This window comes from Gigantopelta aegis, chromosome 6 (genome assembly GCF_016097555.1).
Source record: "Gigantopelta aegis isolate Gae_Host chromosome 6, Gae_host_genome, whole genome shotgun sequence".
NCBI classification, from domain to species: Eukaryota; Metazoa; Mollusca; class Gastropoda; order Neomphalida; family Peltospiridae; genus Gigantopelta; species Gigantopelta aegis.
In genome coordinates, this window is record NC_054704.1 from 47,957,606 (window position 1) to 48,029,694 (window position 72,089).

The window sequence follows — 72,089 nt, forward strand, 5'->3', positions numbered from 1 at the left end:
TATTATCTGTGTCAGTACTATTATATATTCCCAATTAATTAATACAGTTTTGTGTATACGGTAGATGATCTGCACGGTACACTGAATGTTGAAATCAGTCTAGAGTACAAGTTCGATTAATGTTACTTTCACCTAACGGTTCTTGTAGCCTACAGCAATCTATTTTTATAAGTACTCTTTCGCATCGAGTCTAGCAGTGTAACCATTTTGGGTTGGAATAGGTATAACACTGGTATACGAACCGGCATCCACTGCGATTTCGCAAAAATAGGGATTGTTAATAAAAACATTCTCTAAATATGTCACATTCCAAGTGATACACTTTTGTTTTATGGGTAGACCAAATGTAAAGTGTCCCGTGCTTTATATGTGTGGTCCGACGCCATATAACCGTAAATAAAATATGTTGAGTGCGTCGTTAAATAAACCATTTCCTTATATGTGTGATACCAAGGTTGGTAAATACATTTCTTTTATCAGTTTTATTAGATAGTGTTAACATTATCGGCAACGAGAAGTGATTTGCTGTAAAGGAACCTGGAACAAGAAACACGAGGAGTTTTCCGCCTCAGCACCTTGATTAAGTAATGGCTATTAGCTGTCAAACATGCGAGTTGTAGAATCCCTGGCCGCCATATTGGCTGTTGTTTCCCAAGTGGAAGTTCAGGGTTTTTTATATGCACATCCTCACAGACCATGACCTTTGACATACCGGTCATCAATGACAAGGACTGAGAGATAATCCATGGAATCCATTAATTCTATGGGATATTGCAGACGACCTAATCACCGAGCTACATCCTGTTGCCTAAACGAATAATTCTAAAGCAAAAGCAGCAACACTCTCCCCATCAGTTTTTGTTTTAAGCTTTAAAAATACAAATGCTACCCATCTGAGTATAGCGAAAATGGAATCGTGAACGTCACAAGTGTTACCCATAGAATAAAAAAAATACAAAAAAAATATAAAGGCCACCCATCTGTGTATAACGAAAATGGAATCACGAACGTCACAAGTGTTTCCCATAAAAAATAATTAAGATTTAAAAATACAAACGCCACCCATCTGAGTATAGCGAAAATGGAATCACGAACGTCACAAGTGTTACCCATAAAAATGTATTATTCCTAAACTATTCTGTATTCTTTTCTAACTCTAAGCTAAAAAAAGAAGAAGATAAAACACAATCTCTTGACGATTTATGCGTGTGGACGAATCAAGGGCAGCTAAGTTCAGTTTGCAAACAACGCTATGACTAGCAAGATGCTGATGTACATCGATTGTTTCCAATTGAATTTCACGCCGAATAGCTGATGATGAATTGGGATCAAAACTTGTTTCAACATAACTTGGCTCGCCTCGACCTCCATTACAATAAATTCAGAGTCTGGTAGTTTGGCACGAAGCTGCGTGGCTCCGTTTGTACTTTATATTCGGTGTCGTATCGTGACTGAATATCAATTAGCTTACTTTGATACTTTAGAAAAATCAGAAACAAGTGAGATGCAAGGAAAATGGATAATAGAGGAATAATATTATATTATGATACTGAGGCAAAGCCACACACACACATACACACACAAACAAAAATCCTTGAAGAAATTTAGTTGCTGGAAATGTATTTTCGTATAACATCGAAAAACAGTTGTCATCCAGGTTTCAAGATTCAGCAAATCAAAATGATTATATATTGTATCTTTGTATATTACAGAATCCAGAGGATATTTAGTTCGAGGTCGGATTATTGTATATACGTTACGGTAGGTTATTCTTTCCGACCAATGGCAGCCTGTTGGCGCTCAGATTTACAACTAATTGTCCGTAGGACTTGTATATGACGAGATGTAAGAGCGCTCTGACTAGCAATTGGACAGTCGTAGAAGTCGAGAGATCGGCGAGTTGTCCCACTCGGTCGTGACCGTTGGTAGCCTGAGTCTAGCATTATACGCACTAATTGCATTCAGACATATTGTGTCTTCAAGAAATTGTTCCCATATACAGACTAGTGCATAAATGTAATGCGTAGGAGCTTTGGTCCTCAGCCAACTCTCTCCCACTGGATCCACCGTGAAGATAGATCCACGACCAATTCGCCCCTGACATTTAGCGTTTGTGTTTTATTTCCAAGTTAATTTGCGTGTTTCTGTTAATTTTCAAATCTGCTGCACCTTACTGCACGGTCGACCTTCAGCCGGTTTTTCATCACACCCATTAACTACGTAGATTTCAATGACCTTTTTGAACCACTGTTTATCTACCAAGATCGCTGAGAAATGCATCAAATGTGCATCGCTCAACGCGCGGCTCGCTCTGTTCGCGCAACTTTGGGGTTCGTGCACGGACTTTTCCGGAAGAGGTTTTTCTGAACTTTCATCTGCCCAGTGAACATCTTTTTCAAATGAATTTTATTTTCCTGGCAGTTTGAGTGGCGGGGTCTGACTCGTTGAAGAAACCATCAATTATGGTTCTCGACAAATGGGGTTATTACATTGTCTGGGTGATACTCGAAGTGTTTCGCTTGATGAATTACCAATATGTCTGAATGCAGCATTTATAACGTTCAAGTGATGTCTGAGCCTGGCGTTTAGGTCGGACAAAACCTCTACCAGAAGCAGACGATCGGATAACGACAAATAAAAAGAATTTTCGAAACTGAATATTTTCCAATATGTTCACGGTTAAGTGTCAATAGCGTTGACTAGCTATCAGTTATTATTATTATTGACATTATCAGTACACAGATCTCAAACTTAAAGGCCATATTTCTTTTCTCTGTAAGAGATGCCCATCAACAGTTAATACCGGATATTAATGTATTTTAGGTTCCAATACAAAATGCTAAAATCCCCTTCTATATTTAATGTCAGATACCAGTGCATATAGGACTGGTATTACCGAGACTTGGCATTCATAAAGAAACATAAAGAGAAATGCTTGTTGACACTAATGCGAAAACAATAACACTAGAATAAAAAATCCCACATTGTCATAGACTGACATTCTGAAAATAACTTCAAGAGATCTGTCACGCGCATTATAGAGCATACCACGGATTTCGATACGTCTTAGTGGAGGGCTGGTTTTGTCTTGAAATAATCGGAGAGAAGTACTTATTTTCAAACCAATGACAGGCAGCTAAGTCAGATGTTTAGAATTAATAACTATCCGATAATAGAAAGGAAAGGAATGTTTATGTAAAGCTGCCTTATCAATTTGCATATATTAGGGTCATGTTAAGCTTATTCCAAGAAATATACTATTAATTTATAGGAGAGAAATAACTCCGTGAAGTATTTAACTTCTATCTTCATAATATTTATATATTTTAACATCTATCTTCATAATATTTACATATATATTTTTTTTTGACGCCATATCACCGCAAATAAAATGTGTCGAGTGCGTCGTTAAATAAAACATGTCCTTTCTGCCTTCATAATATTTATGTACAAGAAACAAAGTAGATCTGTACTTAGCTTCACGTAAAGAGTTTCCTCAATATATATTATATTCCGGATATAAGAGTTAAAACAGAGAAAATGCTAAACGAAATATACATCTTCATCACATGATATAAATTAGTTCATTATCCAATTAGTGTGTAGCTTGAAAGAATGAAATTTCTCAGGAAATATACATTTTCGTAATATGAAATACTCTGATCAACAAATAATGAAAACTTTGCATGTGTTAAAAAGAAAAGTGTCATCACACATTTCTTTTAAACTCGACCATTCTCGAACAGTTACTGACTAACAAGTTGCAACTTGAACCCAGATGGATTTCCATAATTTCATTTCGCTTAAATTTTACGGTTCTCGGAATCCGAAATGACTTCTTTTTTAATTAAAGCATGACTTCATATTCTTGCTGCTTTCTTTCATGCTTTTTTTACCATCAAGCTCATTAGAGTGTGTAATTTGTTCCCCGAGGCTGGGGTATCGGGATCGAGAGGGGCTAGTGACGCAGAAACAAGAGACACCACTTGATCAGCACCAGGCTGGACTGACCCTCCAGCATTCTGCCACAGGGGTTTCACAGATGATCTTTTAATTTATCCACTTGGCTTCTTTTCTGTGAGTCATTAATCAGAACTAAGGACTCGCATCTCGAGATCTTGGCATTCTGCACTGACGACAACGCATTTCCGAGTCCTTGAAAAAAGAAAAAAAATTGACGAAAAATTTGCAAATCATGTCCATGTCAAATTTTATAAAATCGAACTTTTCTCATCTCCCCTACAGACGTCACGAAACATTGGTTCCTTGTTGTAATTATAAACAACTCTGTAATAATTGTATTGGCTTGGTTGGCAGACAGACATTGCATAGATGAAGGTGGTAATAATTGGAACATATTCAAAATAGCGTTGGATCGAATGAACTCTGTCAACCATTTTCAATTCCTGTTAGTCCATCGCGGAGAATTAAACTACTTCCTGGTGTTTAGGTCCCTGGTCTTGTTATTATATAATAAGTCGATAAGCTTTTAAAATAAGAAGAGAGAGAGAGAGAGAGAGAGAGAGAGAGAGAGAGAGAGAGAGAGAGAGAGAGAGAGAGAGAGAGAGAGAGAGAGAGAGAGAGAGAGAGAGAGAGAGAGAGAGAGAGAGAGAAGTAGAGAGAGAGACAGAGAGACATTAAACTCGCAAAAACAATGAGCAAACTTGGCAACCGACATGTGAAGAATATAACCCAAAACCTTTTTTCGAATGTAATATTCAAAATATCTTCTTTGAACTTTGCGTTAGCAAATGCGCCTATTGTTAAATTTTACAAAACCTTATCTTTTAGTGTTAAAAACAGAAAGTGTAATTATGCACGTGTTCCATTGTTATGGCATGAAGTACAATGCCTGCTGATTTTATATCGTGCTCTGTTCAAAGACTTCTTTTTCCTATCGTGAAATATAATACCCACTGATTAAACAATGCGCTTTGGTGTCATTAAAAAAAAAAAAAAAGCAAAAAGAAATTTTTCCCCTACTTTCTGTATTCTCTTTCAAAGGGTAAAAATTGGTTTATTCAACGTAGCCATATTGTTCCATCTTGAAAATATCTAAGCACAAAGTCGGTGATTCAATGTCCGTTTAATGCATACGTGTAACACCTTGATAATCCTTCACAAAATCACATTAGGCACTGGAATAGAAATCACGGACATCAAAAGTTCTTCCTTTTCTTCTGCTAAATCGGTATTCAGTGAGAAATTCAATTTGCCAGCAGTAGAAGTTTGGAGCAAATTGCGTTTGGCAGAGAATTAGGAGAGGTATGGTGACCTAACTTTGTTATATAGCCATTATGGGATACTGAGCGTTATTCGGCGTATCGGGATGTCAACAAGTGTTACTTCTGTTGACTGTCTGAATAGTTCACTCTACACTAGAAATTGTAAAAAAAAAACCCACCTTTTAAAAACACCAAAAAATAGCAAACAAACAACAATGACCACAACACTTCTACACAAGGGCGTAGCGTAGTCTTGAGTGGGGCGAATATCAATCTAGCGGACACTTTTGTTTGCATTTTCCTTTGACATCTACATGAATAGTCTGATATGACACTGTAGAAAAAATAAATGTTTTAACCGACCCTACATCCCATCCTGTGTCAACCCTGAACAAAAATAAATAAATACATTTTAATGAAAAAGGTGTGTATTTTCACTGCGTATCGGAACAGCGTTTAGTCTGGGGTATTGCTAACAGTTGTCTAACACTTTGTCTAGAGAATGAGAGAAGAAACTCGCTGCCGTCGCTCAGTCTTCAGAGATACTACGCCCGGACGAGATGTAGCTCAGTGGTAGGACACTTGCTTGAGATGTCATGTATGTAGGATCCATCTCTTTCTTTTCGTTCCTTGGGCAGATCCATGTTTGTCGCTTGACCATGACTCCGTGATTGCCCTTTCAAAGGTAGTGGTTTATGAGCTACATGTGTGTTACACATTCTATCGGAAAGCGCATTTAAAAGATTTATTGCTGTTTTAACAGAGCTATGGCCTTTGAACGGTGGAGATACAAAACTTTGTTGAGCCTGGTAAAGGTCTTAGGACATGCTTTGCTTTAGGAGAAGTGTTAATTAAATCTGATGGCAGTAAGTTCCGTTTTTTTTTGTACTCTCTAGATTAAGATCTGATTAATCGGGTGTGCTCAGGTGTCGTTGCAAAAAGATTCTATCATTCTCGTTTTCAAACAGGGACAGCTACAGTCTTCATGATTATTATATTTTAAAATCATTAATTTAATTTCATTGATTAATTTAATTAGTTCGTTCGTTCCTTTCATTCGTTTCATTCATTCAGTCAGTCAGTCAGTCATTCAGTTAGTCAGTCAGTCAGTCAGTCAGTCAGTCAGTCAGTCAGTCAGTCAGTCAGTCAGTCAGTCAGTCAGACAGTCAGTCAGTCAGTCAGTCATTTGTCTAGGTTGAGGTCCCTATCCATGCCAGAGACCGGTCCCGGGGTAGACATGCTCGAAATCTTTGTGGTATATGGACATGTACAAAGAGATCTAACTCACTCACTCACTCACTCACTCACTCACTCACTCACTCACTCAGTCAGTACCTTTGATACCCAACTGATAATATTATTGTTAATGCTAGTATTATCAAATATTCATTCATTCATTCATTCATTCATTCATCCATCAATCCATCAATCCATCCACGCACCCATCAATTCTTTCACAGACTCACGTACGTCGAAATGTCAAAAAGAACGCTTCTATTGTCAGTTAATAATTAAAATCACGTTTGATAAACCTTGCAAAAAACATTGTTTCCTTTTCCACTGGTTTATTTAACAAAGAGCAATTTGTTCCTTAAAACACAATTAATTTGAAAATGCCCATACAGAATTTTAAGACAATGCACTGCTGTCTTCACTGCAACCGCTTGCGCCAGAGAACGTCGCGAAATGGCCAGTCGTCCACGGACAAGACAATTAGAGCGACTCCGCTGGTTAGCGGGAGGACACGACTTTCCGGGAAGTGGAGTGCTGATTAGTACGAATCAGCAGCGACAAGGTTTTTGATCCCAAGTCCATCAAACGAACGCATTAATCGAAATGACTCATGACACACGAAAACACGTCCGTGCGCCGCAGAATTGTCTCAAGCAATGTGTTTGCTGGGGAGGGAGGGAGGGAGGAAGAGGGGGCAAAAAGAAAAAGAGAATAAAAGAAGACAAAATCAGAACAACACACTGCCAGTACAGGCGCGCCCCCCCCCCCCCCCCCCCACACACACACACACATACACCTTTCCTGTCCTGGACGGAGGAGCCCAGGACAGGCGTGCGCTACAACAGCTTGTTCTGAATGTGCACATAAAGCCCTATGACCTGACCTGACCTGAACAACACTGTATTTCATTTTAATGTATTTGCATTTTATTTGTATATGATTTTTGTACTAATATACAATTACGGTTCATGCATGCTGTATTAGGTACGTCCCTCAGTTATCTTGGCTGTTTATTCTTAACGTTCAGTAAGATCTAGAAAAATAGGTAAAGAGGCCTCTTCATTAAGCCGATGGATTAACCATTAACCACCATGACTGATCATTTATTTTCATACCTATATTGAATTAAGGTTCAAGCCCTCTCTTCTAGACACACACCACGGCTATCTGGGCTGTCTTACTTGGGCTAAGACGTTGGTATGGTGGCCTTACACATACCCATTGGAAGATATTCGCTCATGTCTTGTGTCAATATCGAGATAGAAACCCAGTACCTAGCACACTTAGACCACATAACCAATACGCCAAGGAAGCTTATAAAATATATTTAGTGAATTATTTGAGTCGTGACTCGGTAATGGTACCAAACATGGCCTGGTGGGTATAAAACGTTTAGAGTCTACTCTAGACTCTAATAGAGTTTGAGACTTAAACGCCAGTCAAATGGTATGCGTGTAACGTCAATACCTATATCAGTCTAGACTCTAAAAGTTTTATAAGCACGGGCCCAGAATGTCTGCATGACTATTGGCACATACATCGATCAGTGATCCACGACTGGCATACCAAGCACTGCGATATTCCCCGTCCTAGGTGTAAAAAAGTCCGTATAAAGGTCCTTGCTATTAATCAAGCATTCTGAGAGTACTGCTAAAGCAAAACATATTCCCTACTGAGCCCAACAAATGTCCACATCTCCCAATTCAAGAGCCATAACTGTCAAAACTGTCATACTTTTCTGTAACTCTCTATAATAAAGCTATTCACAAAATATCAGCTGAATATTTTGAGGCATTGCAAAACCAAATAGTGCCCGAAAACAATATGGTGACATGGATAGACGGACGGATAAACTCACTGGCGAAGGAAACGGGGAGGGGGGGGGGGGGGGAGTGGCAGGGTCACTTTTTAGATATTTTGCTTTATATTTCCTTTATAATAGTCTAAAAATGTGTAAATATAAAAGTGCCCCCCCCCCCCCACACACCACCACCACCACCCACCACCCCACACACACACTTTTGGCACCTTCCTACGCCACTGAAACTTATGGACAGACAGACGGACAGTAGGGTCTCCGCGAGTACTCGGGCACGGGTCGAGTCTAGCAAGACTCGAGTCCGTTCACAAGACTCGAGTACCCGTGCAAGGAACAGCACACTCATTTAATTATATTTGTACGTCATTTTGGCACATGCTTGCCGCCAGTTACATTATAATAGGGCTATTAGATTTGAAGGGAAAACAAAGGTCGAATGTATGGAATCCAACACAACGGCATGATTTGCCATCCATATTCAGCGCTGGAATTAAGATGCACAACACTATTTTTCTTTATTGCTTAATCTCATTATCATCTAGTGTCAGGCACTCGGGTCTAGGTCGAATCTGACACTCAAGTCCAATATTGTGGACTCGTGGTGGCCCTGACGGATGGACATATAGACGGACGGAAAGATGAAGACACATCCTATAGTTCCTTCCGGTTGGATTGATTGGGGCTAATAAGAGTAACACATAAAGCTGCGAATTTTCAAATTAAAACTAAACACATTAACATGTGTCCTAGGCAAACAGCCCCTGCGCGTGCTGTAACCTCACCGTGGTGCAGGGGTGTAACCTTTTCTTTGAGAATGGCCAATACAGCACAACTCCCCTTTTGGGGCACCGTTTGAGTAAAAGTCAGTATCTATCTGTGATATTTGTATTTTTGCACAGTTCTTTACACTATTTTTATTTAAATCTAGAATTTATATATTGATGTTGATCATCACCTTATTTGTTTACATTACCATAGTGTGACACCCAATAGCCGATGTATTTTTCTTGTCGTTAAACATTCATTCATTCATTTAGGCAAACAGTTGAGTCGAATGGTCAAGACAGAAAGCTTGAACCTTAATGAATAGCACTAAACTGAGTTACCATTATCTTTTATCGTTCTGTCCCGGGTCAGGTCCCTGGCTATCTAGAGACAGGACCCGGGATGGACATGCCTGAAACCGTAGTGGTATAGGGGCATGTTAAAAGGTTCAAATCAAATCTTATATAAATTATAAGAGTCACACTCTCAGTAGTCGGATTAACCCAACGCAGCGACACATGGTGACTAAAACTCGAATTATCTAGACAGCTAAAACAGATGGTATTACCGGTCTCGGAGGTATAGTGGTCAAGCCATCAGGTTCGCATCCCGGTACCAGCTCCCTCCTAGAGTGATTTTAACGACTCAGTGGGTAGGTGTGAGGACACTACATCGACTTCTCTCTCAACTAACCACTGCCCACTAACCAATAACCAATAACCCACTGCCCTGGATAGACAGTCCAGTTAGCTGAGGTGTATGCCCAGGACAACGTGTTTGAACCTTAATTGGATAGAGGCACGCAGATAAGTATAAACAAAGGAACATGGTATTTGAAACATATAGTAACCTAGACATTTGGAATTTGAAACGCATTGCAATATAGAGACATAACAGCTGACAAACTTTGGTAACTGAAACAGAAGGCAACCTAAACATATCATAGCAACTGAAAACGCGAGGTTACTGAAACACGTAGTCACTGAGATGTGGTTATTGAAACACGTAGTAATTGAGACGTGGTGGATGAAACACGTGGTCATTGAGACGTGATGGTTGAAACATGTCGTAACTGAGACGTGGTGGTTGAAACACATGGTCACTGAGACGTGGTGGTTGAAACACGTGGTAAATGAGACGTGGTGGTTGAAAAACGTGGTAACTGAGACGTGGTGGTTGAAAAACGTGGTAAATGAGACGTGGTGATTGAAACACGTGGCAACTGAGACGTGGTGGTTGGAAAACGTGGTCACTGAGGCGTGGTGGTTGAAACACGTGGTAACTGAGACGTGGTGATTGAAACACGTGGCAACTGAGACGTGGTGGTTGGAAAACGTGGTCACTGAGGCGTGGTGGTTGAAACACGTGGTCACTGAGGCGTGGTGGTTGAAACACGTGGTAACTGAGACGTGTTGGTTGAAACACGTGGTCACTGAGACGTGGTGGTTGAATCACGTGGTATCTGAGACGTGGTGATTAAATCATGTGGTAACTGAGACGTGGTGATTGAAACACGTGGTAATTGAGAGGTGGTGGTTGAAACACGTGGTCACTTAGACGTGGTGGTTGAATCACGTGGTAACTGAGACGTGGTGGTTGAATCACGTGGTAACTGAGACGTGGTGATTGAAACACGTGGCAACTGAGACGTGGTGATTGAAACACGTGGCAACTGAGACGTGGTGGTTGAATCACGTGGTAACTGAGATGTGGTGGTTGAAACACGTGGTCACTGAGACGTGGTGATTGAAACACGTGGTAACTGAGATGTGGTGGTTGAAACACGTGGTCACTGAGACGTGGTGGTTGACTCACGTGGTAACTGAGACGTGGTGATTGAAACACGTGGCAACTGAGACGTGGTGGTTGAAACACGTGGTCACTGAGACGTGGTGATTGAAACACGTGGCAACTGAGACGTGGTGGTTGAAACACGTGGTCACTGAGACGTGGTGGTTGAAACACGTGGTAACTGAGATGTGGTGGTTGAAACACGTGGTCACTGAGACGTGGTGGTTGAATCACGTGGTAACTGAGACGTGGTGATTGAAACACATGGCAACTGAGACGTGGTGGTTGAAACACGTGGTCACTGAGACGTGGTGATTGAAACACGTGGCAACTGAGACGTGGTGGTTGGAAAACCCTAGTTTCAACCCGTAAAAGTTTAGTTAATCTACAAACTTGTAACACATTTGAATAAAGTTACAATACAGTGAAACAAGAATCTAAAACTCAACTCCATAACCGTTGCTTCTCAGACGCACGTGCGTTTTTTTAAATATGAAAAATTTATTTTCTGATATTAAAATAACCAGGACGACCAGAAACACTTTCGGATGTACGGAAATAGATAATCTAAACAATAAAATATAAGCAATGTCTGATTTCAGTTATTAAAACCGGCTCTAATAGTGAAAAACATCTCTTAGTGTTTAAAAACTACGGTCTGCCACTTTAAAGCATAACTAACGGAACCGAAAATGCACCTCCACCAGCCACATAGACTTACTTTTCCTCCTTCAATAGCTCTAAGGCTTTTTAATCATTATATATTTTCCCCACTAAAAGTATTTCAAAAACCGATAGGCGCGCTGAAATATTTTCTAGACGATTTATGCCCCATTACTCGTGTAGATATTACAGCTTATTATGACGGTCTTAAAGATAGAAATAAATTGTACCGCATTGATGGTACATGGTAGTTTCGGAGCAGTGTAGTATATTTCTTGTAGTCGGTAGGAAAGATTAAAAATACTATTATTAAAAATTGGAAGAAAATGTTAGTGGCAATAAAACATATGCTCGCTGTTCAGATAAGTATTATTATATGTGAAATTTTATCATCTTTTGTTTGCAATGTTTTTGTTGGGTTTTTTTTGTTTTTGTTTTTTTGTTTTTGAACTAAAAACAAGAAGGTTTTAAAATTATTACAAAATACGGTATACTGACAAAGGGTGCAATGTTGGTAACGTCCCTTGTTTGAACTCTTGCACCATTGCGTACTGATACAAATAAAAAAAAGTAAAGTTTGTTTTATTTAACGACGCCGCTAGAGCACATTGATTTTTTATCTTATCATCGGCTATTGGACGTCAAACATATGGTCATTCTGACACTGTTTTTAGAGGAAACCCGCTGTCGCCACATAGGCTACTCTTTTTACGACAGGCAGCAAGGGATCTTTTATTTGCGCTTCCCACAGGCAGGATAGCACAAACCATGGCCTTTGTTGAACCAGTTATGGATCACTGGTCGGTGCAAGTGGTTTACACCTACCCATTGAGCCTTGCGGAGCACTCATTCAGGGTTTGGAGTCAGTATCTCGATTAAAAATTCCATGCCTCGACTGGGATCCGATCCCAGTACCTACCAGCCTGTAGACCGATGGCCTGCCACGACGCCACCGAGGCCGGTCGAGATACAAATCAATTTCTGTTGCTAATAACATTAAAAAGTTCTAATTAAACTGATAGCATATATAATAGTTAAAATGGTGGACTTATGTTGCATAATTTAAATGAAATATATATTTTAAAATGTAATGTTAAATTACAAAATATTAAATATGTTTAGGGTTGCGACCCTTTCTTTCTTGCCATTAATTTAAAAGTCCATTCTTAGATCTATGATATTTAAACGTTTTAAATCACTGCTGAACAGTATCCACTGAATGTGCAAGCAAACCGCTTATTATATGTCATTATTGTTTTTATTTTTTCAAAAAAAGTTTTAAGTTGATTAGCTATAGGCCTGCATGGAGAAAATGACGAATGAATGAATGAATGAATGAATGAATGTTTAACGACACCCCAGCACAAAAATACTTTTTTTTTTAATTTCCTTTGCTACTAATAGAAGGAGCCCGTCAATCTCGCCCAACGTCTATCTCGCCCAGTCTATACATTAATTAATTTTAATAATATAAACATTATAAACAGTGCCAATCCTTTATAAAATGTTCGGCGATTTCGCCCAGTACCAAATAGGATTTACGGCTATCTCGCACGCCACGGGCGAGATCGACTGGGCGAGATAGACGTTGGGCGAGATCGACGTACTTCTAATAGAATAGCAATTGTATATAAGATTTGCGAGATACCATTCGCGTCTTTACGTAAGAACTGAATCAAGACTGACCGCGACAGGCACCGAGGGGAGAATGTATCTCTGTGGTAGAGCGCTCGCCTGAGGTGCGATGGGTCGTAGGATCGATCGCTCTCGATTTATTTCGATTTTGTCTGTCTCAGATAGTGTCTGTGAAGTGTGCACATAATAATTAATCCCTTGCAGCTCCTCGGTAGGTAGCCATATGACGCCATTCATTCATTCCAACTTATTTTCGTGCTTATATCCAATTAAGGTTCAAAAACGCTTTCCTGGGCATACACTTCAGCTATCTGGGCTGTCTGTCCAGGACATTGGGTTAGTGGTTAGTGAGAGAGTTGGTGTAGTGGACTTACACCTACCCACTGAGTCGTTAAAACTCGCTCTGGGTGGAAGCTGGCTTCAAACCCAGTATCTACCAGCCTTATGTCCGATGAATTAACCACGACACCACCGATGTCGGTATATGACGTCATCTCTTCATATATGATTTTGTAAAGGGGGTGGGGGTAATAAAATTGTCAAAACGGTAAATCTGAGTTTCTCGAAGGGAAATAACCTGAACTTCCAATGGGATCGAGATCTGTAGGTAAGTTCGGGGCCATGTTCCGAGGAAAAGTTTGAAACAAGATTATCAGAGACGTGTTTTCGGGACCATTTAATTTTGTATTTTGTGTGGATAATGAATTTTTAAAAAAGTAACTGAAAAAGGCACTTCAAACGGCTTGGAGGTAGGGGGGGTGGGGGGTGGGGGGGGTGGACGACACAGGGGACCCCTTCTGGATCCACTTATGCATCCTCTTTTTCTGATCACTTGTCTTCTCCATGTCTGTCTGTCTGTCTGTCTGTCTCTCTCTCTCTGTTCATCTGACTGTCGGACTCTCCCTGTGTCTCTCAACTGTTATATCAAAGACCATGGTATGTGATATCCTGTATGTGGGATAGTGCATATAAAAGATCCCTTGCTACTAATGAAAACAAAATGTAGTGGGATTCTTCTCTAAGACTATGCGTCAAAATTACCAAAATGTTTGACATCCAATAGCCCATGATTAATAAATCACGTTGCTCTAGTGGTGTCAACAATTTGAGGTTTTACCTCCATTCATTTTAATTTACTGTAGTTGTTACCAAATGATAATCCAAGATCACTGGCTTAGACTGTCGGTGTCGGAGACGGAAGATGGTTCGCCATTAGTGAGAACAAAGTTAATGTAGTGGTCTTACATTGAGCTTTGAACCCAGAACCTACCAGCATTGGTGCTGATGACTTAATCACTAGAACACCGAGGCCGGTTTCTCAAGCATAAAACCAGTTCTCAAATTTATATATGCAAATCGTTTCATGTTAAAATTTAAATTATCACTATGAGCTTAACTGTGGTCTCTGAAATACAATACACATATTATTCTTTAGATTTCCAAATCGAGTGGATATACAATATTGTTTATTCTATTGACGTTGTGATTTGAAAACAAAACAATGTGCTCTAATGATGTCGTTAAAGAAAACAAACTTCTCTTTGTGTCATTCTCTCTCTCTCTCTCTCTCTCTCTCTCTCTCTCTCTCTCTCTCTCTCTCTCTCTCTCTCTCTCTCTCTCTCTCTCTCTCTCTCTCTCTCTCTCTCTCTCTCTCTCTCTCTCTCTCTCTCCCTAGCTCGTGTTTGTGTCTTCTCTTTTCCCCCTTTCTCCCTCTTTCTCCCTCGACAAACTATCAGTCTATATGCTAGACAGTAAGTAGTTGTAGTTTAAAGAGTGCAGTGCATTGTTAACTACATAACATAACATTATTTCCTTTCTAATAAGCATCAAGCTAGATCTGTTGGGAGGCTTTCCCAGAACCGATCCAAGGGACACAACTCCACAATATCTGTCCCGTCGATGTTCACATATTGGTTAGTCCTTGAAGAAAGAAATCTGCAGGCTGGTGCAAAATATGCAGAAGCACTCATTTATTATAAACCTATGCTAACACCGTGATTTCCCCAACCAGGGTCCAGAATACATAACTAAGTGGTGCTACTGTAATTTATACTCCGTCCAAATTAGCTGTTTAGGGATATTATTTTATTCCAAGATTCCGTAACTCGGCATCTTGTCTTGAAAGAACCGAACCACATTACATCGACAAAAGGGGAGGGGACTTACATAAATACAAGTGTTGGAAATGGAGGTGGGTGATGGTGGTCAGGGCAACTGCTCCCAAACTCTCGAAATTATATATATATTAATTCGCCTTTCAACCGAGGGGGAGGGGTGGGTGGGGTGGGGTGGGGTGGGGTGGGGTAATGCATAATTTCGAGAGTTGGGGAGCAGTTTCCCTGACCACCACCACGCACCTCCGCTTCCAACATTTGTATTTATGTAAGTCCCCTCCCCTTTTGTCGATGTAATGTGGTTCTTTCTATATATATATATATATATATATATATATATATATAGAGAGAGAGAGAGAGAGAGAGAGAGAGAGAGAGAGAGAGAGAGAGAGAGAGAGAGAGAGAGAGAGAGAGAGAGAGAGAGAGCTAGTATCCTCCTTTGCTAGCATCTTCCAATATCTATGTTACAGGAAGGTTAGGGGGACACGAACATTAATATTTAAACAAAATAATTTTACTTCGATAATTTTTTTTAATATGACTATTAATTAATAATTTTCTTCAAAGGGACAGTTCTGGGTTTGCTGCCACTGTTAAGATGTTGCCGAATAACAGAGACTTTCTAACGACTATAATTACATAATAAATACTGCGTAAACTATCAGTGACTGTATATTAAATGTTTTTCTGATCGTCCTAGTGTTTGTACTAGGTCAGATTTCACCTTATGTCTTGATATATGTAGTTTCGTACGTACGAACGACCTTATTGGGAGTCTAAATTCAGTTTGGGATACTTACAAACGATCAAAACTATAGTGGCGTAGGAAGGTGCCAAAAGGTGGGGGGAGGGGGCACACTTTTACACTATTATAAAGTAAATATAAATCAAACTGTCTGAAAAGGGGGGCACATTAAGCGAGCGCTTTGCCACTGGGCTACGTCCCGCCTGTATTTACTGAGTAATTGTAGTTGTTAAAAAAAATTATTAGTCAGAGACATCTTATAATGGCAGCAAATTGAGAACAGTCCGTTTAATGTTTCGTTTTGTTAGCGTGAATAATGTCAAAATTTGCCGAGGAAAAATTTCGATTACCGTATTTCCTGTAATAAATGCCAGGCCTCAAATAAGCGCCAAGTTTGTAACACTTTGCAACAAAATAAACGCCGAGACTCTAATAAACGCCGGGTAAGACAGCCGGAAACGGATTACTCCCTGGCATAATTTAGGCACTTAATGTGGACAAATAATATTAATTTGTTTATTGTTTTGTTAAAGTTTAAAGTTTTGTTACAGTTCGAAATTAAAAGTTTAAAAATAAATAAGATTGTAAGTTTGTAGTTTTTAGCTTTAATTTCTCAAATTTGTTTGAAAAAATAAAGGTCTGGGCCCCGTTCCACAAAGCGATCTTAGCGCTAAGATCACCTTAAATGCATAGGTTAGCTGTGCAGTTACGGTGATCTTAGGGCCATGATCTCCAATAAGTGCCGCTCTCGCGTTTATTAGAGGAAATACGGTATGTATGAATAATTACTTAAAATAAATGGAATTATTTTAATTCTCTTAATATCTCTTCAACAAAGTGTTACTTTCCAAAGTGCTACTTCAACAAATCTCTTAATGTTTCAAAATTAATACTCCCCAAAGTGTCGTCACACATTAAAATTTATAAGAGCTGTCTTAATTATCCCTCTAAATTGTTTATCGACAACCGCTAATAGTACCTTCTCTACGCCGGCCTTCGATTCCCATTTTTTTTTAAATTCAAAATAGACGTTGGGAGAAATTTTTAATATAAAAACCGAGAAGCGAAATAGCATTTTCTTTGCATGCAGTATAATTATTCCGCGAGAAAGCTCCATAAAACACAGGCATGCCCCTCATTATCTGAGCGCACTAACTGGCTATGACAGATAATCAATTTGCGTCTTTAGAAATTTTGTGGAAAGGACAATAATATATATAATATATTGAATTTTTAAAACATTATTATCCACATCTGGACCGAAACATGAGACCATGGGGGTGATATATTTGCAAATAACTGTATTTTAATTTAAAAAAATCTTTGTTAATGAATGTAGAAGAAAAAATACCTATTAAAAATCCTACCGTATAATTATCATAATAACCTAATCAATGACGGATAAAATCTACTTTTGACGGGGGTGGGGTGGGGGGGGGGGGCGGGGGGGGGGGGGGGGGCAGGACGTAGCCCAGTGGTAAAGTGCTCTCTTGATGCTTGGTCGATCTGGTAACGATCCCTGTCGGTGGACCCACTGAGCTATTTCGCGTTCCACCCAGTGCACCAAAGACCGTTGTATGTGGGATGGTGCATATAAAAGACCCCATGCTACTAATAGAAATTTTTTGCGGGTTTCTTCTAAAATACTATATGTCAAAACTAACATATGTTTGACATCCAGTAGCCGATAAATCAATGTGCTCTAGTGGTGTCGTTGAATAAAACTTTTTTTTTTTTTTACTTTTGACGTTACAATACAGTGTTCCTACAGTTTGTCGGGAGAAACAAAATAGTAAAACATGGAGTTTGAGCCGTAATGGTACTTAAAGGGGCGATCTCAAAGTTGTATAATGACCAAAAACATTAATAAATTTTTGTTGTGAAATGTAACGATTATACCTTGAATTACACACCAATAGAGCAGGTCGTAGCCAAGTGGTAATGCGATCGTCTGATGCGCGGTCCGAGGAGAGTAGATCCTTCGACCGAAGCACCACAGGCGCATAATTATTCAATACACGTGGAGGAAAGGAATTGAAGTGCCCTGAACTGTAATTTAAAAATATAATAATGACTCCACTAGAGCACATTGACTTATTAATCATCGGCTATTGGATGTCAAACATTTGGTAATTTTGACATATAGTCTTAAGCTGTATCCTAACCGGCCGCGAGCGATTATTTTAGAATCATTGATTTCAATCTCCGTATCCTAACTGGACGCGTGCGACGCGAAGGATAAATCCGTCGCGTCGTACGCATGCGGTTTAGTTAGGATACGGCAATTGAAATAAATGATTTCTAAAATAATCGCTCGTGTCCGGTTAGGTTACAACTATAGAGAGGAAACTCGTTAGATGTTTCCATTAGTAGTAAGGAATATTTTATATGTACCATCCCAGACAGGATAGCACACACCACGACCTTTGTTATACCATTCGCTAGGAACGAGAAATAGCTCAATGGGCCCACGACGGGGATCGATCCCAAACCGACCGCTAATCAAGCGAGCGCTTTACCTCTGGACTACGTCCCGTCCCTGAACTGTAATAAATTACCCGACTTGTAACACCTAAAGGGGCGAGACGTAGCCCAGTGGTAAAGCGCTCGCTTGATGCGCGGTCGGTTTGGGATCGATCCCCGTCAGTGGGGCCCATTGGGCTATTTCTCACACCAACCAGTGCACCACGACTGGTACATCAAAGGCCGTGGTATGTGCTATCCTGTCTATAGGACGGTGCATATACAAGATCCCTTGCTGCTAATCGAAGAGAGTAGTCCATGAAGTAGCGACAGCGGGTTTCCTCCCTCAATATCTGTGTGGTCCTTAACTATATTATGTCCAACGCCATATAACAGTACATAAAATGTGTTGAGTGTGTCGTTAAATAAACCATTTCCTTGTAACACCTGAATTGAATGCGAGTGCGTGCATACACAAAGGTGTCTGTATACACGTAAAGTATATGTAGTGTATAGTTACAGCCATAAACGTTAACAAAACGCACACTTAAAAACTTTTATTCATTCGTATATTTTATGTATGTATGTATGCCAAACACGGACAAAGTCACAGGAACAATGGAAGTTCTTTAACACGTAATCTATGAATAACAACCATTGACAATATGATGAGCAAACATAAATAATTAATTGTATATTCATAAAACGACTACTAATTTACAAACAAACAAAAACAATACGTATGTATGTTAACTGAAATACACAGAATGATACGTATACGTTATCTAAAACACACAAAACAATACGTATACGTCAACTAAACACACATAAAATTAAATAACGGATATTTTTTTTTTACTTCTCAAGTCTTAACTAAATCAATGAATTATATTTCATACTAAATCTTATATTCGTGCTTAATTGTATATACATGTATCTGTTTATTTAATAAGTGTTTGACAATTTAAATAACACAAAAAATCAAATTCAAATCCTTGTGTCTTAAATAGTTGTATTGTTATTGAAAAGATGTTTTGTACTGGCCATAAAACTCGTAATGCTTAACACACAAAACACATAACTACAAAAACCAAATTAATATTAATGTAAAATTGTAAATAGTGAATTTTATGGATAGTGGGTAGTGAAATACACGCCCTCTTGCGCCATCCTGTCTGGAACTTTCCTGTTGTAAAGAAGGCATAATTCTAAGTTTCGTTGTTAAAATCTGTAATCGTGTCTACATCCAATAAAGGTTCAGGCACGTCAACCCTGGGCTCAACCACTGGATATGCCAGTGACATATTCCAGGGCAGGGTGGGGGAGGGTTGGTATGTGTGTGTGTGTGTGTGTGTGTGTGTGTGTGTGTGTGTGTGTGTGTTTGAAGCCGGTGGAATTTACAAAACCAAGTCAGTGGTAAGCCTAAAGCCTACATGACTGCGGTCAGCGGTCTGGAAAAAAATTAAAGGCCAAAAGAGAAAAGCGTTTGACTGTTCAGCCGAAAAGAATTCAGGCGATTTGAGCAATTTAGACAGGTTTTCTAAGTACTCACGAGACAAAAAATATATACCGAAGAACAAAAGAAAAAGGAATCTAATGTTACTTTTAATTAATTAATTTAAAATTATTCAGTTTCTTAAATGTAAACTTTGTTTAACCACACCACTAGAGCACATTGATTGATTAATCATCGGCAATTTATTCGGTTTGATCCCATTAATGTTTGTGTGGGTGTGTTAAAATTATCAATGGCTTGTGAACATTTTACACCCATAATGACAGTCAATTTAACGAATAAATTTTACCATGAAAAAAAAAATACATGCATACTGTCACATATTTAAGAACCTTATTTCTCTAAAAATGGATAATAAATGAAAATTACATTAATATTTGGAAACCAAATCTAGCTATCGCATCACCTTAACTGAACCATAATGGAGTGAAATCCATGTCAACCCTGTTGACCAATATTTGTTTTTGAATTATAGACCATTGCCATAATTCAATTATTTTTACGAAATATCATTAATAAGTGAAGTATGGTGGCTACGTAGATGGTTGAATAAAGTACATTTAGGGAGAAACCAAATTTATATATTTTTTAGGTAATACTTTGTTAGGTCTGTGACAATATGCCTTTAAAACATTCGCGTTTCTTTTGTTGTTCGGTATATTAGTAATCAATGGAAGGGGAAATTGACGTTTTAACCACAGAACTTGTCCAGTAATCACCATGCCTATACATGCGTAAGAAAGACCGATACCAGTCTTTAAGTGGTGATGGCAGTAGCGGATCCAGAAAATCCATTTAGGGAGGGGGGCCCAGTGACGTGAGGTGGAATGCCAAGGGAACTTTGGGGAGGTTTGGAGGGCGATCGTAAAGAAAATGAAAATTAATATATAATAAAATTATAACTGTCGCAAAATTTAGGGGGACGCCCTCACTCCACCACCCCCCCCCCCCGCCCCTTAGATCGATCCGCCTCTGGGTGGGATGGGGGGGGGGGGGATTTCCTGCCTCTATAACAATACAAATGGACTACCCGTGATTCTCTGACTGTTTAAGAGGAGTTATCACCCTGACTCCGCATCTCTATCCAGAGATAATACAAGGAGAGTAATATTCAGCTACCCTTAGCATGTGAATTTTGAAATACAAATAGTACGTACTACAAAAGGATTAAATATCATTGCTCAGTGTAGCAATATCTTAAATGGTTCCCCATAATATGATTTAGTGGTGAAATTAACCACCTTGCTCTGTTGTTGTTTGGGCGGGGTTTTGTTGTTTTGTTGTTGTTTTTTCTTTGTTGGTTGTGGGAGTTTTTTTCTCGGGAGTTTTTTCTTCTCTTTTTTAAATGTTTTTAAAACAAAAACTGAAGTCTGAATTGTTGCCCGAATGAGTACGTTTTAAAAATAAATGAAAGAGTCCTAACAACACATCAGTGGATTTGATTTTCTGCAGAGCAGTTACATCCATCATTTCGGTTGTTTTTAATTAATTTCTCTTAAGAAAATTGAATGGGTCTCGCGTGCGTTTTGCAGCACGATATATAACCATACGTAACATTTGCAGTGTTATAGTCGAATTACATTTTACTGAGGAGAATGGGTTTATTCAGCAGACGTTTAGTCCCATATACAGTTAACCTTTACGTGTATTCAACACTAGCGTATTACGGTACCTAATGGATTTTTACCCTGACTGCTAAGTGTACTACGTAGCAACGATTTTCAGAACTGTTATAATATTGCTCGGAAGAGATTAAAATAATGTAGACTGTGCAATAATTTGTATATAAACTTTGAAAAGTGCTGATTTATTATATTCAAGGAACATACTTAAAGCTGTAGTAGTCTTTGTCGACTGAGTTTTTAACAAAATGTATTGACGCCATTTTCTCTGATTTACAGTACTGGAGAAACATCATCTCACTGGCGGATTCAGAAGGGGGGGGGGGGGGCGACACCCCTCCTCCCCGCCTATTTTTAAGAGTCCTTTTTAATTATTTACTGGGTTTTTATAATTAACACTAAACGACCCTGAAAACGCGTCTCTGAGCATTTCTATTTGTCAAATTTCCAGGGAGCATGCCTCCGAACACTCTGTCAGATCTCGCCCCTTTTGGGAGTTCGGCTCATTTACCTTTGACAAACTCAAATTGGTCTTTTTAGAATTTTGTCACCCCACTCCCTTTACAAAATACTGGATCTTCCCCTCCGTCTTGATATTTAACTTGTACATCTATACACATAAGCATTTTTATAAAAGCACTGCGGCCAGTGTGCCCCCCCCCCCCCCCCACCCCCAAAGCGTGTTTAAACAATTGAATAAATATAACGTTAAGCCATCATTACGGTCCTAACAGTGGTGCACTTAACCATTTTATTTAAAAGGATTTGAGGCGCGGATCCCGGGGTGGGTGCTGGCGGTGAGCAAATGACTGCCTGTAAATTAATTTTATGAGTTATTGCTTTTGGGATGTTTAAATTAAAAGAAATGTGATATAAAAAGTAAAACATAAATTATGTTAGTACTTTTATAAGTTATGTCCGGAACATACGAGTTTACTTACAAACAACAACATAATAATAATAAAAACCGTACATATATATATTTCTATATAATCATCAATAATGCATAATTAAATATATCACCAAGCTTTCTTATATAAACAATCATACATAGAGGTGGTGGGATTTGCAAAATGTATACATTATGTCACTTCACGTAAAACAGAAATCAAATTTATAAAAAAATAAAAAATAAATAGACTTCAACAGTTATGCAATGTTTAATCAAACAAAAATCGGGAATTTATTTGTCGATCTGTCAATTTGTTTAGTTCTTTTTGGTTTATGTTCGCAACTATAATCGATGAAATTATGATATCCATTCATAACGATACCTCCTCATTCGTTTCTTGAAACATTTTTGGTTTGTTTTGTTATAGCAAACTCTTGTCCCATATCTAATTTACAACAACATTCGGAACACCTCGGCCGATTCCGTATCCTCCGGTATCTTCGGAATTTTACTTGGAAGGTATGAAGCGATACCGGAAGTCTGCGAAATTTCACTTCGAAAGTATGAAGCGATATCGGAATTCTGCGTTACACATAGTACTCAAATAGCCAATCAGCCTTTTAAAAATGGTTTAGTATGATAAGCGGCAACTCTTTCCGTATTAATATTGGGGCAATGATTATTGACGTAACACACAGCGATATAGGTAACAATTGTATATAATTTTAATAATTTATTTATTGTATATAGCAAAAAACATCTCACCGGGGACAAAATATGAGGTGCGTGCAAAACTGCCGAGCATTTAAAACTGCCGTGCATGCCATTGGTGATATATGTAACAGCACTTGTCATAAAGATAGTGTTGTTTTCTTTGGCTAATAAATACATTTATCTCGCCTTCATGTAAAATTCTTTAATCTCATTGGTTGTTTGCCGTTGGACAACTCCCTTATACCCCTGCGGGCGGAGCCAAATTCTCTTATACCCCGTCTGTAATTTCCAACAGTTTCCAGCCACCCCAGTTAATGCTAAAGCAATAATTAGATTATAAATAAGATTGATAATCAATCAAGTATAATTAATTTTATTTTTACTATAAAATACACTATTTCAATACTTTTAAAAGCTGCAATGTTGAACTCGGCCACCTAATTACGGTCGTGGTGTTATTGTATTAATGCGCGATTAGCAACAGTTGTGGCGATTTTTGTTGTTTTTTTATTTTTTTACTACATACATTTCTGATAAAAAAAAAGTTTTTTATTTTTTATTTTATTAATATCTGTTTCAGACAATTTCGTATTACAAACATTTGAAGTTAAAAACTCGTTTATCGATGGAACTATTTTTCGTCACTGGCAAGTGGTTTCGTTCGCGTCCGCGTGGTATGGCTCCGTTAATAAATTGTTAACAATTATTGTCTGGTGTTATTTCGATTATTTGGCTATATGGTTTAATATGTCGGCAAGATAAATTCGTTGTAGAAGCATCTCTCTGGGTATATGGCTTTTTATGTACCCTCTGTGTGCTCTTTGTGTAAAAGAACACACAGAGGGTACATAAAAAAAACACCATATACCCCTCGTGATGCTTCTACAACTTATATTGATTTGATTTCAATTAGCACCATTACGCCCGAGGCGTGTAGGGTGCCCGACTGCCTGTAGAAATCGTGATGGCCATTTTGTGCGGAACTTGAGTAGTCATGAAAGCTTCCTTAACACATGAAAAGGTCCATTTTCTTATTATCAAGTTTAAGGGTAAGATGTAATATTTATATATACGGTGACTGAAATGGTGCAATTAGTAGCTGTTGCTGCATATTTCAGTTTGGAATGGTTTTTGATGTGACACATCCTATAACCCAGCAATAGGCTCGACGTGTACGACAAGGCAGGACAACCTATTACAAAATATTTGTTCCATGCAAATTATTGTAACCAAGTTACAAACTTCTATCGGGCTGACTATTATGCACAATTAGTCGGTCTATTATAAAACTTTGCTAATTATAATAATTTATATTCCATTAATAAGAATTGGATTATCAGATTATTAAAACAATTATTTGATTATTATAATTTAGGTCCAAGTATTAAGAGAACACACAAGTATATTACTCTGTTGCATATAACGTTTTGTTTCCCCGTTACTAAATGCAATGTTTGTGAACTCGAAAGGTGTCGCCCACAGGGACACTTGTCACGGTGTTGTTGTTTGTTTGCGGGCTTAAAGGCAAAAAATAATATTCTAATGATGGGCCAGATAAATAACTAAAATTGGCGGGAAAACACACAATTTGTCTTTTTTTGGTTTATTAATATCTAACAGGTTTTCAGTGAGACTTCCAGCTGCATTTCGTGACGTATAGACAAAATATTTCTGCAGAGAGACTTTCTGAATTTACACAAAAAATCTTTAAAATGTGAGCACGTTTTTTGAACTACTAAAAAAACAACCTATTTTGAGATACTAAAAGCATCATAATGTCAATGAAAAAATGGGATGCAAACAAATTAATATTCCATGTAAAAAAAAAGAGTAATATTAAAGTAGCATAATATACAAGTGCAATAAACTGCACTATTAGACTCAACTACTTAATAAGGCATGAAGTGGAATACATGTCTTTAAGATATTCTACATGCATAAAGATTGTTTTGGCTGGAGGTGAGTCATCAGTCGCCTTTGCTGAACTCGCTCAGTTTGCTATGCTTTATGTACGACTGTCGGTAGAACCTGGCAAACAGCATTAAGAGGAACCCGGCATACACAATCATGAATACATTGATGCTATAGGGGAAATCACAGGGCTCCAGGGTTAAAGAATATGCTGCATGCACGACCACTATAACAAACTGAATCTGAAAAGAGAACAAAGATATAAATAAAAACTTAAATTAGTGTTTCTGTTATTTATCAATCATAAATTTTACATGCTTTAAACATCAGGGCCGCGTTCCACGAAGCGATCTTAGCCCTAAGATCACCGTAACTGCACAGCTGACATATGCACTTAAGGTGATCTTAGCGCTAAGATCGCTTTGTGGAACGGGGCTCAGGGGACCTAATTCACAAAGCTCTCTTAGGCTCTGCTAGACAACAAAGCATCCTCTTTGTAAGTTTTTTTAGCATTGCACTGCGAGATCGCAAAGTTGCGAGAGTTTAATGAATTAGGTCCCATCTCTAAATTCTAATCAGCATTAAAGTGACAGTTCCTAGTTTTTAAACACTACAATGTAATTTTCATTTAATAGAGCCGGTTTCTGACAACTGAAATCAAACATTACTTAAGATTGTATTGTTTAGGTTATCCATGTCCGTACATTTGAAGTGTTTCTGGTCATGCTGGTGTTTCTAAAGTCAAATATCTTTTTCTGTTTTTAAAAAACGCACACTACCTCTCATGAGGAGTAACAATTATGGAAATAAGTTCTAACATATTTTAAGGATATTTTCTCATTTCAACGTCACATATTAATGTTTCACTCTATTGCAATTTTATCCAAATCTGTTACAGATTTGTAGATTAATCAAACTTAGTTTATATGTTCATTTCCACGTGTTACAACTAGGGTCTGCTTAGAAAATAATTAGCAATATATTCTAAAGTGTAAGATGAATAGTTAGCCAAACTACTTTTTAAAACACAATTTGTTTTAATTTAAACTGACTGAAAAACAGAGTATTTGGCTAATGAAAATATTATCTTAAAAAGAGAGTTTTAAAGATAAAGACACAATGATTGAGGAACGTAGTGAGTTGTGATTGTCACCATGTCGGTAGGTATGCAACAAACAATAGATATTTAAATGCATACGTAAATTAAAATTTTGCCAGTGTGGTTTATACTTACAATTTGAAGTTTTGTTAAGTATTTTTTCCACCATAGATACTTTTGTATACTTGGTCCCAATGCTGCTAAACCGTAATACAGGTACATAAACACATGAATGAAACAGTTGATGGACCCTGGTACAAACTCTGCAAAATAAGATATGCAAATAAACAGATATTGCACATACTATATGCTTATGCATTGCATTATATACTCTTCAAAAAACGTAGGGGAACTTGAAATATTAATGTTAAGACCGAACATACGTTTTGACCACAGAGATCCTAGTAAAGAACATTCAGGTGTGTTTATCAACACACCGAAACACATTCCATAGTTTGCACGCGCATCGCGCAGTTGCCCCGTACACGTGCGTGGGGTGTCATTCTCGATTTTGTCAATTTCCAAGAAGGTCCATTAATCACTGTGGAACATTATTTCTGTGAATCTTTTTTATTCTGTTGATCATACAATTGCTATTGTTTTGTTTTTAGTAATTTTTATTGTCTGAATTTGCGAATTACTGATAAAAAAAAACGTCAACTTACAAATTTCACTTCTGACCCCAATCGTCCGTCATAAAACCTGAACTACCGGTTGTAATGTTTGCCCAATTAATTCACTATTATCATATAACCATTCCCACAGCTAATATACCTTACAATTTTGGCAATTGTAAATTCTTATTAGAGTTCCCCTACTTTTTTTGAAGAGTATAAAACAAATAACCAGATATTCGGTATTATAACAGCATCCTAAATCTAAAAACGCTGGATATCAGTTGGACAGACAAATTGTTAAATAAAGGCTCACTTCTGTTATAAAACATACCACATCAATCAAATACCTACAATCTTCAGCAGTAGTGACCTATTACATAAGACTTTTTGAGAGACGACATAAAATAGTTGACACTGATAAAATACATAAATATTACATTAAAACACCCTGAAAAACGTTTAACATGAAATATAATACTCCCTTTTAGTTATAAACTATCAACTGACAAGTGGCGGAGCAATGAGTAAATCGTTGCATACTTTAATAAAAGCCAATATGCACTTGTAAATAAATATATTTAGTCATTTTAAAAATAAAATAAAAAACAACAAATAATAAATAAATAACAACGAAACACACGTCTGCAAAAAAGCAAAAATTACAAAGAAACAAAAAACAAAAACGAACTGTATCGCAGAAGCAAACGTGGAGAAAATATTACAATTTCAAAACAACATGAGTGGAATACTAGTAACACAAAATGTACATATTATTTTTCTAACCAGATATCATTATTGTACTATTCTTTTTCCAATAATCAAGTATTTTGTGAAAACCAAATTTAGAAAGAAAGGACAAAAAGAAGAAAAAGCGTAAACTCACTCTCTCCACCTGGCATATATTTTGCTGTGATCCAACAACAACACACCATTGTACTGTGATGGAAAACATGCAGAAACGTGACTTGTTTGTACTTCTTTCTCAGTATAAATATAACCTGAAATACAAATCATATAGATATTATACATGTATTTATCAAGATTCTAATTATATTAGGAAACTTAAAGTAGTACAGTATTAGAAAAATATTTTGAACATTCATTTGATTTCTTCATCATTTTCTCATATTTTACTTGGCGCTTTTTTATTTCCTATTTTCCTATTTCATTAATTGTAGTAAGACAAACGCACAAGGTTTTGAATATAACTACATATATTAGATTAGAGACGTATTTTCCAATATTATGAATGATTTGAGTGTTGTATAAATATATTTCCTTTAAAAAAGGTTATGAATTAAAATAATTTTAAATCTGATGTATTGAGTAGTTTTCACACATATTATTTATAATTTGCAACACATGGTCAAAGATTACATAATGGAGATAACTACTTACTGTGTCTAGAAGTTCAATTATTTTTGAGAAAAAATACCACCAGGCAACACTTGCCATCTGTAAATAAATCAATAGTTAAAAAAGTAGTACATTAGGAATAAAAAGAATGTAATAATTATCTTATAAGAAACGCCGATGATGAATACTAGTATATATGTAGGTAACAATCACTAGCCACTGGGGTGGGAGACAGTTGCAGCAGTTGCCATATACATCTTTGAAACGTTTCTAACAACATATGGTACTGGTATATACATGACAAAGTTTAAAATCCCACTAATTCAGAATATTATATGGTATTCATATTGTATATGACCTTTGTGTCATATTAATTATGAGTGATCAATAAAACCGTACTGCTCAGTTTATACTAACACAGCGTAATTTTTCTTTTCTTTTGTTTTACCATAATGGTAAATGAAGTAACAGAAGTCGCAAGTTGGTGATGTAGGTTCTTGTATTTTACTTTCCAACATAAAACATGATTAATAAGTTAACAACAATGTGATACAGATAAAAAAACACATATATGTCTAAGCTCTTAGGTAAATGCTAGCGTTGACACTGCGACTAAGACCCAAAGGGTCTCTCCTTAGGTCTCACTTCCTCGGTCTATCTTTGGGTCTCTATTTTTATAGGATCCGGCTAAAATGATAACGTCTTAATGCTCCTTGGGAATTCATCTCATTATCACATGATAAATTGTAATCGCTAACTGCTGACATAATAATTAATAGGTATGAGACCGGGTATCAGCTGAGATCAACAATTAACCATTCGTAGTGTTCTTGATGCTGTAATTTAGTTTCACAATAATTGGTCTGATTGTTAGCATATATAAAAAGTACATTTGAATATAGTTGTAAATCGTCCACTATGATAATATCTTCGAAACGTCTGCTAAACGTGCTGTTTGGAAAACGAGATAACTTTAGGTGAGAGCACCATGCAAAACAGCATCATACCGATAAAGGTACCGATTACAGAGTTTTAAAAGACAGCATTAATTTGTAGCCTTATTTATTGCTCTTAAAAACCCCCAATATATACTGAACACCACTGAAAACGCACCAGGGATAATATACAAATATTTTGGTATATTAAAGCACTATAATTATTTGGTAACTTGTGGGGGTTTTTTCAAAGTAAGGGGTTTATCGGTTTAAATGACAACAAACTAGAATTTCATTCATTAATGAAAACAAGAGAGAAGGTGCAAAACGAAAAGTCAGTAAGTCGTATGTCCACCTCTAGTATTCATACACGCTAAACAGCATTGTTGCATGGACAGAATCAGCATCTGGGTCAGGTTCTGAGGTAACCTCTGCGATTCATCTTGGGAGTGCCTGCTCAAGATACTGAACATTGTGGAATTGACGTTGTTGAAGACGTCGTCCTAACTCATCCCACAAATGCTCGATTGGAGAAAGGTCAGGGGATAGCGCAGTCCATTCCAGGGCAGGGATGTGTGCATTTGCCAAAAACTGAATGGTTAATCTCGCAGTATGCGCTCTTGCGTTGTCCTGTTGAAAGGTGTGCAAATCTGGATGAGCATCAAACTGGGTACGACAACTCTTCGCAACACGTTATCGATGTAATACTGGGCTGTCACCCTTCCATGGCATACATGCAAAGGTGTTATGTGGTGATAACTGATTCCGCCCCAAATCATGATACTTCCACCTCCCCATCTGTCAGTTTGAACAACGCACTCATCTTGATACCGTTCTCCAAGACGACGCCAAACACGTAGTCGTCCATCAGTGTGTCTAAGATGAAATCGAGATTCGTCTGAAAACAAGACATCTTCCCACTGTCATCTATTAGTATCAATGAAGATTACACTAATTTAAACGTGCATTTCTGTGACGTTGAGTGAGCATTGGACCAACGTAAGGACGTCTAGCGTGCAACCCTAAGACGGGAGATGGCGAAACTATATCTAGACGTGAACGTAAATGTTGTTTATGTGATGATGATGATGTAATTAGTGATGGAATTCACTATCTGTTTCAATGTTATTTTTCCCGAAAAACTATATTCTTGTCTATACCAACATATTGTTTTACTAGACCAAAAGTTGTTAAATCATGTTAGCTGTCTTATAGTACAAATACCAATTTACTAAATAATATCTGTAAATTTATTAACTGTTTCATAAACGTTTAAATATCCACGCTAATCCATTTTTTAAAATGACTACGTAGAGTTTAATATGTACTGTACAATAGTATAGTAGGTTTTGTTTAGGTGAGCTTTGATAAAATAAAGTTCTGTTCTGTTCTAGTTAAAATTTTAAGTGTTCCAAACATTACATTTTGTACTCACAAACAGGAAGTGTTGGTTTTATCTGAACAGCAAGTCAGAATCAGTGTACGTGTAACTATGTCAATTTGTGTGCGGAACTAGTGTAACCAAGGATGCTTCCTATTACATTCCAAACGAACAACACAGCGTTACAGTTTGTTGGATAAATTTCAAGGTTGAGGTGTTGTAATCAGGGCCGTAGCTAGGGGCCCCAGACAAATCCGGTAAAAATAATAGATACTTAAAGAAAATCCTCTTCTTAACCGTTTGAGGAGTTTATGTATGCGCAGAATTTATCTGCCTCACCCCCTCCCCCCCAAAAAAAAACAAATCCTAACTACGGCCCTGGTAATACTTAAATATATAGTATTTATATGTTTTCTGAAAGGTTGCATCGCATACAAATGTCAGAATTGTGGTCTATGTTATTTTATTGGTGGTATGTAGTCTTAAGGCTATGTTAGATTATGAATATATTTTCTATATATATCTTATTCATTTTACAGAAATTCAGGGCTGTGCATAGCGCAGTGAGGAATAAGACAATTACGAGAAAGTCTCCTATTCAGCTTAATTTTTTATTTTTTTTATATGGGGAAGACTGTCCTATTGTACCTTGGTTGCTTTTTTATCGAACCTATTTATTTTAGTTCAGTTACGTCCCTGGAATTACGATATTTTAAAACTAGGTTCTGCCTGTGACAGTCTGTAACAGCATAGGCGTATCCAGGATTTTATATTGGGTGGTACCCACATTATGGGGGAAGGGTATACAACACTGTCTATGGGTCGTGCTATGGGGCGATAGACAAATATAAAAGGTGGTGAGGAAAAATGAAGCGTGATTAAGGTGGGAGCGGGCGGCATTGTACCCATGCCTCCCCCGTGTTTACTATATACTTACTCGTAGAGCAGTTGGGCGGTCTGACGTATCTACTGCTTGACAACCAAACTGGTATTTGTCAACAATACTGACATACACAAACTGAAAGAATGAAAATATATCACTTTACAAAACACATTTGTTTTAATGTTTAAGCTTATTTGGAATGAATATTTAACGACACACTTAACAAAACAAATCAGGCCTCGCATCGCTCATCCAAATTTAAGTTTGAGTAACCTTTTTTTTTTCCGTTCGGATATTCAAGTTTGTTTTGTTTATTGACACCACTAGAGCACATTGATTAATGAATCATCGACTATTGAATGTCAAACGTTCGGATGTTAAAGCTAGGACATCATTTACATGGACTTAACGTGTTATGCTAAAATACAATGGGTTATCTGAATTTATTTTTGCGTAACCCCTAAATGGTTTACACAAATGTTCAAGTCGAACAGGTTTAAAATACATCTGCTATTGGGTGTCAAACAAAGGTAAATATATGAATCATTCAATGAATTCGTAATTATATCGACATTTGCTAGTTCTTGTAGAGTAACAATACGGATGTTTTAAAAACAGAGTTAGAGAATTGCGCTTAGTTTGTAAATACGTAAATTTCACTCTATTGTAAAAGGACCTCAATTTCACTCCCCATAGGAGTAAAACAAAACTATTTTTTAATAAATTAACAGGAAGAATACTTCTAGAGTACTCATAATATCGTACACTTACCTCATAACACATGTAGAATGATAATGCGACCATGTTCAGGTTGTATAGTAGGAGCAGACGCGGAAACTCGAAAGGCCGCCTTTTCTCCATCCATTTTGGCCCGTGTTTCACAACAAGTAAGTAAACAAAGGTGATGCTGAGTACAGCTCCAGGACTGTTCATGAACGGCCATTCTTTCACTCGACGATCTGAAGAAACAAAAGGAGAATAATATTGAGTAAAACAAAATTTTAATTTCTGCTATTGATCACTGTACTTATTTTTTAATTTTGGTCTTGCCAATATCGACTTTCATTGGAGTTAATACAATTAAAACATTATCGTTCACATTTGGAATTTTAATTCTGCATATTTGAGATGTTTCTGGTCATTGTAGTGTTCCAATGTTTGTAACAATGACACGTAATATTTAGTATCCCGTTTACCATTACACGTGTGATGATATTAATATTAAGATTATTGTTGAACATTTTTGTCAACGTGTTGCCTCTCTGCCTCCCCCCCCCCTCCCCCCTCCCTCTCTCCCCTCTCTCTCTCTCCTCTCTCTCCCTCTCCCCCCTCTCTCTCTCTCTCTCTCTCTCTCTCTCTCTCTCTCTCTCTCTCTCTCTCTCTCTCTCTCTCTCTCTCTCTCTCTCTCTCTCTCTCTCTCTGATTGGATATAAGAACGAAAATAAATTTTAAAATTTAAAATACCCGAAAAATAGAAGGAAGGATACGACATGAAATAAATGAAAGAAGAAAAGAAATGGCAGAAGATAAGTAAAGTGGAATGTAATGGGTGACACGTTAGAATGAACAGAAGGTGAAAAATGACAGAAGGTTACAAAGTTAGACACGGCAGAAAGAAAGAAACGACAGAAGGAAAGAAATGGCAGGTGAAAAATGGGAGAAGGTGAGGAATGACAGACTGTGAGAAATTAACAGTAAGAAATGATAATATAAGAAATGACAGATGAGAGAATGTAAGGAATGACAGAAGGTAAGAAATGACAGAAGGTAAAAGACTGCAACACGTACCAGTCTCTGGTAAGCCCAGAGCCTTGGACAGGTAATCCACACTTCTTGCCACTATCCCCATTCTTCAGCAAATCCTGGCAACATAGTAGGAATCATGAATAATTATTGTCATTTGGTTTTTGTATTCCAATATACTGGAACATGTCCCTCTAATAATATTCAACTGTCTTTTCTTTTTTTTTTCTTTTTTTTTTTTTTTTTTTTCATTGGAATGTAAAATATTTCCTGGATCCGCCCATGACAAATATTGCAATATATTTGGGAATGCGTAAAAACCCATAGTTTCATTAACGTCCATTTAATATTTAATTTGTATTGTTATGCAATAAGGAAATGTTTATAATACAGACACAGGTAAATTGATTAAATAACCCCATGTCAGTTTGTTCATTATTCAACAATATACTAGAATTGCAGTGGTTTCATTAAAGGTATATACATTTTATAAAATATTACTGTTATTAGTTGTATTGTTAAACAATAAGGCAATGTTCAGAATGCTTGTAATACAGACACAAAAGCAATTAATTAAACTCCATGTCAATCTATTTATGATTCAACGATCTTTAAATATAAAAATAGTATGTTTTACATATAAACTGAAGATCTCAAAGATATCGCAGTATATGAAAATCGCATTATGTTAGCCCTACCAATTTATAGAAATGACCAGTTTTATTTAAATCTGCAAATTACTAATATACTAATGTGTCCATTCACAAGTTATTGAAAGTCATCCCAAATACTGCGTAGATATTATAGGTATTTACTAAATATTTTCAAATAATGCATATAGATACGTGTTAACAATATATCCGACATTTTGTTTTACGAACATGACCAAACTTGGAGACGGGGATTATAAAGTGATCGTTTCGAGATATCGCAGTTAATCGATAAGATCGTCCACGTCTACAAATTAGAATTACGGCTCCAAATTACATGCCTAAAAATAATTTTGTTTATTATTATTTATCAGGGCGTAGGCTGGGGGGGGGGGGGGTCGGTCGGGGGGGGTCGGACGACGAAACCCCCCCCCCCCCCCGCTGAAGCAAATGGTCCACTTTCAGAAGTAAAACATACAGCTTTATACATATGGAGTTTCTAGTGGTGCCAAAACTAAATGGAAAAAAGGTCCACTTGGTTCATATTCGAACCCCCCAGGTCCAGATTACGCTAAGCCCCTGTTTATAAATGTATATTATTTCGAAGTCCAATAATAGTTACCGACGGGTCAATATGTGACGTAACAGTTTGAAACTGAACTTTGTCTCCATGTTGACAACAATTGTAATGTATTGTAATAAATATGGGGTGAATACATTCTATGTAGTGTTTCCAGGGATTCTCGACGAAGTAACTTTTGACGAGTGGAAAAACATGAAAACACTTTGATATTCGTAAAGTGGCAGGCCCTAGTCTCAACCCGTAAAACTGGACACTAAGTTTAGTTAATCTACAAACCTGTAACATATCTACTAAACAGTGTGAAACAAGAGTATGTTACGGTGAAATACCCGTAAAAATAGTCTATCTATGTCGACTCCATAACCGTTATTTCTCAAACGCACGCGCATTTTTTTAAATATGAAAAATGCATTTTGTGTTATTAAAATAAAAACACGACCAGAAACACCTTCGGATATACGGAAATAGATAATCTAAACAATATAAATCTAAGTAATGTATGATTTCAGTTATCAAAAACGGTTTTAATAGTGAAAAATATGCCTAAGTCTTTAAGAACTAGTGTCTGTGACTTTAAAGTTAATTTTGAAAATATTAAATGTGAAATATGACACTTGCAACTTTTAATTTTAATGCAAAATTACAGATACGATTTTATTTTTGAAAAACAATTGTTTTATTGATTTCGAGTGAATAAATATAACGTCTTATCTATGATTGTGATAAGCAAGAAAATATTATAAAGCATAGATTACAAAGTTGCTATTACACAATTACAACAGTTCGGCGGACGGTATAAGCAGAATAATAATAAACCCCTTACCAGTTATTATCACGTTAGGTCCTTAAGCTCGGGACAGTTGACAAAAGCTTGTTACAATTGAATAAACTTGATAGCAACAAGTAACTTGTTTATTATTCTCCGTTTATCACACATTACAATACATGCTATTGCAACGAGGCTATTTCAGATAATTCAGTTTAATATAACAAAATTTTATATAGTACAGCTAAAGGTTCTTTTAAGAGTGGTAGAAATATATTCGATTACATTATATAATGTTGCATAAAAAATTGCTATAGCGACCACCTGTCCGTAAAGTGACTTCAGCCTCTATGCGATGAATACCTGCAATTTAATGTAAAAGCTTCGTTTAAAATCAGTTTTAAAAATCAAGAAAACAATGAACGAAGTATTAATTTATCCCAGCATAAAAAGACACATCTGATATAAATGTTAGGTGTTAAACAACAAAAGGATATGAATTTTAAAATGCAAGAAATAGACAATACGAGCCGAATTTAAAAAAAAAAAAAAAATTTATTTTTATTTTTTTTAACATATATTTAATTACTACATATATTTACAATGTTTAAACAACTGCGTGTAAAAACACAAAAAAACTTCAAAAATTACTTTTCGATAAGGTGGACAATCCCATTGACAACTATCTCTACATACTAACTTGGTAATGATGATTACCTGAACTGAATTGTACAACACGATACACATCGCCAATGTCCGTAAAGACCTACTGTATCACATGGGCCCATTTGTTAACATGTCAAGTAGTGGCGACCACGCCACTGATAAAAGTCGGTAAAAGTAGATGTAATAAAGATTTAAGTTAGTGAATGATGCTTGAAGAGCAATAACTCCATAAGTATTATCTTTAGCAGGGTGGTACCTAGTGGGGATAAGGGGAGACAGTACTGCGCTTCTGAAAATTACGAAACAAAATTAGTTTTTAGTTTAAAATTACATTTAAAATGTGTCCTTTTTTATCATCCGTAGATCCATTCTCTAATTGATTTTTTCCCATCTGAATGAGAGCTCGAGAAATGGCATATCAAAGGTCATGGTATTTTTGCTGTCCTGTCTTTGTCAAAATGAATATAAACGATGCCTTACTAAACATGGAAAAATGTAGCGGTTTTCTTGTAAAAAAAAAAACATGTTAGAATTGACATATGTTTGACATCCAACAGCCGATGATTAATAAACCAATGTGCTACGGGCATGGTATGAAAGAATGGCCATACATAATTCATAACAAATTTGGATACAACAGAGTGAAACAAGAGTCTGTGACGTTAAAATACCCTTAAAATAGACTAAAACGCGACTACATAACCGTTACTTCTCGGAAGCACATGCGTTTTTAAAAATATGAAAAAATGCATTTTGTGGTATTAGAAACACCAGGATGACCAGAAACACTTCGGCTGTACGAAAATGGATAATCTAAACAATAAAATATAAGTAATGTTTGATTTCAGTGATCATAAACGGCTCTAATAGTGAAAAATATGCCTTAGTGTTTAAAAACTAGGGTCTGTCCCTTTAAGATTAAAATTAATGCCAGAAACGATCAGACTCATACCAGCTCCTAACTGGTAATGATAGAGAATGTACAACTTTATGGAGAATGCGTGACGGCACAACACCCACCTCCTACCCTGACCAAAACATTTGTCATTAACCTCTGACCTGACCCAATCCGGATAGACGTGGTGTGTTCAGGGCAGCGTGCTTGAACCTTAATTGTTATAAGCACGAACATGAACTGAACTGAATATACGGACTTTACACTGGTACACAACTATATATATATATATATATATATATATATATATATATATATATATATATATATATATATATATATATATATATATATATATATATACATATACATATACATATACATATATATATATATATATATATATATATATATATATATATATATATACATATACATATATATGTATGTATGATGTAACATACTGTTATACGGTAGGCCTACATAACAGCAGCAGATCAAATTATAAGCTAAAGGAACAATCGACTGGTTTTCAAGATGGACCTTATGCACGAAACATGAGATGGATTTACTGCATAATGCTTCGTGAATCGCACAGTCGCCATGTTATTTATATGTAAAAAAAATTATCTATTTAATTCTGTAGTTCTTTGTTTATTCAGTTGTATGTCACCTATTGTTATCCGTTTTCGTCCATTATCGTTCGTTGTCCATGCGTGAACTTTTTTTTAATTTACTAAAGACTTGTGGAAAACTAATTCCAGACATATTTTGGGGGAAGCTTTCTTCTCTCATGGAGATACGAATTTGACTATTCTGATGCTTAAAAGTGGAAAGTTTTGCCAAACAAAAGAATCTATCTACTTTTTATTACGTAAAAGTTAATAGATGGTTTATCTAGTTTGCGAATGTCATTAATGTTGGGTCCCCCGTTTGTCCGCTGGAAGAGTGTGAAAGTTATTAGAGTTGTATAGAGAAATGCATTTAAACTGTAATTAGTTCACAATCACTAGGCCATTTCTAACTATAAATTTAGTATGAAGCTTCTTTGACTCAAGATAAATAAAATAAAAGTTTGTTATGTTTATCGACACCACTAGAGCACATTGCTTTATTAATCATCGGCTATTGGATGTCAAACAATTAGTAATTTTGACTTTTAGTGTTGGAGAGGAAACCCGCTAAAAAAAATATTCATTAGTAGCAAGGCATCTCTTATATGCACCATCCCACATACAGGGTAGCTCACATACCACGTCCTTTAATATACAATTCTTGACTAAAAAAAAATACAGAATCGTGAATTAGGCCATTCTTACCCCCGCCCCTCCCACCGTAAAATTGGGTGTCCTGCACTCCACGAGTCTGGTAAGTAAAGTCAACACTTTACTCAGGTCACCGTTTAGGCCCGAGGGTCTTTTGTTTTTATCAATATGTATTTGTTTAATTGTTTCAACAGAATGTTCAAAATTATAATATTTTAATGAAAATTGGCATAATCATAAAAAAAAATCATTTTTGTTTCGCTTATATAAAAGATGTTTTTATCTTACCATATTATTATAAAAGGCTATTGCAACAGTAGTAATAAATTTATCTGTTGGGCATGGCCATAGCATGGGTGGTCGAAAACAACAGCTGAATCGATTGGCAGTGATTAGCTGAACTAACAGTAACTGAGTTGACCTCACCCTTGAATTGGATATGACTCCTTAATAATAAGGACTTGTACATTACAATATATTTCTATGGATTTTTTTTAAAATTTGTATTGATTTATAAATGAATATCTTTCGCCATGCTAATTCATTAAGATCGTTCTCCGGTACGCCGAATACAGGAACACACAGATATAATTAATAATACATGTTGTCAGCACATTCAGTTGGTCTCGAACATGAAGATGAATTTCTATTTATAGGTAGGCAACCTCGATTCAGCAGAGAATGTGTGGATAAAGTAATATTAAGACAGGGAGAGAGGGGAGACACAGTCATACTAATAGACTCAAACACAGAGTGAGATGGAGAGAAATACATACAGACAGACAGGGGATAGGGGAGACAGTCATACTAATAGACACACAGAGTGAGATAGCGAGATATACATACGTACATACAGACAGGCAGGGTGACACAGTCATACTAATAGACACACACAGGGCGAGATAGAGAGACATACATACATACAGACGGACAGGCGAGTTAAGGACAGACAGGCAGACAGAATAGGAGAGGGAAGATAGAAAGAGAGAGAGACAGCGTGAGAGTGAGAGAGAGAGAGAGAGAGAGAGAGAGAGAGAGAGAGAGAGTGAAATAATGAGCGTTTAGACAGACTGAGACATATACCCACACATACATACATACATACATACATACACACATACATACACATACATACATACACATACATACACATACATACACGCACACATACATACACATATACACACATACATACATACACACATACACATACACAGACATACATACACACATACATATAGACACATACATACATACACACACACACACACACAGACATACATACATACACACATACATATATACACATACATACAAACACACATACATACACACATACATACACACATACATCAATACATACATACATACGTACATACGTTTGTGGTTACATGCTAGACAAATACAAGTGGGTGTGGGAGTGTCTTAGTTTAAATCGAATGATGTTACGAGCTATTTCGCAGCCCATGTAACCTACACAATTGTTGCTGCCCAACCTAATAAAAGTATTATCTATTCCACCATTGAAGAAACCATCCAACACACGCATACGTACAAAAATCGATGTCATAGTCACCCTGTGGATCGCCTTAAGAATTATTCAGCGCGTTGTCATCCAAGCGTCTGTTTACTCGCTTAACGACGTTATACACTCGTGCACATGCGATATATATATATCACTTTCAGGCAACATAATTAGATACTTATACCAACAGCATTACAAATATAACCGCTCACTCTTCATAGACAAGACTGAATTTTTCACAACTTACAACAACAAAAACCCAGGGGGTGGGGGGGGAGCCGGACTCACCTCGACACACGTGCACCGGTAGATACCCGAGTGGGTTCCTTGAGGTACATTTGTGTATGGCGACACGTATCGACACGATAGCAAAGACATTATTATTTTTGTTGTTCCAGTTGCAACACACAAACCTTTCTGCCTGTCCAAAGTTCGTCTCCGGGGGGGAAAAGCCGGCATTCAACGAGAGCACTTCCGTAGGCGTGGTGACCTGGCATCCGAAAAAATCATCCGAGAAAGTCGGTCTATTTATAAAAATTGTTCGTCGCTGTGTGTGCACACACACTGTATAATATATAATACACCACACACCCTTTGGTCCCACGGCGTTACGTATATGGTTGTTGATAATAGTTGGCTGTCGTTACGTACAGCTGTCACTGATGTATAATTGTGTACACGCAACTTGCCGGTTCTGTGAACGGCGTGTTCATATTGAAATTTTAAAAGTCACGCGAGCGATGACCTAGTGCGGTGAGGCGGAGACAATGATCCGAGGGCGAGAAGTAGGTCAGGGGTTAGAACGATCGCCCGAGGTGCGCTGAGTCGTAATGAGATTGATCATCCATCCTGGCGGGATCCTCCAGCGCGGTTATTTCCCCTTCCAGGCGGCGCTTTTGGGCGGATATTTCTGGCCATCGATATGTGCTGTTCTGTATCTGCGGCAAAGTGCACCCATTACTAGAATTCACTTGTCCATCCATTTTATTATCCTAATATTTGTCGTGACAATCCACCCATCCATCAATCGATCAATATATCTACTATCTATCCATCCATCCATCCATCCATCCACCCATCCATTCATCCACCCATCCATCTAGCTAGCTACCTACCTACCTACATATATATACATGTCTGTCTGTCTGTCTGTCTGTCTACCTACCTACCTACGAACCAACTTACCTACGAACTAATCAACCTACCTACCTACCTACCTACCTACCTATCTATCTTCTATCGTAGTGTCGTTAAACAAAACAAACTTTATATAGATAGGTAGATGGATAGATAGATAGGTAGATAGATAGACAGATAGACAGATAGATAGATAGACGGATAGACGGATAGATACATACATACAGGCAATAGATAGCTATAGCCTGTATGTATCTATCCATCTATCCGTCTATCTATCTATCTATCTACCTATCTATCTATCCATCTACCTATCTATATAAAGTTTGTTTTGTTTAACGACACTACTAGAGCACATTGATTTATTAATCATCGGCTAATGGATGTCAAACATTTGGTAATTTTGACATAGTTTTACAGAGAAAACCCGTTATATTTTTTCATTAGCAGCAAGGGACCTTTTATATGCTTCAACACCCAGACAGGATAGCACACACCACGGCCTTTGATATACCAGTCATGAGAAATAGCTGTGCCGATCCCAGACTGATCTCTCTCTATTTGTCTACCCGTATCTCTGTCAGTCTATCTGTTTATGTCATGTCATGTCATAGGGTTTTACGTGCACATTCAGAACAAGCATATCTATCTGTTTCTGTAAATATCCATTTTAGTCTTCTTCTTCTTCTTCTCTCTTTGTCTGTCGGCTTGTCTGTCTTTCTGTCCGTCTGCTTTAAGTGTGTCTGTCCATCTGTACATCTCTGAGTAAGTCTGTATAGCTGTCGACCAAAGCCTTCTTGTACCCTGCATTAATAAAACAGTCCAAGCCTACAGTCAAATATGTCCTATATTCTGAGAATATGTAAAAGTCCAACAATTAGCCCCAGCCCTGACTATGCCATGGTATGTATCGGTTTGTTTTTAATTATCACTACAGATAAATATAAGTCCTATATTCTGAGAATATGTAAAAGTCCGACAATTAGCCCCAGCCCTGACTATGCCATGGTATGTATCGGTTTGTTTTTAATTATCACTACAGATAAATATAAGTCCTATATTCTGAGAATATGTAAAAGTCCGACAATTAGCCCCAGCCCTGACTATGCCATGGTATGTATCGGTTTGTTTTTAATTATCACTACAGATAAATATAAGTCCTATATTCTTAGAATATGTAAAAGTCCGACAATTAGCCCCAGCCCTGACTATGCCATGGTATGTATCGGTTTGTTTTTAATTATCACTACAGATACGCTTAGGGCGGGACGTAGCACAGTGGTAAAGCGCTCGCTTGATGCCCAGTCGGTTTGGGATCGATTCCCGTCGGTGGGCTCATTGGGCTGTTTCTCGTTCCAGCCAGTGCTCCACGACTGGTATATCAAAGGCCGTGGTATATGCTGTCCTTTCTGTGGGATGGTGCATATAAAAAAAATCCCTTATTGCTAATCGAAAAGAGTAGCCCAAAGAACGTCCAACTATTAACAATCAAAGCGCAAAACTGGAACGTTGTAATCGTTGAATAAACAGCGTCGCAGCGTGCATATTGTAATTCTTATGACGTATAAATATCACTACAATGATCTCTCCAGTCCAAAGTTCCAAAATGTTAATGTGTATGTAGGTTTTCTCAGCAATGTTAATTTTTAAAAAAAGGTAGATACATGTCATTAAGTTATGTATCCGCTGATCTATAGATAATGGTGTGGAATATGTATTTAACCATCGCAGTATATATAATGTTCTACGAATGTGAGAAAAAATCCAGAGATCATCGTTTGCAATAGTAAATGTGTTTGGTTGAAAGTAGCAAAAATATACGTACACGTATAAAAAAATATATAAAAAAATCCACGTTTTTCACCTATACACTCTGAAATGCTGATATAGTACATGTTTTCCGTAATATAATGTACTTAGTAAAATTTTATTTCTTATAGCTGATGTTAAAATAAAATAATTTATATATAACGGATCTTAACACCATATGTCATACCATATCAAATTAACATCATATGATTGATATCAGCCCACAAACTTTTATTTACTGACATCACACCCAGTTGTGATGGAGAGAGAATGTTATATAGTAAGTCGAGTTTGTAAGATCATTGCCTTTCATCGGCCCATTGTGTTTTTCCCGTTCAAACCAGCACTCCACGACTGGTATATTAAAGGCCGTTGTGTGTGCTAGTGTCGTGAACCGCGGAACAGGTGGGCTGGCCGCGGGGCCATATCCCCCCTCCCTCTCCTTTTTCATGTTACTGTATTTTAACACCTGAAACCGGCCTCGGTGGCGTCGTGGCAGGCCATCGGTCTACAGGCTGGTAGGTACTGGGTTCGGATCCCAGTCGTGGCATGGGATTTTTAATCCAGATACCGACTCCAAACCCCGAGTGAGTGCTCCGCAAGGCTCAATGGGTAGGTGTAAACCACTTGCACCGACCAGTGATCCATAACTGGTTAAACAAAGGCCATGGTTTGTGCTATCCTGCCTGTGGGAAGCGCAAATAAAAGATCCCTTGCTGCCTGTCGTAAAAAAGAGTAGCCTATGTGGCGACAGCGGGTTTCCTCTAAAAACAGTGTCAGAATGACCATATGTTTGACGTCCAATAGCCGATGATAAGATAAAAAAAATCAATGTGCTCTAGTGGCGTCGTTAAATAAAACAAACTTTACTTTTAACACCTGAAATTCACAATCTTCTCTGAAGAGAATATTACCCCGAACCCACTGTAAAAAGGTTCGGACCCTCAAATACATGTATTTCAATCCCACAGACCGTTGAACTGACAGTGCCCCTCCCCCTCCCACACACACACACTTTCAAATACAAACAGTGCCGAGTTTGTTGAAAATTATATACAAACGATTCCTCTCTGCTTACTAATAAGAGTAGAGTATGTGCTGGTAGCATATATCTTCTTTCACGGTCTAGCTAGTCTCAGTCTCTATGTGTTAAATAGAGAATAATACAAGAGTGGCCGTTAGATACCATTTATCTCACAACGAGTTGTTTTAAAATGTAACCAACCAGCGAAAGCGAGTTTGATAAGTTTTTAAACGAGTTGTGAGATAAATGGTATCTAACGGATACGAATGTATTATTCTATTTCTTACATATCCTAAAAAGCAGTTTTTAAGCAAATTTTAACATCTTTATCGACTAAAAGATATTTACAACCCTTTGCACTTGTAGCTTACTTACGCGTCACAAACACGTGACTGCCAGGTTAACTATACGTCACAGTGTAATCAATTTCCACCGTGCTGTTTTTATTGAACGTATGGCAATGGTGACCAATGTTTTGAAATTGTTAACACACGTACGTGTGTAAACAAGTATGTGTTATCAATGATAACGCATGGTGTTCTCACCAACGAGTGTGTAAGAAACGCATAGCAGCATTCCTTTGCTTCCTTTATGGTGATATGTCATACGTGTGTCAATTAGAGACGGTTATGACCCGCAACGACTTGATACTAATGTTTTCTAGCAGTTCATATTCAGCTATTATAAACTGTGGTCTATGTCAGAGCTTTACACACCTACTCCTCTTTTCATTCTAAGGGATTTACTTGGCATTTCATATTCCAGCCAGTGCTCAACTGGGACCAATTTCACAAAATATCGTATCCATAATTTTCAACGTAACGTAAATCTACTACTAAACCACAATTCATATTAACAGTACAAGTAGTGTGTGTGTGCGCGCATATATATATGTGTGTGTGTGTGTGTGTGTGTGTGTGTGTGTGTGTGTGTGTGTGTGTGTGTGTTACTAGTGTTTTTCGGTATCGTCAATATATATTAGGAATGAAAATTGTATTATGCGAGCCTTGGGAATACTATGTAATTAGATGATTTTCTAAACCGTTGCGCTCTATACTCGTTACTCTTGTATGAGAGAGAGAGAGAGAGAGAGAGAGAGAGAGAGAGAGAGAGAGAGAGAGAGAGAGAGAGAGAGAGAGAGAGAGAGTAAATAAATGAATGAATAACGGTTATTAGTATCAAACAAACGCAAGCAACAAATCATTCATGCATGGATGATCACCTCACTCACAATAAATTTAAAAAATGCTGCCAACGCCAACGCTTGATGCTTAAACTAAAAAGACTATCATATATGTACCTCTCCCTCCTCCCCTCCACACCATTACTCGCCGAAATTACTCCGCACTGAACTGAACTCCTTTTCATGTATCTTTCCTACATGGAAGGTTCAGGCATGGTTTTTGGTCGCCGCCAGTGACTGTCGGGAACAGATGGCTCCAGAGGGTGTGTACGATTCACAAAGCCCTGATGTTCTTGGTATTGTCCAAAACTGACCACTATTGTGTTTCTGGTGACAAATGAATTGTTGGGCGAAGTCGGGGGGTAACATTCCAGCTTCAAGAAACTGAAAGGTCTTGATGATTTTTGGAGTTAACAGCTTTTGAATGTCATGCTTCAGCTGTGTTTTTGAAACGATCATTAATTTTGAATGGACAGAGTAGTACCACTTTTGTGCTGTTGTATGTTTCGCTCGACTTCACACAGAGCACATACCAAAATGGGCAAATTCCTTTTCATTTTCATGCAAAATTTACAAAGTAAAAATATAACATTCTATTTCAGTTATCATATCTTTATTTGAACAAATTACTCTTTTAACTATTGTTTTATTTTATTTATTTATTTTTTAACTAATTTATTTATATTTCACATTTGCATAAGTATATGCTATTAATTTCCTCTATGTAAGCGAATGTGAATAAGTTGGGTTTTTTTTTAATTTTTCAATGTAAAATAGTTACCCTAGTAATATCTTCAAATAACTGTTTTTCTTTCTTTCTTGTTTGTTTATAAATTATTTTATTTTTACATGCACATATATATCTCTGTTCAAAAAATAAAAGGCATCACACACAGAGAGAGAGAGAGAGAGAGAGAGAGAGAGAGAGAGAGAGAGAGAGAGAGAGAGAGAGAGAGAGAGAGAGAGAGAGAGAGAGAGAGAGAGATATTATGTGAGTAATCCAATACATTTGCTATATAACGGAAGTATGTGTATTTCTATGACTCATGAAAGGGCCGTTTACATTTACAAATATATTCACGAGCGTATAAACAGTAAACCAGGGAGATGGGGTTGACTACAGCACAAATAAAACGAATGTTTGTAAGATACTTTTGATATAAGCTTTTAGGAAGGGGTAGAAGTACAAAAAACAAAAACAACAAAAAACCAACAACCGGGGGTACGGTTTATACTATGCTCGTGAAAGTGTTAATATACTAATTATGAATGGCTCCTTATCAAACCAATACGTTGCTATAGAAACAAACAATTCAACATGGTCACCTGACAGCCATGTGGCTTTCCTTACTTTGATGCCTGGAATAGATTAATATCCATATACACGTGTATTTTCTGATAAATCCATCAAGACATTTCATTCACTTCAAGTCTGAACCGTGGAGCACAATTACAACAACTTAACCAAGCGATTATAAATTATATTGACCTTTAACCACTGACCTGCCAACTTAAAACAGGCCATCAACCGGCGATACTCTTTAATGGGTCCAAAGTTCATATTTCAAGCATTCCTTATGATAATTCTGTGACACAAGTAATATTTACACTGTGATAATTTGAGACTTGTAACAATAACGCACATTTTTACGTATCCAAAGTTGAAAGTATTTATTTCATATACAACACTAGCAACAGTACTGACTATGTGGGTCTTGACAGCATCCATCCCAGAATCGTATATTAGGGGTGGTGGAGAACAGGGCCGTACCCTGATCAAAATCCTGGGGGAGGGGGCACTACTTTTTATAAATAAATGAAACAATATACAAATTAAACCCTGAGATGTGTAGGCCCATATGCTATTATCTGGAGTAAAAAAAAAAAAAAGTGAGATTCTCAGGGGGAAACTGTCCCCCCCCCCCCCCCCCCCCCCCGATTGTTCTGTCCTGTGGAAGGGGTGAGGATCGAAACTGTGAATGTGAGGGATATCTTAGGTTTCTGAAATAACATTTTGTGTATGTTATGAAGACTCCATTAAGATCCAACACTAGTTTAATCAGCTATGTGAGATTAAAATTAAAGGTTTGTTTTGTTTAACGGCACTACTAGAACACATTGATTTATTAATCATCAGCTATTGGATGTCAAACATATGGTAATTCTGACATATATAGTCTTAGAGAGGAAACCCGCTACAGCTTTGCATTAGCAGCAAGGGATATTTTATATGCACCATCCCACACACATGATATTTTAACTTATTTTCGTGCTTACATCTTATCTGGGCCGTCTGTCCAAAACAGTGGGTTAGTTGCCAATTGTTAGTGGTTAGAAAGAGAAGAGGGTGTAGTGGTCCATTGAGTCGTTAAAACTTGCTCTTGATGGTTGCCGATACCGGGCTGCGAACCCTGTAACTACCAGCCTTATGTCTGATGGCTTAATCACGACACCACCGAGGCTGGCAGACATGATAGCACATACACAATATACCAGTCGTGATGCACTGGCTGGAACGAGAAATTGCCCAATAGGCCCACCTACGAGAATCGATCCAAGACCGCTTTACCACTGGGCTACTTTTTGCCCTCCTATGCGAGATTAAATACATACATACATACATAATATATATATATATATATATATATATATATATATATATATATATATATATATATATATATATATATATATATATATTAGTATACCAACAGTTAATTAGCTTTTAAAATTTTATCCTGTGTTGGAGGTCTATATTTTCACAGTACATTTTCCGATATTCCATAAAAATAAAGAAGAGGACCTCAGGGATGTCCCTCCCCCCCCCCCCACCCCCCAATCCGCCCCTACAAGACATTGTGCGGGAACGTTTTTTTGGGATGTACGAGTCATGCTCCTCCAGAAAATACACGGGGAAAAAAAAGAATAAAATATGCTTGGGGTACTTCCCCCTTCTGCACATGCTTCTGCCCCCGGAATCTGTCAGTGATAAAACACACAGGGTTCAATAAGGGTGTTGTAAGTGCTGTCTCTCTGTCCTGCTAGTTAAATGAACTAGAGAAACGTAAGCACAGTTGATTGAGTGTACCAAGGTCCACGTACACACCTGAAACGTGGCTGATGAACCGTTTCTCCGTATCATCAATTTCAACAACTTGGTCAAGGTTATCAGTGGGCAAACTGACCATTTTCTAGGATGTAGTACGTGTGTGTGGGGTGGTCATAAAGAAGTAACCCTCTTCCTCCTCCTAAACATACACACAACAAACCCACACAATGTAAAAATGGACAGTATTTTGTGCATGTATACATGTGTGCGTGCGCACGTGCGTAATAAAAATGTAGGCATAATTATTGATGTACTTACAATAAATATATACATTTAAAACAATATACCATACCATAAATGTGTGTGTCTCTGTGTGAGTGCTAAAAATGTATGCATAAGTATTGATGTACTTACAATAAATATATACATTTAAAACAATATACCACACCATACATTTGTGTGTGCGTGTGTATGTGTGTGATAAAAATGTATGCATAAGTATTGATGTACTTACAATAAATAAATACATTTAACACAATATACCACACCATACATTTGTGTGTGTGTGTGTGAGAGAGAGATAAAAATGTATGCATAAGTATTGATGTACTTACAATAAATAAATACATTTAACACAATATACCACACCATAAATGTGTGTCTCTGTGTGTGTGCTAAAAATGTATGCATAAGTATTGATGTACTTACAATAAATATATACATTTAAAATAATATACCACCATACATTTGTGTGTGCATGTGTGTGTGTGTGTGTGATAAAAATGTATGTATAAGTATTGATGTACTTACAATAAATAAATACATTTAACACAATATACCACACCATACATTTGTGTGTGTGTGTGTGTGAGATAAAAATGTATGCATAAGTATTGATGTACTTACAATAAATAAATACATTTAACACAATATACCACACCATACATTTGTGTGTGTGTGTGTGTGAGAGATAAAAATGTATGCATAAGTATTGATGTACTTACAATAAATAAATACATTTAACACAATATACCACACCATATATTTGTGTGTGTGTGTGTGTGAGAGATAAAAATGTATGCATAAGTATTGATGTACTTACAATAAATAAATACATTTAACAAAATATACCACACCATACATTTGTGTGTGTGTGTGTGTGTGAGAGAGATAAAAATGTATGCATAAGTATTGATGCACTTACAATAAATAAATACATTTAACACAATATACCACACCATACATTTTTGTGTGTGTGTGTGTGTGTGTGTGTGTGAGAGAGAAAAAAATTTATGCATAAGTATTGATGTACTTACAATAAATAAATACATTTAAAACAATATACCACACCATACATTTGTGTGTGTGTGTGTGTGTGTGTGTGTGATAAAAATGTATGCATAAGTATTGATGTATTACAATAAATAAATACATTTAACACAATATACCACACCATACATTTGTGTGTGTGTGTGAGAGAAATAAAAATGTATGCATAAGTATTGATGTACTTACAATAAATAAATACATTTAACACAATATACCACACCATACATTTGTGTGTGTGTGTGTGTGAGAGAGAGCGATAAAAATGTATGCATAAGTACTGATGCACTTACAATAAATAAATACATTTAACAATATACCACACCATACATTTGTGTGTGTGTGTGTGTGTGTGTATGTGTATGTGTGTGTGTGCTAAAAATGTATGCATAAGTATTGATGTACTTAAATAAATATATACATTTAAAACAATATACCACACCATACATTTGTGTATGTGTGTGTGCGTGTGCGTGTGTGTGATAAAAATGTATGCATAAGTATTGATGTACTTACAATAAATATATGCATTTAAAACAATAAACCACACATTAACATCATTGTTAAACAAATCCACAAATCCACAGCTGTCACTCAACCAAACATGAAATAGCCACAGCTGTCACTCTGTGATCATTTTCCCCATTTCAACATCACAGATCAGACTCTTATTTCACTCTGTTGTAACTTTATCAAACTGTGCTCCAGATATGTAGATTAACCAAAATTCGGATCCATGTCTATGAGATGAAACTAGGGTATGCAACTTTTAACAATGAAAAAAATGTAAAAAATCTAAAATGTAGCTTACGAATGTACATCAATTTATTTGTCACCACAGAATAACAAAAACAAACTGATATTCTTTATCACTAAACAGTTTGCGAATTCACACACAGATTTTTTAAATACCAGTAAGAATACAACTTCGTAAAATGTGGTATTCCCACTTTGAGCACAAAATGTACATCCCTGTCATGTTTCATGTCTGTTTCACTCCACTGTACTGTACTGAGTGAATGCGTTTAAAATAGACCTACGCCTACAAATTTGTGTATTTTTTAAATTGTTGTTAATACCTTATATTCAGTATTTAACTCAAGTCAAATAAGTCCATTTAAGTAGCAATGATAACACATTTTTCACAATTAACTGAACTTTTAAATATTTTTTGGACTGTTAATATATTTTCTAAATGATTTCTTGTCTTAAATGATGTCAAACATCCCTTCCACCGGAAGATCTTTCTGATGTCTAGTAGTTCTTCAATCAGTTGATAACCTCAATCACTGAAAAAGTAAAAAGTGAAATAAATAAATACATGCAACATGATACTAATTATAAATATACAAAGTCTAATGAAACACATTTTACGGCTGGTATGATTATGGTTCGTTAGTCTGGATAGGTTTTTTAGTTTTTTGTATCTACATAGACAATATTTCGTTTTTTTTGGTCAAATATGATTTATATCTCATCTTGTGAAGTTTGCGCGACTCGTGTGATACGATTGCAAACTTCATGAGATGAGATTTAAATCATATTTGACAAAAAACATGAAATTTTCTATTTATTATATAACTTTTGGCAATTTACCTTTATGTTTAAAATACCAGCAGCAAAATAGTTCAGTCTTTCTTACAGTGAAGATAACACTTTCTACAGTGACGATAACACATTTTACAGTGAAATTTTCACTCTAAAAATTCATTTCATTTCACTGATATTTTAAGATATTTCACTAAATGTTAATAATAAAGAAGCATATTTTATTCTGATAGTGATCAAGGTGCAGTGCCTAATGTCTTATGTTCAGTGACATGATTAGAATCACTGATACAATACCATTCTGTCCCGGATCAGACCCCTGGCTATCCAGAGATTGGACCCGTGACAGACATGCCCAAAACCTTCATGGTATGGAGGCATGTTAAATTAGTTCACGTTCACAATACAATACCATAACCAGAGAAAAAGAAAAAAAAACCCAGAAAACAATTCAATTTTCTTAATTGTTCATCTTGCAAAGCTTATGTTCATGTTACTTTTATAATAAAAATAAACATTTATTTTCTTACCTTTGAAGTATAAGTATTAGAATGACAGATTTCATAGATCTATTATCCACTCTATATAATTTCTTCATTTCATACGTGGTCATTTTGTATCATCATGCAAGATTGTATCATAGTGTGTGGTATTTTCTTTTGATACCATAGTAATTTTGTGCCATAGTCATGGTATGTCACAAAAATGACTATGGTATGAAGTGATTAATTCAATTAGTATAAAATGATCATGGTGCAAATTAACCAGGATCCACATTTTACTGTGCACACATAAAGTTAAGTTATAAAGTTATGAATGATACGTTCACTTAAAATACATTATGTAATGCCTACACTGATGGAATTATATTTAAAATTAAGTAATTTTCATGTTTTAATTCATAACAATAGTATGACAGCACAGCCTTATAACTGTGGACCCCCCCCCCCCACCCCACCCCCAAAAAACCACACACACCCAAAAAAAAAAAAACAATGGCAGCAACCTCCAGAAAAATTAGTAAATGCATGGTTCAGTCCCAAATAATAAAGATTGTTTTGTTTTAACGACACCACTAGAGCACATTGATTAATTAATCATTGGCCATTGGATGTCAAACATGGTAATTCTAACATGTAGTTATCAGAGGAAACCCACTATATTTTTTTCTAGTACTGCAAGGGATCTTTTATATGCACTTTCCCACAGACAGGAAAGCACATACCACAGGTCCACAGCCTTTGAGCAGTTGTGCAGCTGATTCACTGGTTGGAATGAGAGAAAAAACCAATTCCCAAATAATAATAAAAAAAATAAATGGCTAAGACTGTTATAGTATATCAGAAATTAGTAAAGTTTACTCAAATTAATCCATGGATCGATAAAAAATAAAAAAAGAAAAAGAAAAAAAAACGCAAAGAGAAAAAAAGTGTCAACTGCAGGCAATCAATCCTATGATGCACTACACCTCAAGTGAACCACTCTTACTAATGAGCTACTTCCTGTCCCAATGTTTGCAAACAATGCCAGTGGCAGATCCAGAAAATCTATTTAGGGGGGCCCCCAATGACATGAGGCAAAACGCCAAGGGAACTTTGGGGGAGGTTTGGAGGGGGATGAAAATTAATATATAATAAAATTATAACTGTCGCAAAATATAGGGGGGGGCGGGCCCCTGGAGCCCCCCCCCCCACCCCACCCATAGATCTGCCTCTGAATGCTACCAGTTTTAAAAAGTCTTTGTTGACTGAAACAATAACTGACAGGATTATTTTTCATCAATAAACTAAACAGCTAAAGCAAGTAAACTAAGTTTAGACTCTCTAATACTGATGTGTATTAATAGCAGACAGTCCACACTAAAATACGATATATTATTTTAGTACATATACAGATATAGATGCCTATACATGTATATAATATATATATATTATTATTATTAAAACATGTATGTATATGGCTTGTGACAACCCCTCACACACACACAAAAAAGAAGAAGTTTAATTGGTTGCTGGAATGTCCAGAACAGTTTATAGGTCACAGGGGGGATGCATTTTGTTAGGTCAGGTTAATGTATGAAAAGAAATATTCCCATTATAGAAGTTAACCAAAAATATACAGATATGGTACATAACATTAATGTTGGCACACAAAAACACTTGTGGTTTTGAATGGAGTAACACTGGTACATTACAAATTCACAGTAAATTTTGTTTTAAATATTGTGCAATTATACTCTACATGAACCAAGACATCATTTTAGTTCATAATGTTCTTATATTGTACTATAATGGTTACTAAACAGCAACAAAAAGACAACAAAAATACCGATTCCTCACAAAAATGTGTACAAACATGCTACCTTCCTCCCCCCACACACCTCCATTTAAAAACTGTTTTATTTTTTGTCTCCAAACTACTGACAGAAAAATATCATAGGACATTTATTGTGTCATAAAGTGTACCTTTAAAATTGTAATAAAAATGACATTTTTATTTAGACTGATGTTCTCTTTTTCTTAGGTTACTTTCCAATATATTCCTTTCAGTCTTAATAGCAACATAAGTTACTGACCTAGCCTAACAATGACACTAAATAAAATACAAATTTTTGCTATAAAGTAACATTACTTTTTGTTTTGAGCTTTGAAAAATATCAGTAATCAAACTGTATCTCAACACTTTCCTTATATTATTTTTTCATTATGTTAGATTCATAAGTTTCAAAATGTATTTATTCATACATAATTTGTGCATAATATTTTCATTCCTGATACACTGTACCTCTGTATTGTAACTAGAGATCAAACTTTTTATATAATATTTGAAATGTATATTGCAGAAACATCTCGAAATATTATATGTACATATCTAATCCTTAAAACTAGTTTTCAAATAACAGGGTATGTGTGCATGTATACACATAATATGTGCAAGCTAGCAAGTGTCCATTTGTAATTGCTTAAACACCGCAGAACAAAGTAATACAGTTACATGGAATTCTGTTGGTCATAGAATATTGACACTATCCAATAGTTACCCTGTTTCCGGTACAATGAACCATGTTTTCTGCAGTAGGATAATATTGGATATAAATTCAGGGACTAAGTATAACAAAATGGTAAAGGTGCATAATCATAGATGCAAGTGCCGTAATTTGCTATATTTACATGTGTTTCTTACAAATAACTACACACTAACAGGGTTTCTGCAAGAGGGTAAAATGGGTATCGTGCCAAACCCAGATTTGTTTGCAGATTTTTTTTTTTAAAGTTAACCTTTTGACAAAATTAATTACTCTCATCATTAATGTATGATTTTTTTAACTAGCTTAACCCTAAACTTAACCCATTTTCTTTCTGGGGGAGGCCCTCCATACCCCCTCCCCTGTTGACTGTGGTTGCATTCAGTTTCCTAGCGCCATACCCAAAAATGTCTTTCTGGCAGAAACACTGACTAATCTATCCCACATATAATCATTGTATTTATTTTAAGAATATTGAAATTATAGTAAACAGTGGCTTCCTCAAGAATTCTAGGTCAAAATAGAAAGTGAATAGGTACAAGGCTCGACCTTAGTGGTAGCCAGGGTGTTCTGGCTACTGATTTCTCACTTGGGCTACCAGATATCTAAACACGGTAGTCTGCCGGGCTACTAGATTACTACCAAAATTAAAGTTATGGGGATATCAATTTTTACTGAGGGCTATCAAATTTCATAACCTGGTAGCCCGGCGGGCTACCACTGAAAAATGTTACGGTCAAGGCCTGAGGTACATGTATATCTGTGTTGCATATCTTTCAAAACAGCCAGTTCAAAACATTATGGGTGAAAAACAATAGTTTTGATTGTTCTTTTATGGGTATGTTGTTTAAGCGTACATGTATAATCTTCACATTTCAAACTAAATTGATTAATTTTGGCTGTTATGCAACTTTGATACAGTTCCATTAAGAAAAAAAAATTCTGGGTATTTTTGTTAAATGAACAAATCTAGTATTTTTTCACTACATTAATCACATTTAACTCTGCCACACAATTATCAAATATTTAAGAATAAAAACATTTATTTAAAAATAAAAAAAAATAAAAATTTGTTTAAACATGTATACAAACACAACAGAAAAAAGAATGAACTGTAAACTTGAAATACACATTAAAAATGTGTCTAAAACTTACATGCAGTGAACTGTTAGACAATTATGCTACACGCCATCACACTGAATGGAGTAGACTTTTTCAAACTAAATTTTCTCAACAATATGTTTTGTTTAATTTATGCACAACCACAATTGCTGCACATTTAACAGTCTCCAAAAAATTGGTGAGCTATGTAGGAGTTTACTGTTATTGAATAAAGTGAATATTTTTTGAAAATGGAATTTTGTTTCTTAACTAAAAAACCCTGTCACTATCAAAACATTTTACAACACTTTATGAACATTTTCTCATAATTATTTTTAACAATTTAATTTTTTTAAATGTTTAATAAAAGATACATAACTGCAATAAGATACTGAAAATATTAATAGTTTATGATATGTTTTGAATGTGGTATTACTATAATTGTCAAACAGTATATTTTACCACATTAAGACAAGACATGACATATTTTTTTACAATGACAAACACGATACATGAATAACAAGGATGTTTCCATCTCAAACATGGTCATCATGAGATCCAATAATAAATACAAATACTGTAAGAAGCAATAAATTGTGAATATATAACAATATGAAATAACAAAGAAAGAAGGGGTACATTGTAAGAAATGTAATTATTTAATATCATAAAGACAACAGTTAAACGATAGCAGTTGCAGGATTCGTACCATATCAGCAGCCAAACTTGAATCACCAGGTACAGATTGATTAATTTATTACAGTTTGTTTCCATGTTTATAAATCTAGGTAGGGCTCAAACATGTCATCCTTAGAATACACAGCCCAGCTATATAAGCTATTCCTAGACAGAGGTTAATGGTGGTGAGAAAAACATTGTGTACCAGCCTGACACCTCACCAGTGTTTGTTTGTTTCCATGTTTATAAATCTAGGTAGGGCTCAAACATGTCATCCTTAGAATACACAGCCCAGCTATATGAGCTATCTGTCCTAGACAGAGGTTAATGGTGGTAAGAAAAACATTGTGTACCAGCCTTACACTTCACCAGTGGTTGTTTGTTTCCATGTTTATAAATCTAGGTAGGGCTCAAACATGTCATCCTTAGAATACACAGCCCAGCTATATGAGCTATCTGTCCTAGACAGAGGTTAATGGTGGTGAGAAAAACATTGTGTACCAGCCTTACATTTCACCAGTGGTTGTTTGTTTCCATGTTTATAAATCTAGGTAGGGCTCAAACATGTCATCCTTAGAATACACAGCCCAGCTATATGAGCTATCTGTCCTAGACAGAGGTTAATGGTGGTGAGAAAAACATTGTGTACCAGCCTTACATCTCACCAGTGTTTGTTTGTTTCCATGTTTATAAATCTAGGTAGGGCTCAAAGTTGTCATCCTTAGAATACACAGCCCAACTATATGAGCTATCTGTCCTAGACAGAGGTTAATGGTGGTGAGAAAAACATTGTGTACCAGCCTGACACCTCACCAGTGTTTGTTTGTTTCCATGTTTATAAATCTAGGTAGGGCTCAAACATGTCATCCTTAGAATACACAGCCCAGCTATATGAGCTATCTGTCCTAGACAGAGGTTAATGGTGGTGAGAAAAACATTGTGTACCAGCCTTACACCTCACCAGTGGTTGTTTGTTTCCATATTTATAAATCTAGGTAGGGCTCAAACATGTCATCCTTAGAATACACAGCCCAGCTATATGAGCCATCTGTCCTAGACAGAGGTTAATGGTGGTGAGAAAAACATTGTGTACCAGCCTTAAACCTCACCAGTGGTTGTTTGTTTCCATGTTTATAAATCTAGGTAGGGCTCAAACATGTCATCCTTAGAATACACAGCCCAGCTATATGAGCTATCTGTCCTAGACAGAGGTTAATGGTGGTGAGAAAAACATTGTGTACCAGCCTTACACCTCACCAGTGGTTGTTTGTTTCCATATTTATAAATCTAGGTAGGGCTCAAACATGTCATCCTTAGAATACACAGCCCAGCTATATGAGCTATCTGTCCTAGACAGAGGTTAATGGTGGTGAGAAAAACATTGTGTACCAGCCTTACACCTCACCAGTGGTTGTTTGTTTCCATATTTATAAATCTAGGTAGGGCTCAAACATGTCATCCTTAGAATACACAGCCCAGCTATATGAGCTATCTGTCCTAGACAGAGGTTAATGGTGGTGAGAAAAACATTGTGTACCAGCCTTACACCTCACCAGTGGTTGTTTGTTTCCATATTTATAAATCTAGGTAGGGCTCAAACATGTCATCCTTAGAATACACAGCCCAGCTATATGAGCTATCTGTCCTAGACAGAGGTTAATGGTGGTGAGAAAAACATTGTGTACCAGCCTTACACCTCACCAGTGGTTGTTTGTTTCCATGTTTATAAATCAAGGTAGGGCTCAAACATGTCATCCTTAGAATACACAGCCCAGCTATATGAGCTATCTGACCTAGACAGAGGTTAATGGTGGTGAGAAAAACATTGTGTACCAGCCTGACACCTCACCAGTGGTTGTTTGTTTCCATGTTTATAAATCTAGGTAGGGTCAAACATGTCATCCTTAGAATACACAGCCCAGCTATATGAGCTATCTGTCCTAGACAGAGGTTAATGGTGGTGAGAAAAACATTGTGTACCAGCCTGACACCTCACCAGTGGTTGTTTGTTTCCATGTTTATAAATCTAGGTAGGGCTCAAACATGTCATCCTTAGAATACACAGCCCAGCTATATGAGCTATCTGTCCTAGACAGAGGTTAATGGTGGTGAGAAAAACATTGTGTACCAGCCTTACACCTCACCAGTGGTTGTTTGTTTCCATATTTATAAATCTAGGTAGGGCTCAAACATGTCATCCTTAGAATACACAGCCCAGCTATATGAGCTATCTGTCCTAGACAGAGGTTAATGGTGGTGAGAAAAACATTGTGTACCAGCCTTACACCTCACCAGTGGTTGTTTGTTTCCATATTTATAAATCTAGGTAGGGCTCAAACATGTCATCCTTAGAATACACAGCCCAGCTATATGAGCTATCTGTCCTAGACAGAGGTTAATGGTGGTGAGAAAAACATTGTGTACCAGCCTTACACCTCACCAGTGGTTGTTTGTTTCCATATTTATAAATCTAGGTAGGGCTCAAACATGTCATCCTTAGAATACACAGCCCAGCTATATGAGCTATCTGTCCTAGACAGAGGTTAATGGTGGTGAGATAAACATTGTGTACCAGCCTTACACCTCACCAGTGGTTGTTTGTTTCCATGTTTATAAATCAAGGTAGGGCTCAAACATGTCATCCTTAGAATACACAGCCCAGCTATATGAGCTATCTGTCCTAGACAGAGGTTAATGGTGGTGAGAAAAACATTGTGTACCAGCCTGACACCTCACCAGTGGTTGTTTGTTTCCATGTTTATAAATCTAGGTAGGGTCAAACATGTCATCCTTAGAATACACAGCCCAGCTATATGAGCTATCTGTCCTAGACAGAGGTTAATGGTGGTGAGAAAAACATTGTGTACCAGCCTGACACCTCACCAGTGGTTGTTTGTTTCCATGTTTATAAATCTAGGTAGGGCTCAAACATGTCATCCTTAGAATACACAGCCCAGCTATATGAGCTATCTGTCCTAGACAGAGGTTAATGGTGGTGAGAAAAACATTGTGTACCAGCCTTACACCTCACCAGTGGTTGTTTGTTTCCATATTTATAAATCTAGGTAGGGCTCAAACATGTCATCCTTAGAATACACAGCCCAGCTATATGAGCTATCTGTCCTAGACAGAGGTTAATGGTGGTGAGAAAAACATTGTGTACCAGCCTTACACCTCACCAGTGGTTGTTTGTTTCCATATTTATAAATCTAGGTAGGGCTCAAACATGTCATCCTTAGAATACACAGCCCAGCTATATGAGCTATCTGTCCTAGACAGAGGTTAATGGTGGTGAGAAAAACATTGTGTACCAGCCTTACACCTCACCAGTGGTTGTTTGTTTCCATATTTATAAATCTAGGTAGGGCTCAAACATGTCATCCTTAGAATACACAGCCCAGCTATATGAGCTATCTGTCCTAGACAGAGGTTAATGGTGGTGAGATAAACATTGTGTACCAGCCTTACACCTCACCAGTGGTTGTTTGTTTCCATGTTTATAAATCAAGGTAGGGCTCAAACATGTCATCCTTAGAATACACAGCCCAGCTATATGAGCTATCTGTCCTAGACAGAGGTTAATGGTGGTGAGAAAAACATTGTGTACCAGCCTGACACCTCACCAGTGGTTGTTTGTTTTGTTCAATAACCCCACCAGAACACACTGATTAATTGATCATCCACTACTGGATGTCAACATTTAGAAATTATGACACATAGTCTTTACGCTCCGTATTCATAAATGTACTTAAGTCATAAAAGAATGACATTTACCTACGTACTTTAAGTATGTTGATAAGTATCATACAATGACGTAAGTACATTTATGAATATGGAGCCTCAATAAACCCACTAAATTTTTTCATCAGCAGCAAGGGATCATTTATATGCACTTTTGCACAGACAGGACAGCACATACCATGGCCTTTGTTACACCAGTTGTGGAGCACCAGCTAGAGCAAAACTTTGTCCTATGGACCCACTGACGGGAATCGATCCTAGACCAATTATGCATCAGATTGACGAGCACTATACCACTGGGCTATGCCTCACTCACCTCCTCACCAAGACATGAAGACTCACTCTTAGTTGAGATCCGTACTAGGATGATTTGAACCCATTACTTAATTACCAACCTTAAATCTGATGGCGTAACGACTATGCCACCAAGGCTAACAACCAAATTGGACAATTACATGTTAATTTGTAATGCCAAAAACAAACTATTTTTGCTGATACCGGTACTAGTAGTACTAGTACATCTATTTATTACTACAAAAAAATGTTTCAAATTTAAAAAGAATGGCTGAAGTGAATATTTTGCAGCGTGAATCCTGCAACTGGTTACATTACCTGCTGATAGGACAGATGGTGTGGATCAACAGTTAACCCGAGTACCTGTAGAAGAGTTACATCTGACATGCAGTATTTACGGTATTTTACAAAACTAGGGACTGCAGGAACCCACTACATTTACAATAAACAGGGTTTTTTTTGTGAGCTAAGATTTCTACAAGCTGGAAATATATACCTGCTCTAAATAAATATTAACTTACTACCGGGTACTGAAAGAAAACTATTAACTTACTATTAAAAGAAAAATATTAACTACATGTATTACCAAGTAAAAAAAGAAAACACTATTCAAATTGATAATTCAGCTAAAAGAGACTGTTCCAATTTTGCTGTCTTAATTAAGATGTTTCCGACTGATAGAGCCTTTTTCAACAATTAAAATTTAAATATTAAATACATTTTCTTGTTTAAAATGTCAGTTAACATATATTTAGTGTGTTTCTGATCATCGAAATTATTGTAGTAACTCAAATTTCATTTTATATTCTAATATATTTTTTCGTACATAGAAAATGATTGAAAGGTGAAATCCATCTTGGGCTACAACAATATTGGAACGACCAGACACATCTTGTATATGCAACAATGATGTTCTAAACAAGATACACTTATTTAATATGTCATTTTAGTCATCAAAGGGCCATAATAATCAAAATGACAGCAAACTCTGGAATGTCTCTTTAATTGTTATATTCCTATATACATGTAGACTAGTTGTATAGTGAATATTATACAGAATTTATTGTATGTTTTGAGCCAATTTACTTATTTTAGATATACCTGAATATATGATAGAATCACTGGTGGGGAACACAAGTGATATATTTAATATAGGTCTTAAAAAAGAAAGAAATGAAAAACTACATGGTAATTCTGGTTATCATTTGTGTTACTGATGATTTGTTAATTTGTAACAGTATTCTAGTTACTGAATACGAAGAATATGTATCAAGTTATGCATCTATCAGTATGTCAGTCATTTTGGCTTGTTCACAGGAAGCAGGATGAACATTGAAATACAAAGCAGAGAGGTGTATATTTATAGTTTATAAATAATAAGAAAAGAAAACCATCACCTTTGTCTGAAAAAATAAAATTTTAAAAAGTATAATTCATTATGAAACTTTAAGATTTATTTTATTGCACAATTAGATATTATTTTCAAGTAAGACAAAATGTCAAACCAGGTTTTATCCAAATTTCTAAACCTATGAAACATTTTACATTCTCAACCATAAAAATATTCCAATTTGGAAAATGGAATATTATAAGAAAAATACTTTAAAAGTAACCTTACAACTTATTGTGGTAACTATAATGCAGTTATGAAGAAGGAAGTTATTTTTTTGTTTAACGACGCACTCAACACATTTTATTTACGGTTATATAGTGTCAGACTTATGGTTAAGGACCACGCAGATATTGAGAGGAAACCCGCTGTCACCACTTCATGGGCTACTCTTTTCAATTAGCAGCAAGGTATCTTTTATATGCACCATCCTACAGACAGGATAGTACATACCACAGCCTTTGTTACACCAGTTGTGGAGCACTGGCTGGAATGAGAATTAGTTATGAATAACTTAAATTAGATCTAGTTACCAATAATGCATATGATCCTAGACTAACAAAAAAAGATGTGTATTTTATAATCTTTATATAATTACTGATATGAATACTCAATTAGATTAGACAAAAATATTATTTTTGGGGGGGGTTTTCAGTTGAACATGTCATGTGTGTCCCTTTCCAGGCAATGCATTACTGATACATTCCAAAATGTTAGCGATGATTATCAGATTACATAAATACTGTACAACAACGTACATATTTTAACAAACTAGACTGCCCATTTGTTTTGTGAAACTGTTTAACTAAAGCTGAATTTCGCAGTGATACTCTGAGCATCTGAAGCTATGAACTTTTTGTAAAAGAATATTGGAAGACTCCTGTACCTACACTCCCTCAGATCTGCATGCACTTCCTTTTCACGTTTGTAAATTACTGTACATGACATAAAGTAATAAACATTTTACGTCTCTTACTAAAACTGACATAATTGGTAAAACACTGAAACAGAGCAATGAATAAAGTTAAATTGAATACCCTGCTAAACAATCTGTAAAACTTACAGTTTGGAATGTTCACTTTGTTCGAGACGAGGACATCTGCTTGAATATGGTTCATGTGCACGTACAAAGAATCTGGACAGGACTGAAACCATACATGACGTTCTTTCATTATTATTTGAAAACTAATTAAAACACATATAAAACACAAATGGATTTATCTGTTAAATATGAAGTAGCCCAGTACTTATAAATGTACATTAGAGTTTGAACTCCAATGCACATGAGGTTTTTTGATCATGCAACAGTGTGATATTTAATATAAGCAGCAATAAGATCATTTATTAACTTTTATCTGTTACATGTCTGTTGGTGTTAAATATTGTCTCTATTTTTTAACATAATGTAAGGTACTTAATAAAGTTAGCAGAATTATTTTCCTACTGTAATTGAGAATTCTACCTTTTTGGGGGTCTTTGTTTTTTAAATAGAGAAGGGAATTGAATTTACTGAATATTTGATGGGTTTTTTTACTGCATGTATTCTCATAATTATACAAAATTTTAAAATTAGAGTCCAGGGTCCATACGTAAAATATTTAGAGGTCAAGACCCAAAGAGCTCAAAATTAATACATTTCTGACTAAATTAATCTAACACTGTCTCACCATAAACAGATCATATAATGTTTCTCCCATGGCAACTCGAACGTGATCATCTACCATTGGGAACGTACTGCAAAAATACTGAAACGGGAAAGAAAATTTAAAATACTTCACAACACTCGTCTTTTTATCACCTCAATGCATTATGAAAAGGTAAACACTTTTTAGAATTAAACACAATGTATAATTTTTACATGTATTTTAGCAAAACTTGGCCTACATGTATTTAAAGTTTGACAGACCAAACACTAATTGTGTTTATTTGTACATTTATTTTCACATTTGATTTGCCATTTTTGTTCCACAGTAACCATATTAAACAAAAATGCTTATCAACTAAAATAACTTTTATTTATAAATATTCTTTGCATAATGCGTGAAAGATACTCTATCAAACAGCTAGTGGTGCTTTCATTAAATATTACTCAATTACACTCCATGGAAACTGGTGTTACAAGAGTACCCTTAAAAATCAAGCTTCACATTTCTTTTACAGTTAGCATTAATCAATTAAGAAAAGTTTCAAACTCGTACCTCCAAGGTAATACTTGCTTGCCTTTGACTATCAGCATAGTCTTGATTGCCCATGGCATAAAGCAGATTGTGGACGACTCGAGCCTGAAATGGTAGTCATATGACTGTTAAATCTGTATGCTGTGTACCAACTTGGTATTTGGGATTACATCTTGAACATTAAACAATAGTTTAAAAAACCAAAAACAGTCTTCTTGGCCAGGAATCAAGTAAAAGAAAAATTAAAATACCTACTCCAGCAATTATAACACTTTAGGTTTCACTACACTGAGTATGTTCTTGCCAGTATCACCTGAATCAAGCATAGGTAGATTCCAAAGTTATTCAAGAGCAGTATTTAAAAAAAAAAATATATATATATAATTTTTTAAGACTGCTAATTTAAAAAAATTTTTTTTACCAAAATCTATAACATAATAAGCATGGCTGTTTCAAGTTTCCTTCATTCTGACCACTTCTTTTCATTTCATTTGAACACGGTGGCCATGTACATAACCTCAGCTAAAGTTTGTTTTGTTAACGACTCCACTAGAGCACAATGATTTATTAATCATTGGTTATTGGATGTCGATTATATGGTCATTTTTGACACAGTCCTAAAGAGGAAACCCACTACATTTATAACCATGGCTAATTATGAAGCCTGCCTATCTACAGTGTTCATATGTGTGTGGGAAAGTCCATTGTAAGCTGTCTCATGCATACGATGGGTTACATCTAGTGTTTGTATATTAGTAAAATGTCATTTCCATTTAAAGTAGCAATTTTACCTGAATTAACATTTCAGCAAGCTCAGTGGACTCACGTGCCAGAATTCTGAAGAAGAATAAATGTCAAACATAAAACTGTTGTTATTTAATGAAATGCACTGATTTGTATCAGGTTAAAGTTTTATATGTTTCATCCTGTACAACTATAACAAACACAATTACAATGTACAAAGTATTTGTAATCCTGTAAGTAATTGTATCGTTATGATTTCTGTCATAGCAGTGTGAACTGTCTAGTGTACGTTCATTATCTAATGAATACTTACCCAATTGTTTTTGCAGCTGCAGCCTGCTGCACAAATACTGGGAGTGGAGCATTAATTGTGGTTACATTTGGATCTGAAATAAAATCAAAATAAAATTATGTACAAAAATATATTGAAGACTTTTATCCACAATACTTCATTACATGGATTTACAAATTTTGTTTTCAGATTATTATGTCATCCCAATTTAGGTTTGGATAGTAAATAGTACTTGTCCATAAAAAAAATGGCTTAAAAGAAATATACTAACACAAAATTATTAAACTAATATTCCTGATTATTTTATCTCTCTCATGGTCATCTTACAATATTTATAGGGGTGGGTTTTGGGTTTTTTTTAAGGTTTTTTAAATTTAACAAAGGTTTAAGCTGCTATTCCTACCAATACCAAATGGGAATTGAAATCATATTTTGTTTATTTTTTGTATGACAAATATTCCAATAATCTAATTAATAAAGTAGCATAATCAATAAGCCATTACAATGTAATATATTGTTTGGCTACGAATTTGGCTTCTAATTTTCATATACAAATGTTACAATTAATTATCAGCTACATTTGTGTGCAGCTTTAACTTTGCCAACATTTTGCATAAATGTGAGACAAACCATCAAGGATTTCTGGTCTGGAAATAGTGTCTTCTTTGGATGGACGCAGCAGAGTGACTAGACCCTTCAGAAGAAGTTCTCTGACATCATAGTTCATTAATTCCTTTATCAGCTCTATTGCTAAAACAGAAGGAAACAGAAGTTAAAAGTCACATGTTCAAATATTTTAGTCAGCTAATTGATAAAAATATCTATAGTCCAGGGAACACTTTGTTTTCATACTATTACATTTATTACTAGTTATTTATTTTTGAGCCGAATGTTTTCTAAATTGCACACAAAAATAGTAATTTTTTATTATTTCCAAACCACTTTTACTTTTCTTCTTACGTCAAACCAAACTGAAATTATTTACAAACAACATTTTTGTAGGAGGGTGGGACAGACTATAGTTAACTGATCTGTTAACTTAGTAAGGGGAGGGGGGCAGATTTTTTATTTAACTCCATTAGTTGAGTGCTCGCTTGAGATGCTTATGTCACATGATCGAACCACCTTGGTGGATCCATTCAACTGATTGCATTTTTACTCATTCTAACCAGTGCACCACAACTGGTCAAAGGCTGTGGTATGTGCTTTCCTGTCTGTGGGTAACTGTATATAAAAGATCCCTTGCTGCATCAGGATAAACGTAGCGGGTCTTCCCTGATGACTATGTGTCAGAATTACCAAATGTTTGACATCAAATAGCTGATGATTAATAAATCAATGTGAATAGAATGTAAACAATTACCTTCAAACTGTACTTCAAGATGTAATGTCTTCAACAGATTTAGCAGTGGGTCAATGAGGTTGACGTTGGCCTGTTTGACAATTGGCTGAAATATATTTTGAAAGCAATTAACATTATGGGTGTAACAATAAATTCAAATATTCGGTGCACCTAACAACAATCATATTCGTCACTACTTGAACCGAATACACAAACACATATATGTAATGCTAACTGTACAATTTATGTTTCTAATTCACCCTAACCAAAACGCAATTTTTTTTTAAATGCTCAGACAAGTAAGTAAGTAAGTGTTTAACGTGCACATTCAGAACAAGCTGTTGTAGTGCACGCCTGTCCTGGGCATAAGTACCGGCCCTGACCTGCTCCTCCGTCCAGGACAGGAACTGAGACAATGGAATGGAAAATTGTTTAACGTGCACATTCAGAGCAAGCTGTTGTAGCGCACGCCTGTCCTGGGCACAAGTACCGGCTTCAGCCGGTTCTTCCATCCAGGACAGGAAAGGGTCGGGGTGGGTGAAGGAGGGACTGCCTGCACCAGCAGTCCAACCATAGCCAGTAACAGGCGGGAGGTGGTATGGTGCTATGTAATTTGGAATGTCCCGTAGGATTAAGCCATGGGGAAATGGGTGCGCATTTTGATGAAGGAAGTTTGGCGCAATTTTGATGGTCGTTCTAAAGAATAAAAGATAGGGAGCTACATATAGGTTTGGATTTAGCAGGCCGAGAGACAAAAACTATGACCCCTATTTATACCCACACGGTGCAATTTAAACCATGAGTTTACCTGCACTATTCTGAGAGCATGTGCTGCCATCTGTTGAGCTTTTGGAGAACTGCAGGGAAGCAGGGCAATTAGACCTTTGTAAACTTGCATCTCAAACTTGGGGTTGCCTTGAGCCAGCATCAGCAGCAGATTACGACAGGCATCTTGTGTCTCCTCAGATTTTGACTTAGCTAGGCATTCTGCTACTGCTCGTATTCCTGTGTCATAAAAATCATGTCAGCAGAAATAAATGACACATAGAAATATTTTGTTAAGAAAAATCTTGGAGCATTAAAGGGACATTCCTGAGTTTGCTGCACTTTTTAAGATGTTATCGACTAACAGGAGACTTTTTAAGGATTGTAATTACATATCAAATATATTGTTCTGTATACAATATCAGTGGCTATATATTAAACATGTTTCTGATCATTCTAATATTTGTACTAGGTTAAATTTCATCTTATTTCCTAAAATATTGTTTTTTCTTATGTACAAAATTATTTGAAGACAAAATCCAGTTTGGACTTCTTACAAATATTAAGACAGAAACACATTGAATATACAGACACTGATATTCTAAACAAGAAAATATATTTAATATGTAAGTTTAATCGTAGAAATATTTTATTAGTCGGAAACATCTTACAATGCAGCAAATGCAGGAATGTCCCTTTAACCATGAAAAAAAAAAAACTTTTAGTCAAAAACATAATGTGATTTTCACTACATAGAAATAACTGGGGAATCAGCTTGTAATAACTATATGAAGTTATGCAGTACATTTGTATAGTTTCTTCTGCTATCCATAATTCTGAATGATTCTGTGTCATGACAAAACATTCTAATATTTAGAATGAATAAACCAAAAGCTATTAATTATACTGAATCAACTACATGCATCTTTAATACAACAGAGATAAAATTCTGTTATGGTTGTCGACTTTGGACAATGTTATTGGTATAGAGTAGGGTTTTTTTAAGTTTAAAATATCAAAGTACAAGACAAAGCAGTAAACCCTGATTCTCTTTATCTAAAACTGCATTTAAGTAGCCTTTCAAAGATTTCATCAAAATCTGAGTTGACACCAGTTTAGATGGCTATACTGGCTAAAACAAAATATGAGGCTGCTTGCTACTGACTAGTAAAATACGGATGCTGTTACAACAAAAATGGGTGGTAGTTTTAACTGACAAATATGCTTTCTGAAACCTGTCAACCCTCCCGGTATTTGATCAAATCTCCCACAATCCTGCACGGGAGACAATTATTATTAATAATATAGATATATTTTTTTTTAAATTAATTATTGTTTTTAAAAAAAAAAATTGCCAAGATCTAATTAAGGTTAACAAGTATATATGACATTATGTAGTGTTCATATAACTTGTAATATCTTTTTTTTAAATCTTGCGATTTTGGGTTAAATTATGTGAATTTAAAAAATCTGCTTTTTGACCAAATTTCCTGCTTTTTCAACACACACCTACTGCTTTCTCTTGACTAATGGTTGACAGGTCTGCTTTCAGTATATTATTTTTATGATGTACAATTTGTTTACAATTTCAGTTTCAGTAGGTTTTTTATAATATTGTGTTGCCACTACTAATGTTTTTTCAGTTGCAGACTTAATTAGATTCAACATGGTAACAAGAAAAAGTTAACTAATAAAATTATAAAAACTAATAACTTATAAAAGTAGATTGTCCTATCATACCATAACGTAACATGGTAACGAGAAAAAGTTAACTTATAAAATTATAAAAAACAATAATTTATAAAAGTAGATTATCCTATCATACCATAACTTTCACATATAAGTTCTTTGTATTTGCAGCCTGCATTTGCGATGTGGTGAAGACACGACAGTGCTACAGTCTTGTTTTTCTCCTGGGCTTGTTTCAACCCAATAATCTCTAGTAGAGTTAGAACACCTCCTACTTCCAAAAACTCAACCATGAATTTATGTCTGAAAAAAAAAAAAAAAAAAAAATCTTTTTTTTTTTTTTAGAAATCAAGATTACAATACATTTACATGATGAAAAACTCTGTCCCGGGTCTTGTCCCTGGCTATCCAGAGACGGGGCCCAGATGCACATGCCTGAAACCTTAGTGGTATAGGGGCATGTTAAAAAGTTTCTTCAAGTCAAGACATGATGAAAGGCCAAAGAGAAAAACAACTTTGAGGAGTCTTTCCCAAACATTTTCTTAATTTCTAAAACAACTATTTCCTAAAAGGTAATATAAAAATAAAAATAAAAGGTTGGTAATTGCATCATGTAATTTTTTTTTTTTTTTTAAATTGACCTAGAAATGCTTTTGAACATTCAATACTTGTTTCAAAACTGAATACTTATGAACCAGTAAAGCTTCCAAATGGAAACATGTACTTCATTAACATGTTGATCAATGCTTACCCACTGGCAGCAGATAAAAATATTGAGATGGCTCTGAGCTGTTCATTCAGGGATGTACCAATCATGTATCTGAGCAAGTTAAAGAATTTTACAATAAATAAAATAACATTTTATTTTGTTTAATGACTTCACTAGAGCATATTGATTTATTAATCAAAACCTAATGGATTTCAAACATTTTAATTCTGACATACAGTCTTAGAGGAAACTCACTATATTTTTCCATCAGCAGCAAGGGAGACCTATATGCACTTTGCCATAGGCAGGACAGGGTCGCAGAACATACCAAGGCCTTTGATATGTCAGTTGTGGGTCACTGGTTAGGACAGGCCAAAAACAAATCAGAGATTAGGTCCTCCAAGGCAGGTTGATCCTATGACCCAAACACCTCAAATGAGTACTTTACCAACTGAGCTAGATTCCACTCCATACGTTAACAAGCATTTTGCTTGTGTGTCACTCGCCGAAGTATAGTTTGCGTAACCCATTTTTCATTCGCGCATTCAATTAATGACATCATTTACGAGGCCTGGAGCTGGCTTAAAAATGATGACGTACAATTGGTTGTTTACCACTGCCAGAACTTCCCTTTTATTAATTCAATATTTCCATTCATGAGACAGATTATACTTACATACTTTATACGATACTTAAAGATCTACTGGAAAATGTTGACTCATTTGTTTCATAAACATGAAATAGTATATTTTATTACTATTAGCACCACTGTCATATTATTTTATACTGTAAACACTTCACTGTAAAATGAATGCTGTTATTCTATGACATAACTTACATTATGTCATGTAATGTGTGTAAGGTTAACTATCATTATGTGAGATAATGGCTGATGAATTTGACGAATCGTACAATGTGGCATAAATAACAGAAATAATAGCTTTTCCCTTTAGTTTTTATGGTCTGCAGGATAAAAATAATAACTAGTTAATGAGTTTGGATATCTGCTTGATCCTATAAAGGTAAGAATGGGAAATTCTGTCGAGCCAAATTTCTCATTCGGCCTGAACAGGATAAAGCAGATATCCGACGTCAGTAACTAGTTATTATTTTTATCCTGCAGACCATAAAAATTAAGGGGAAAAGCTATTATTTCTGTTATTTATGCCACATTGTACGATGACCTAGTGGTCAAATGAGCAATTTTGTAATATAGCTATGGGTGTGACATCAAATGAGTGACGTCAAAAGTCATAATCTGCTAGTATACGTTTATGAATTTGTTCTAATCGGTCATCATAATTTGTCAATAGAAACAGTGGTTGCAGGATAAATATCAAAAACTAGATAAAAGTGACAATGGGTAATAAATAGAATAACCAATTCGATGCGATGAGTAAGAATGATCTGTTCTTCATGAATAAATGCTGTAAAACACATGCCCAAGGCTCGGGTTTATAACATTCAGTCACTTGGGACAGATAACTCATAATTTCTCCTAACTCATTATTTATTCTCTAAACAATTTGACAAAATGGATCCAAAGTAAAATTACAGTACGATATCCAGTATGTCAAAGCTAAAATGCTATATATATAATGAAGGATACGTTAATCGAAGCCAAGCAGTCAGTCTGGTGAGAAACAAGCTGGCTGCATGCGCAAATTCCTGCTCCAATTCTGGTCCAGTCTTATTTTGATTTTGTGAAATAAAGTCTTGCAGGATTTTCTGTCTCACAACTTTCGACCCTTTGTCCCATTCCTGCAATATGTGCATCACCCGGGTCATTGCAGTTTGTTGTTTCGCAGATCCCATTGTTTAATAAATAAAAGTGTACCTAATCAAGCTAGGCACTGTGAAAATACGAAATGTTGTCGACTAACTCTGAGCAAACTTTAAGGAGGTCAATATTCAGTGAAAATGTATTTTATAAATCTTTAAAGTTGTTGTTAGGCTGATAAAATGGAAAGAATCAACTTTCAAAACTAAATATAAATCTATCTGTGCTGTTGACAGTTTTGATATTCTTCAGAATATTACGCATAGCGTAAAATGTTATCAGCATGATGGGTTCAAAAAAAGAAATGTTGACATAGTTGCTATACGGCCATTATTAATCAAGAACTCTGTTACCTGGATTTTGATTGGTTGATCTAATAATAGCATCCAATGAAATATTATTTAAGTTCTTCATCCTTTATTTTTGTCGGAACATGTCGGCTAATGTCGGATATTTTCAGCAATCAGCCGAAGAGTCCCGATTGTCTTTGGAATGAGTCACCCGGAACATCTCTGGGAAAGAAGACAGTATTTTTTTCTTAATCGTCATCGATAACCTTTGACTAGATTTAAAGTTTAAATAAGTTTTTATTCTTGTCATGGATACTGTGGGTATTATTAAACATAAAATTACTTTCCCTAATGCAGATTCTGAAGATGACAATTTTACATTTCTCCCAGAAGACGACTTGAAGTTGAACTTGAAGAAACGACCGGTGGTGATTGTACTGGGATGGGCTGGTTGTACTGAGCGACACCTGTCAAAGTACAGTGCAATATACGAACAACGAAGGTAAATAAATAAATACAAAATACATCTGATTAATTAATTAAACAAAATAATAATAATAATTAGGCCTATATTTATTATTATCATCATCAGTAGTCACAGTAGTGATAATAATAATAATAATAATGTAATAAAATTAAACTTAAAGGGACAAACCCTATTTTAAAACACTTACTAGGCATATTTGTTACTATTGGAGCCGTTTTTGATAACTGAAATCATACTTTACTTAGATTTTATGGTTTAGATTATCAATTTCCATACATTCTAAGTGTTTTTGGTCATCCTGGTGTTTTTAATAATATATATATAAAAAATGCATTTCTCATATTTTGAAAAACGCACGTGACGCTGAGAAGTAACAGTTATGGAGTCGAGTTTTAGTCTATTTTGAGGCCAAAAGAATGAAAGTTATAGATTTGCGTCCGAACAATTTTAAAAACACATGAGGCTTTTTTTCATTATTCATTATTCATTATTTTTATTGATCTATTATTTCCATAGTAGATTCAAGTCCAAATGAGGTCTTTGATATGTTTGAAGGTGGACGTGCGAGAGCCGAAGTTTTCCATTGGTCTATTCGATGTGCTGAAACAGAAGGACCAATCACATCGTTCCACAATTCTTGTAGACATTACCACTGTTGACAATACTATTGACGATTTGAAACTTGAATTTGTGTGATGATCATTAAGTGCCTTTTTTGTGCAAATAATGAAAAAAAATTTAAATAATGAAAATTTTCAGCAGTACCTTTCACGGCATGCGGGCGGTGGACGCAAATCTATAACTTTCATTCTCATGGCCTTAGAGGGTATTTCACCATTTCAAAGTCACAGACTCATGTTTCACTCAATTGTAACGTTATCCAAATGTGTTACAGGTTTGTAGATTAACTAAACTTAGTGTTAGTTTTCAAGGGTTGAAACTAGGGTCTGTCCCTTTAATAACAATAAATTAATTTATAAATAAACAAACTGTAGATTACAATACATTAAAATAATATAATAATATTCATATATATG

At 36.0% G+C, this 72,089-nt stretch overlaps 3 protein-coding genes across 10 annotated transcripts in view; 1 reads left to right on the forward strand and 2 right to left on the reverse strand.

Moving 5' to 3' along the window:
* Positions 1–23,981: 23,981 nt before the first annotated feature.
* On the reverse strand, positions 23,982–40,319 carry LOC121376280 (elongation of very long chain fatty acids protein 4-like). 7 transcript variants are annotated; one of them, XM_041504110.1, is made up of 9 exons: positions 39,886–40,319; positions 35,446–35,484; positions 33,168–33,241; positions 32,151–32,338; positions 31,434–31,514; positions 28,223–28,279; positions 27,708–27,822; positions 26,343–26,470; positions 23,982–25,350 (listed from the first exon to the last, which is right to left on the reverse strand). In XM_041504110.1, the coding sequence occupies exons 3-9, from the start codon at positions 33,226–33,228 to the stop codon at positions 25,165–25,167; spliced, it is 816 nt and encodes a 271-aa protein (XP_041360044.1). In that variant the 5' UTR covers positions 33,229–33,241; positions 35,446–35,484; positions 39,886–40,319; the 3' UTR covers positions 23,982–25,164. The 7 variants fall into 7 exon arrangements, with proteins under 7 accessions (XP_041360044.1, XP_041360046.1, XP_041360047.1 ...); XM_041504112.1 differs by having other exon boundaries at positions 35,407–35,484; XM_041504113.1 differs by lacking the exon at positions 39,886–40,319 and adding an exon at positions 39,761–39,784.
* Positions 40,320–49,807: 9,488 nt separating this feature from the next.
* On the reverse strand, positions 49,808–70,600 carry LOC121375515 (armadillo-like helical domain containing protein 1). Of its 2 annotated transcripts, XM_041503005.1 has the most exons (13): positions 70,105–70,600; positions 68,538–68,606; positions 67,923–68,089; positions 66,141–66,337; positions 65,354–65,438; positions 64,621–64,740; positions 64,012–64,084; positions 63,746–63,791; positions 62,976–63,059; positions 62,445–62,522; positions 61,841–61,922; positions 59,706–59,750; positions 49,808–50,289 (listed from the first exon to the last, which is right to left on the reverse strand). In XM_041503005.1, the coding sequence occupies exons 1-12, from the start codon at positions 70,308–70,310 to the stop codon at positions 59,731–59,733; spliced, it is 1,227 nt and encodes a 408-aa protein (XP_041358939.1). In that variant the 5' UTR covers positions 70,311–70,600; the 3' UTR covers positions 49,808–50,289; positions 59,706–59,730. The 2 variants fall into 2 exon arrangements, with proteins under 2 accessions (XP_041358939.1, XP_041358940.1); XM_041503006.1 differs by lacking the exon at positions 59,706–59,750.
* Positions 70,601–70,748: 148 nt separating this feature from the next.
* LOC121375517 (transmembrane protein 53-like) overlaps positions 70,749–72,089 on the forward strand; it is a 2,489-nt gene continuing 1,148 nt past the window's right edge. Inside the window, exon 1 of the mRNA XM_041503007.1 lies at positions 70,749–71,067. Within this exon, the coding sequence (XP_041358941.1) occupies positions 70,874–71,067 (194 nt within the window). The 5' untranslated portion in view covers positions 70,749–70,873. The remainder of the gene's footprint in view (positions 71,068–72,089) is intronic.

Excerpts from the sequence above, each read along its gene's own strand:
- LOC121376280 (XM_041504109.1), bottom strand. The coding sequence starts at position 33,228 with ATGGGGATAGTGGCAAGAAGTGTGGATTACCTGTCCAAGGCTCTGGGC. Across the intron at positions 31,515-32,150 it reads CATTCTACATGTGTTATGAG|TTTGTGTATGTCAGTATTGT; the intron begins GTAAGTGTACGA and ends TCATTCTTTCAG. Across the intron at positions 26,471-27,707 it reads ATATATGCCAGGTGGAGAGA|AGTTTGTACCAGGGTCCATC; the intron begins GTGAGTTTACGC and ends CTTATTTTGCAG.
- LOC121375515 (XM_041503006.1), bottom strand. The coding sequence starts at position 70,310 with ATGGGATCTGCGAAACAACAAACTGCAATGACCCGGGTGATGCACATA. Across the intron at positions 63,792-64,011 it reads GCAGCTGCAAAAACAATTGG|AATTCTGGCACGTGAGTCCA; the intron begins GTAAGTATTCAT and ends ATTCTTCTTCAG. Across the intron at positions 50,290-61,840 it reads CAAAGTGAACATTCCAAACT|TGATTGAGGTTATCAACTGA; the intron begins GTAAGTTTTACA and ends TTACTTTTTCAG.